General features: G+C 38.6%; 2 protein-coding genes across 3 annotated transcripts; one reads left to right on the forward strand and one right to left on the reverse strand.

The window, feature by feature from the left end:
* Positions 1 to 273: 273 nt before the first annotated feature.
* ncf2 (neutrophil cytosolic factor 2) lies at positions 274 to 39,319 on the reverse strand. 2 transcript variants are annotated; one of them, XM_051933195.1, is made up of 15 exons: positions 38,843 to 39,319; positions 30,692 to 30,774; positions 29,286 to 29,394; positions 26,018 to 26,152; positions 23,622 to 23,729; positions 18,509 to 18,568; positions 15,224 to 15,267; positions 10,419 to 10,560; positions 9,209 to 9,274; positions 8,826 to 8,889; positions 5,995 to 6,032; positions 4,958 to 5,106; positions 4,250 to 4,361; positions 3,560 to 3,674; positions 274 to 880 (listed from the first exon to the last, which is right to left on the reverse strand). In XM_051933195.1, the coding sequence occupies exons 1-15, from the start codon at positions 39,014 to 39,016 to the stop codon at positions 768 to 770; spliced, it is 1,512 nt and encodes a 503-aa protein (XP_051789155.1). In that variant the 5' UTR covers positions 39,017 to 39,319; the 3' UTR covers positions 274 to 767. The 2 variants fall into 2 exon arrangements, with proteins under 2 accessions (XP_051789155.1, XP_028667179.1); XM_028811346.2 differs by having other exon boundaries at positions 4,958 to 5,109.
* A 5,105-nt stretch (positions 39,320 to 44,424) lies between these two features.
* Positions 44,425 to 54,995, forward strand: LOC114658530 (nmrA-like family domain-containing protein 1). Its single transcript, XM_028810584.2, has 5 exons — positions 44,425 to 44,530; positions 47,181 to 47,444; positions 49,933 to 50,182; positions 52,638 to 52,831; positions 54,512 to 54,995. The coding sequence occupies exons 2-5, from the start codon at positions 47,184 to 47,186 to the stop codon at positions 54,716 to 54,718; spliced, it is 912 nt and encodes a 303-aa protein (XP_028666417.1). The 5' UTR covers positions 44,425 to 44,530; positions 47,181 to 47,183; the 3' UTR covers positions 54,719 to 54,995.
* The last annotated feature ends 17,094 nt before the right edge of the window (positions 54,996 to 72,089 follow it).

Below are 72,089 nucleotides of genomic sequence, written 5' to 3' on the forward strand. Positions count from 1 at the left end.
TTTATGTTGGAATTTAAATTGAATTCCTTGCATTATAAAAAGATTATCATGTAATGGACTTGTTTCAGTGAATACCTTTAAAAAAAACAAAAAAAAAAAAAAAAAAACCTGACATACTTTAACAGCAGACAGTATATGACCTTAAACTTGAGGAACCTGACAGATGGATTGCTGTGTAGAAGCAGTCAAATGGCTCTTTGATGTGCAAATGCAGTGCATCTCAAATACTTGGCTTTTTAATTATTTAAAGAAACACTAATTTGCCTTCATTCAGTTAGTCAACTATAAAAAGTAAGTTTAATTTGAACACTTGTGTGGAATATACAGTATTCAGTTCTCAAACTAATGGTACAAGTGAAATATTTACAAAAAAATTAATCAGTATAAATGACATAAATGCTCACCAATTTCTATACATTATATAGATATAAAGCAACAGTCCAATTACAAATTTACAAGAGAAAATTCTACGGGAATTCACTTAACTGTAATTAAATGATATGAATATCTGCCTGTCTATGAAATCTGTAAGTTCTAGTTTATTTTTTTATATTTAGACTGACAAAATTAAAATCCAAAGTTTCCTTTGAAACATCTTCCTTGTAATTTGATCAAATGTAATGGTGGTAGTAGTAGTAGTAATATTGTTACACTTACAAAATACAGTTGACTCTATAAATATTTTTATCGGATATTATGAGAACAAAAGATGCCTTCATGTGAAGGTACCACATGTATAGGAATAACATTTAACATTCTTTTAAATACTAACTTATGTTCAGAATCATATGTTGATTGTGCACAAAATATTCTTTAACAAACCCAGCTGGAAATATTCCCACTTTTCCATTGCACTCTCCTTCATACCAGTCTTCATTGACTGTAGGGGGGTAAAAAAAAAAAATACATGTTTAAATAAAGTGAACAAAAATGAAGAACCTTTTCCAACTTAAACTCTGTGAGTCTCTGCATTTCACCCTTCCTGCAGACTCAGTTCTGTAGCCTTCAGTTTTAGGGTATAAAAATGTGTTGTAACAGTTGTTTCATCATGCATGCATGGATATGGTGTTAATAAATTAAAAAAAATACACAATACAGTTCACATCATAGTTGGCAGCTACCGTGCACCTGATACTACTGGAGGAGGTCCCAGACCCCACAGCTCTACATTGAACTAAGCAGGTTTGAAGATTGACAAACAGGTAAAAATTCACCCAGTTTTAGTTTAGCCTTCCAATTGAACTTGCACTAGCCAGTACTTTTGAAAAAGTCCTTTATACTGGGAGGAATCTCTCCTGCACCAGGGAAGTTTTGAACCCTCAAGCTTCATTCTCTGATGGTCCCCTCTGTGATAAGCCGTGTAAACATTTCATGTATCATTTGAATTCCTGCTTTAGATACCTTCAGTTCTTTATTCATTAGTGAGAATGCAAATGAGAGACAACTTGAAATTATATTTTAAAATGTCTGATTTCACATTTCTGCTTAATTTCTGTTGTTTAAAGAATTCTAGCATAAAGGGCTTTTTGTTATTAATTTACTCTGCACTGGGTAACCAGGGGGTTGTTAAACAACATTTAAGATTTTTGAAATGCTTAATTTTTCTATGATTGGTTGTATTTTTGATTGCAGTTTTGTTTTTTTTTTTGTTTTTTTTAATATAGCAATGTGTGTGTTTGTTATACTTTATACTAACTGAAAATAAATCTATTAAAAAATGAATTACAAGTATATGTAATTCGATTTTCACTATTAAACATACTGGAATTTCCAACTAAATCCTGTGTGGCTTTCAGCTAGAGATCATTGTGTATATGTATACACAAACACTCACTGGCCACTTTATTAGGTACACCTTGCTAGTACCAGGTTGGACCCACTTTTGCCTTCAGAACTGCCGCAATTCTTCATGGCATAGATTCATCATGGTGCTGGAAACATTCTTCAGGGATTTGGTCCATATTGACATGGTAGATTTTGCACAGTTGCTGCATATTTGTCAGTTGTACATCCATGATATGAATCTCCCCAAAGGTGCTCAATTGGATTGAGATCTGGTGACTGTTGAGGCCATGTGAGTATAGTGAACTCATTGTTATGTTGAAGAAATCAGTTTGAAATGATTTGAGCCTTGTGATATGACGCGTTATCCTAATGGAAGTAGCCATCAGAAGATGGGAACACGGCAGTCATAAAGGGATGGACGTGGTCTGCAACAATACTCCCAAAGTGAGCCAAGAAAATATCCCCCAAGTCATTACACCACTACCACCAGCCTGAACCTTTTTTGCAAGGCGAGATCCATGCTTTCAATGTTGTAGAAGCCACATTCTAACCGAACCATCCAAATACTGCAGCAGAAATTGAGACTCTTCAGACCAGGTAATGTTTTTCCAATCTTCTATTATTAATCAGTCTTCTGTTATCCAATTTTGCTTAGCCCATGTGCATTGCAGCCTCAGTTGCCTGTTCTTAGCTGACAGGAGTGGCACACAGTGTGGTCTCACGCTGCTGTAGGCCATCTGTTTCAATTTTCAACATTGTGTGCATTCAGAGATGCTCTCCTGCATACCTCGGTTGTAACGAGCGGTTTTCTGAGTTACTGTTGCCTTTCTATCCACCCAAACCAGTCTGGCCATTCTCCTCTGACCGCTCACTGAATATTTTCCCTCTTGGATGGTTGTGCATGAAAATTCTAGCAGATCAGCAGTTTCTGAAATCCCCAGACTAGCCATCTAGCACCAACAACCATGCCACGTTTAAAGTCACTTAAATCACCTTTCTTCCCCATTCTGATCCTGTTTGAACTTCAGCAGATCATCGTGACAATATCTATATAACTAAATGCATCGAGTTGCTGACATGTGATTGGCTGATTGGATATTATTGTTAAGACGCAGTAAATTGGTGCACCTAATAAAGTGGCCAGTGAGTGTATATGTATATTATCATTCAATGCGAAGTGAATGTCTTTATCAGCACACTTGTCACAATTATTTACAGTATTCTGCATACCAGTAGTGCTGTGGAAAAACCTGTGGGTTCAGGATGGATGAATAGGTAGATAGATAATACATATATACAGTATATATTAATTCAATAGATCTAGCGAACTCTCATTCTGCTTGAGCCACTCTGACTAGACAAAGGCAGTCCTAGGCTTATATAGGCATGGATAAGTAGACAGCTAAAAAAAATAGTAAATCATCCTATTGATTGAATAGGAAACTCAAGGTAAACAACTTATCACATGGTCAATCTTACGCCATCGTTTTAGATGAACCTGGAAGAAAGCCTTTGTTCTATAATAGCAATATACTGTATATGAGAATACATATGTATAAAACTGTTTTTTTTTTTTTTTTACATTTAAAGGAACACTTCACTGCTATTTGTTTGTTTTGCATCTGTACCATAACGCAAGTATTTATTTTGAGTTTAAAAGAAAAGGCTTATGAGAATTAAATGGTGAAAATCGTGTTATTCTCTCTAGTTTGTCATCCCTCACTGAATCACGATAATAATACATCAAAAATAATTTCCTTCACAATAACCATACCTTTTGAAAGGACGCTGATGATGTCTCCAGCCTGAAATTCTAGATCTTCTGGTTGTACTGCTTCATAGCGATAAAGAGCTACAAACTGATTATTTTTTAGCTCATTTTCTTTTTTCTTAAAAACAGGGAGGGAGAAGGAGAATGATAAGGTGGTAATTAGTTATAGTGCATCTGATTTTCTGTACTGCTCCTCAATAGCTGGTTAAACAAGTTAAAAACATTTATGATAAATCAGAAGCAAATAGCTGTGCACATTCATCTGTTCCCACATTCCTAAAACTTTAGGGATGGAAAATCTGTTTTGACAATCGTTTAATACATGTAGAAACAATTGATAATAAGCTATCAAAATATATTTATTAAAATAGAGTTTAGGGTTCTTTTTAACACACTCTTCCATGCCAAAGCACCTGTTATACCACTCTGCTAGTTGTAGCATTTATAGTATAGTATGATAGCTGTCTTCATGCCATTGTTTTCCTGGATGACATGGCAAAGGTCCTCCTTGTATTGAGATCTCTCTCCTGTATAAGCTTAGTCATGGCTGACATTCAACTGCTGTTCTACTACCTTAACCTGGATGCTTCTCAATAAATCTCTACATTTGTGTATTTACTTATTGAATGATTCAGTGAACAGCAGGGCCCACAATGCATTATATTTATTTAATAGACTCATCACACAGCATACCTCTGTCAGCTCACACCAAAGAACAAGGTGTCCATTCTGCACTTGGTTCCATAAAGTACCCATTTCTGAGTGGTCTACGGTCAGTTTCTCATCACTACCAGTATTCTTGTACCTGTTAACCAAAGCACAAATATTTCACCTTTCATGAGTGATGGTCCTCATACTTTAAATTCTAGAGTGGTTACTATGAGTTTGGATTACTAGCATTTCAATGACATACTATGGTCTCAGCTCATGGCCGTATGAAACTTGAGCTACTGGGTGTAACAGCTTTCACAAATCTTGATTAAGAATGTCTTAGTATATTTTGCACAATTACATATCAAGAAAAGAGAGCAATATTTTCATTTCACAAGTTTTGTCATTTACTTTAAATAGCATATTGGCTAATTTGGTTTATAGTATGTGTGCAGAAACTGTATTAGAATATGATACATGGGTAATCAGGTAAACAGTTAAACATGATCCTGGCAGCATCAAGTGCAAGACAGGAGCCCACCCTGGACACGACTCCAGTCCATCTCCAATCATATGGCTTAACATGAATTCTAAAAATGATAGACTTTCTTTAACAGGGGATTAAATTAATATGTATTTGAACAAAAAAATCTAAAAACACAATAACTTCAGCACACACAGAATCGTTCCTCTGTTTCCACATTCATCTTTGTCATGACCTTACCTGATTATACTGATATTTTTCCGTACCTCAGCACTATTGTTGATGGTGGTTGTTCCAATTTCTTGCTGACTTTCTCAAGAAGGGCGCTGTAAGGGAGACCCACCTTCACTTGAATTGCCACAGTGTACATGAAGTGTATTTTCACTGTGCACAGTTTCATTTCTTCCTGTTCATCCTGCTGGAAAAAAAGATAAGCATTCCATCACAATTATCCTTTCACTGTAGCACAGCAGTTAGCACTGCTGCCTAACAGCTCTAGGAGACTTTGGCTCAATCACTGTCTGGGTGTTCTTTTTCTGACAATACTCTGGTTTCATTCCAATGATCAATATGTTAACTGGGAACTCTAAATTGACCAAGCATGGTTGAGTGTGAATGTTTATGTGATCGTGCCCTGCACAACAAGACCACCATGCAAAGCTGATTCTTTCCTTGCTCTCACTGAGGCCAGGAAAGACACTAATGACCCTTTAATTTTATGAGAAGTTTCAGAAAATAGAAGTATGCATGATTAACTGATCCTTCATAATTAAAACGGTGAGCTTTTCCATTCCCATACAATCAAGCAGCACATGTTCCATCAGGTTTGTTCTTATTTCATTTGTAATTGAAAGCTTCTTACTCCATCCAAGGTTTGCAGACTAAATGTCATTTCATCTTGAAGCATACTGACTTACACTGGTCCAAATGAGAGGCATCTATGATGCTAGTGGCGTGTCTTCGAGAAAAAGCTGACCAAATTACAGGGAAACATAAAAAAATCCAACAGAGAAGGAATATAAGCCAAGGAATCAAGCAGGAAATGACAACAAAAACCGCTGTGGTGCTGCCCTGCATTTTGTAAAAATATCATCATTGCACTTTTTGTTATTTATAATTTAATAGGCTCCCATTACCATGGACTGGCACAGTCAGAAATAGATCTTGAAAGAGTCATTTCCCTTAGCTGGCACTTAATGAAAATTACTATTTCAGTTAATAAAATTACTAAATTATTATGCTTTATTTTTTTATTTAATTTATTAGTCCAAATTTTATCAGCTCATAAAAAAAATGTATGTACCTGAGTATTTGAAGGCTTCATTTTATTTAAGTGTCTCACTGCAACAAAAATAAATAAATAAATACATACATAAATACAGTACCTACATACAATAATAATGTACTGTATATGAAATTCTCAAAAGAAGCAAAATTGTTTGATAATGTCTTCCAAATGTCCATTCTTGTCTTGTATCTACCGCACATACACTTCTTGTTTTATACAGTAAAGAAAATAAAACTGGCAGCACCATGTATTTTTAACAAATTTAAATCTCTATCGATTCTAAACCTCACAGACCTATACTATAGACCCTGATAAACCTAAATTCAAGGTAGGCTCTATAAACCAAGAAGTTAAAAATTAATTCATATTACAAATTAATCTTGTTGAATCTTCATGGCTTTTGTCAATGTCAAACTTCTGAATTCATACTGATGTGTTGAGGGCTCAGTATGCCTAGTCTCATGGGGCCAGACATGATTCGAATATACACATCTGGAGACAGCTTGTTAAAAAGTTTGTAGTGAATGGCAGAGAAATCAATTGTTATAAAGACTCCTCCCGCAGGGCTTCTTTCTAAATTGCCCGCCCTCAATACCTCCAGTCTGTGCACTTTAAACCACCGAGGTTTCAGAAACTGAACAAAACATTTAACAATGAGTGAAATTAAATGCATAAAATTGTTATCAATTCAAAAGCTGAGTAGTACAAAGTAATGGAGGCTTAATTATTCATTTGTACATTGTAATGACAGAAACATACACACACAGACCACTGCAGGTACTTAGCCTGACACATCAGTGAAGTGCTTCTATCTACTACAATATCTGTCATTAATGCATCCCTGTATGACATAACCACTGCAAACAGAGTTTAGATAAGCACCGTGGTCTATGCATATATAATGTGTTAAAATGCTGCGGCTATATTCTAGCATGGCATGTTGGCATTTCCAATTAGACAGTAATGTTAACTTACTTTAACTTATTATTTGTTTATATGTGCAGTGAGATGTTGGGTGCTGTACAGCATAATTCATAGTTTTGATGAAGTTATGTCAGTGTCGTTAGTCAAATTTATTGATAACTGTTTTTTGGTTCCTGAAATCTGCATCATCTGTGGCTCTTCGTTATTAACTCTCTTACTCGTACTCACTTTCACCTCCTTTTGACGGAGTGTGACACACCATTTATCTTGAATACATATTTTGCAGTTTGTATTTTCACAAACATAGCTGCCAATTCTGTTAACCTTACATTGACTTCTGTACTATCATCGTAACTGAACAACAAAGAGTGCACACAGAACCTGTGAAAACATATTGTTCAGTTTTACTACTAGTCTATCAGTGTCTTCAAATGTTAATATATAATCTGATTTTACAGAAAGATTTTCCCCTTTCAAAAGGTTATGTTTATTTGTAATACATGCAGTGTGTTCTCTGCACACACAATATACAGTATGTTTAAAAACGACCTTTTTAGGAAACCGTTTATCATAATCAGATGCTTGCTCACTATCAGATAACATTAACAAGAACATTTTTGCTACTTGCAGTTCAAAATCACTGCCACTACTTTGAGCTCCGCCTTCATGAGGCGTTAGATGGTTTAGAAATGTGATACTGTGCTGCATCCAGCCATATATACTGTATATTGTATGTCTGGCCCTGTGAGACTACAGTGTGGCTGGATCTGTCCAATTCATGGCTTTCTACATTTACCTAGTGTATGGTGACCCTACATGGCAGCTCCTGTGGCTTTATGGTGTGAGCCTGACTACTCTACAGGGGTCTCCAGGTTATCAGGGCTGCTTTCAGGGTTGAGATATGGTATCCCAGTTTAGGGTAGGGGTTGCTTGCATCTACTGTATTTTAAGCCACCATGGGAGTTATATTTTTAATTGCTCTTCATTGGTCCCCTTTGCTTACACTAATTTTTTAGAGGTAACCATACAAACCTTTGAAGGCTCATTTAGTCTAGTTGAAGCAAAGGGTCAAATGAACATGAACACTGCTGTAGGATTGCAGCATTGTTGAGCAATGCACCATAGTGAGATTTCTTTAAGCAGACTGAGTGAAACCAGCTGAAATTCACCAAAGGATTTTGGTTCAGTATGCAAGTGAAAACAGCACAAGCCAATGAAAAGTTTGTGAATGGGTAGTAAGGTTTAAAGTGGGAAGAACAACTGTTACCAAAGAATCTCAATCAGGTCGACCATCAACATTGTGTACACAAGCCCACATTGACATGGCAAATGCCTTCATCAGAGAAGACAGATGCATTACGTTGTCTGCTGTTGCTGCACGTTTGGATTTCAGCTACGGATCTGCGTGTGCCATAGTGCGTGATGACTTAGGGTACTGTAACATTTGCACTAGATTTGTACATAAATGGCTTACTGATTTGCAGCACAAGCCAACAGCCTTCAGTGAATTTCTTTCTGTCCAAAATCTCACTATGGCACATTATTCAACAATAGTGTCATCCTGCAGTGTAGCATCCATGTTCATTTGACCTTGACTTCAACTAGACTAACAACAGAAAGCTACAATGTATGTGTCTGATTTATTCATAAGCCATTGCAAACGTGTTGTATTGTGTTAACTTCTGACCATTGTCTTTACTGAGTAATTTTCAAATTGCCTTTACTTTTGGTTTCCCTCACATTCTAGCGTAAGATGTTATGTTTTTTTCAGCATATTAGGCAGTAATGGTGTGTTGTTTGTCAGGAAAAACCCTCCAATAAGAGTGTGAAGGCAGGCACATTAAAATAAAGATTCCATCTAGGCATAAGCAGAACATATCACACTACAATTTGCTTGGCATGAAATCTATTATGCACAGTACCTGACTTCCTCACTGGCACGTCTGGTGGATCTGATGTCGGTGGTGCTGGGATTGTATCGCCTTCCTGTGCAAAAGAAAAAAAAAACTTTTAGTTAGTTGTGTACACTTGATGGCTGTGTCACAAACTGAGCATGAGGACAGTTTTCCTTTTTATTGATGTATTTTTTTACCATTCTATTGATTTATAATTTTTTATTTCAATTTTAATAAATAACTTAATGGCCTGTTCATGGATAGCATAGATTGTTCTTGAGAACTACTTTTTTTTTCAAGTCTTGTGTATTACATGCAAAATATGATAAAATTACCATTATATCCACACATATTTTTATAAAATACTTCACATAATGACTATATCAAGCATTTTACATAATGTTTCTTACCGTATCCTGCTTGGCACCTTTAATAAGCTCCACAGGTTCCAGAAAGTTATAAGGGACCAGTCCTTTCTAGTAAAAAGAAAGAACAATATGGATGAAGAAGAGTAACTACTACTGAAGCGTATGGATTCATCATTTCAGCAGACATAATAAACAGTGACTGCAAAAAAACAGATTGTGATATATTTGATCATCTTCATGAATTTATAAATTGACTATAACAAAGGCAATAGTCAGGTAGTAACTCTTTAAATATTATAAGGGAAGTGATGTGGATCCATCTAGCTATGTGTTACTTGCTTCCAATATGAAGATTTATGACATTGCGGGGTCTTTTCTGTCTGCCTCTACTAACATTTTTAGACCTGACAGTCTGAAACGTGACACAAAATAAGAGGTAGTCTTACTGTATGGTACTGTCTCTTTTCGGAGAATCATTGGGTACCACTGGTTTGACTTTGTGTCGAATGAGCGGTTGCTCATGGAGTCTCGAATGAGGCACATTTACCTGCATTGTAAGGGAGCGTCAGTTACAGCACTATGGCCATGTGGTGTGAATCTCTGAGGGTGATCCGGCTCACAGGATCCTCCTTGTTGAGGACCGGAATGGCTGGTCCAGGCCAAGGGGACACTCACATAACACCTGGCTCTGGCAGATAGAGGGTCATTTCTGCAGGGTGGGACTGGGCCGCATGTTTGCCTTTTTGCCAACCAGAATCCCAAGCTGTTTTGTCGAGTGGTGGGTGCGGCAATGCGCTGTACCAGTGCATGGTCTCCCAACCTAACCTGACTGTATGTGGACAACAGGCCATTTATTTGTTCTAAAATCTTCAATTTATGTTCAAGAAAACACAGAGCAGTAAAAGTTTAGCCTGACGCAGAATAAGGACAATCACTAAGGTACAAGTTAACAAGAAATCTACCTTTTATCAACAACAGCTTGGGTATAAATAAAACTGCCAATCCCCTGAATTACAACTAGAAGAGTTTGGGCCAGGAATGGGCATCTCCACGTCACATTTGTTAAAACCCTTAAAAATGAATGGTCCAAAGGGCCTAAAAGAGGAGATGAAGTCAAGATGGTGGTTGAAGAAGATATGGGTGCAATGGCAGTTATGAGAACAATAGGTCACTCTAAGATTGTTGAAGTTAGAGAAGAGGATTTGGAAAGTGATTGGCTCTCCTTGCTAAGACCAGATACTTGACGACTTACTTTTCCATTGAATATGACAGTTGCCCAGTTATCAGCCGCCTTTTCCAAGACAAAAACGATGTTTCCCGGTAACACTGACAATTCTTCTGGTGTTTCAGACAGGAATTCATATTGAACACGGTGAGGTTCACCTTCTAAAGCCCTTAGATTTAAAAGAAAAAGACTAAACTTCCATTGTTTGCTTAATGATCACATGTAATTCTCACAACTGACATTTAATAAGTAAATTGTAATTTCAAAAAACTCTCAACTGAATTCCTTTTAATCCTAGTTGGACTTATTGTAGCAACAAGAACTGTTACATTGTAGAAGGGTTCCAAACTATTCTGCTCCAATAGGTAGAGAGGATCTGGACGCAGTTGTTTAGATTTCAAGTTTGCAGGTAACACAGCTTTGATTGACACCTCTAGCAATGTAGCACATTTTGAGGAAGTGGCCAAGAGGATCTAGAGGTGGTGTCAGGAGCATAAACTCCAACAAAATGTGAGGAAGACAAATGAGCTCCTGAACCAGTATAACCATGGGTCCTCAATGGAGAACAAGTTGAGAGAGACAGTTACTTTAAGTACTTGGGAATTATAATGGATAACAGCTTGAAATTTAATGAAAATACACAATATATTTATGAAAATGCCAACAGCACAGCTATTTATAAAGAATGCTAGGGAAAATAAACATTTCAAATAACTAATATATATGTCGTATTGAGAGCGTACTGGCTCAGGAGGCTGTTTGTGACTAATAAAAATAAATTTAGGAAAATAATCCAATAGGGGTCAAAGCTATTAAATAGGGCAAATTTAATTTTGTTAAAATAAGCAACTATTCTAAAATTCATTTTTTTACGTATATAAATATGTAATTAATTTGTATTTTACTGCATGCCTTATATGTAGCAATGTGCTTCGTATATTACAGATTAGATCAAAGCTAATTTCCACTTGTGGACAATAAAGGTAAACTAAAGTAACTTTATTTTCTAGGAGAGATGAAAGAAAAAAGACCAAGAATTTAAATACATGACTGTTAAGGAGATGACGGGTTCACGTCCCATGTCCTCACTGCACGGAGAGCACTTTGAGTAGTGAGAAAAGCGCTATATAAATGTTATTATTATTTAATTTCTTGTGATTACTAGTACTGCCTAAAATGTGTTTCTTCTATCTAACTGAAGATTTAAGTATAAAGTGAGTGTAGGTGTGGGCACGGGATTGGCACTAAATGTAGGGCTGGTTCTGGCCAAGTTCTTTGTTGGAGCTAAGACTCTGGTTATTGCAATCCTATGGACTGACTGATTACCAGTGTTCACAACCACAATCTTCACTATTGTGCCTTCATACACTAGGCATGTGCAAGTACTCTTCTGTAAGAATCTGTAAAATTTCCAATTTGCATTTGTGAGAACTATTGATGTAGTTAAGCTTTGGCAAAGAAGCAAATATGGTTTATAAAGACCTTATTATATGTGTAAATTGAATGGTTGAAATTAAGATAAAAATATATATCTATATCATACATCATTTGTTCTTTTGCTCTGATTTTCAAACCCATGTAATCCAATTCAGGGCCACAGAAGACAACAACCTGTCCCTTCTGTGTTGAGTGCAAGGAAAAAAAAACAGTCCTGTGCAAGGTGGCTGTCCATTGCCAAGCCAACTCTGACATGCATTGAAATACCTGGAAGAAAACATACAGTTGCACATGGAGTACATGCAAATGTGACGTTAACAATAGCTAGGTGTGGGATTCAAACCATAGATGTGGAATCTGTGAGTCATCTCCAAGTTGGCTCCAAAAAGGGCTGTTAACTGCAGAGGACTGTTTTTTTTTTCCTTGCACTGCTCCCACTCCTACTGGGATAGGCTCCAGCCCTCTGTGACCCTGAAATTGATTAAGCAGGACGAAGAGTGTTATACTACATAGAAGGATAAGTTAAAAATTTTCCACATTTTTGTGATAATTTTGATTGGGTTTGGTATATATAGTTTCCCATGCAAATGTGGAAACACGGTGTGTCTGTGGCCACAGTGGTGAAGTTTCACCAATAAATTATTCAGTTGCTCTTGTTGTATCCATGGAGTAAACTTGGACACTCTGCTCTGCTCCAAAGAAAAGCAGCAAGCAGCGATCTGCTTTTTATGGGCCAAAGGTATACTGGTGCTTAGATCCTTGTCAGATACTTTTCCTTTTTGCTTTGTCAGAATCGTGGTTTATTTCACATGTTGATTGTTTCCCATTTATAAATATTAACTTAATTTTGACTTTGTTAAATAACTGTTCACTTGCCCTCATATATACATACATTCTCAAAGGGTTGTTAGCAACACTGTGTATATATATATTGGTGTACATACTAAGTGTGTGTGCTGACTCTATATATATATATATATATATATATATATATATATATATATATGTATATATACAGTTAGGTCCATAAATATTTGGACAGAAACAATTTTTTTCTAATTTTGGTTCTGTACATTACCACATTGAATTTTAAATGAAACAACTCAGCTGCAGTTGAAGTGCAGACTTTCAGCTTTAATTCAGTGGGGTGAACAAAACGATTGCATAAAAATGTGAGGCAACTAAAGCATTTTTTTAACACAATCCCTTCATTTCAGGGGCTCAAAAGTAATTGGACAAATGAAATAACTGGAAATAAAACGTTCATTTCTAATACTTGGTTGAAAACCCTTTGCTGGCAATGACAGCCTGAAGTTTTGAACTCATGGACATCACCAGATGCTGGGTTTCCTCCTTTTTAATGCTCTGCCAGGCCTTTACTGCAGCGGCTTTCAGTTGCTGTTTGTTTGTAGGCCTTTCTGTGCGATGTTTAGTCTTCAACAAGTAAAATGCATGCTCAGTTGGGTTAAGATCAGGTGACTGACTTGGCCATTCAAAAATTTTCCTCTTCTTTGCTTTAATAAACTCCTGGGTTGCTTTGGCTGTATGTTTTGGGTCATTGTCCATCTGTATCATGAAACGCCGCCCAATCAATTTGACTGCATTTAGCTGGATTTGAGCAGACAGTATGTCTCTGAACACCTCAGAATTCATTCGGCTGCTTCTGTCCTGTGTCACATCATCAATAAACACTAGTGTCCCAGTGCCACTGGCAGCCATGCACGCCCAAGCCATCACACTGCCTCCACCGTGTTTTACAGATGATGTGGTATGCTTTGGATAATGAGCTGTTCCACGCCTTCTCCATACTTTTTTCTTGCCATCATTCTGGTAGAGGTTGATCTTGGTTTCATCTGCAAAGAATGTTTTTCCAGAACTGTGCTGGCTTTTTTAGATGTTCTTTAGCAAAGTCCAATCTAGCCTTTCTATTCCTGAGGCTTATGAGTGACTTGCACCTTGCAGTGCACCCTCTGTATTTACTTTCATGCAGTCTTCTCTTTATAGTAGACTTGGATATCGATACGCCTACCCCCTGGAGAGTGTTGTTCACTTGGTTGGCTGTTTTGAAGGGGTTTCTGTTCACCATGGAAATGATTCTGCCATCATCCACCACTTTTGTCTTCCATGGACGTCCAGGTCTTTTTGCGTTGCTGAGTTCACCAGTGCTTGCTTTCTTTCTCAGGATGTACCAAACTGTAGATTTTGCCACTCGTAATATTGTAGCAATTTCTCGGATGGGTTTTTTCTGTTTTTGCAGCTTAACGATGGCTTCTTTCATCTGCATGGAGAGCTCCTTTGACCGCATGTTGTCTGTTCACAGCAAAATGTTCCACATGCAAACACCACACCTCAAATCAACTCCAGGCCTTTTATCTGCTTAATTGATAATGACATAACAACGGACTTGCCCACACCAGCCCATGAAATAGCCTTTGAGTCAATTGTCCAATTACTTTTGAGCCCCTGAAATGAAGGGATTGTGTTAAAAAATGCTTTAGTTGCCTCACATTTTTATGCAATCGTTTTGTTCACCGCAGTGAATTAAAGCTGAAAGTCTACACTTCAACTGCATCTGAGTTGTTTAATTTAAAATTCATTATGGTAATGTACAGAACCAAAATTAGAAAAAAGTTGTCTCTGTCCAAATATTTATGGACCTAACTGTATGTATACCTCCAGAACCCAACAGAGCTGAGCCCCACAAACTCAAAGTCCCAGCATGCACTGTGGGAATCCATGGTGCTGCCGCTTATTGCTCCAGGGGAGGTACTACCCCGTGCCTATTTTTTCCCCTGGTCCTTCCATTATTAAGGCATCCTTTCCAGGTAAGGGCCCTGGCCCTCTGCCACAATATATACACACTAGCTATACTACACATCTGAGATGGGTTAACATCTAAGTAATCAATGTAGACCTCATCTCTGACAGCACGTATAAATATGTCATCTTGGAAAAGCTGGACTACCTGTGCAACCAGAATCTACTACAGGTACCACCTGATGCTACCAGTAGTGAGAAGGACACTACAAAAATGCAAAACTAGAGATCAATCAGTCAGGAAGGATAAGGAGAGAGCAATATCTGTGGCCACCACCTGCAAAACCATTCTCTTTTTGAGGGATGTCTTGTATCTCCAGTGTACCTGTTGTCAGTTTCATTTGCACCAAAGCGGTTGAAGTTGATTCACAGTCGCTTTTATTCTTAACTGGATAGACTGATATCCCTGAAGCTTAATTGACTTGGTGTTAGACTGTGAAGATTAAGCGTTCTCTTAATTTTCTGAGCAGTATATATACACTGTACATTGTGTGTATTTTTCTTCTCAAGATTTATTAAATAATCATACATGAAGTTACCCAAATTAAGAAATGCCATGTCCCTTTGAAAATAATCACCTTAGAATTTCAGGAGTTTTTGGTCTGGAAGGAATTACCTGCACCTGTTTTCAAGAAAGAAAATAATTATTTGAAACTCAGTATTGCTGCAGACATGCATAGCTGTTCAGATACAATGGACTAAGAACAAGGGTTGGCTATTTGAAAAATTAAAATCAAAGCTCTATATTTCATGCATACACAGATGCTGGCGACTACGTTTTTTTTTTATTTTCACTATTCATTCACTTAATGAAGTTCAGACAAGCAAGGGGCTGAGGCCCGTTTATTTATTTATTACCTAGCCATCAGCATTAGCTCTGAGGTCACCACTGGCAATTGGAAGGTTGCTGGTTCAAATCCCTTAAATGCCATAACTGATTCTACTTCGTTGGGCCCTTAACCTGCAATTGTTCTGTTCTGGGTATGATGTTAATCTGCATCCAGCCTTGCATGTAGGCCCTCAAGTCCATCTGAACTAGTGTGCTGCTGAGGTGTCACCTGTTGCACTTGGGTCCTAATCTGTGATCCTGAGTTGGTTTGTCATGTGGTGGGTGCAGCAATGCATTGTATCAGTGCATGCTCCTAACCTCATCAGCAGTAATGCTAGATGCTTAACACTTGTAATATTTTATTATTTTTATATCACAGTTCTTGATAACAAACTCCTCAAAATTTTCAGAACTGAGCACATTTGAAAGTTCAGTACAAATTATTAAGTTATAGTAGCAAGATATATGGTTTATGATGTGTCAATATTAACATCCATTAAAAACTGAAAACAGTGTTATGGTAGGGGTCTGCCATATGAATGCAGCGTAAGTGCTGTAATGTTTCATATAAAGAAGCTGTTCCCATATGTGAATTCCTAGTGGCGAACCACCATCCGATATCACAGTATCATATGTTTAATACGGACCCTTTCAGTAGATAGGCAGGACACAATAACCATTCATGCTTTATCTGCTACAGCAATAATCTCTAATTTACTGTCAATGTACTCAAAAATGACATAACGGCATGGCTCTCATGAATGTCATGCAGATAATTAGTATAGTATTTCAGCATTTCTGGGTTATGTAACCCACAACTGAAACATTTTTTCAAGATTCAAGCTCAGTTCATATCATAGGGGCATGGTGGTACAGCTAGCAGGTTGCCAACCACGCTTTATTGGCCCATTATCATTGAGTAGCTGTGGCCTTTTGACACAAGTACCTTGAGAAAGACTGGCATCCCACTTACTTTGCATCTATTGTTACTGGGGCAGTCTCTGGCCTCCCACAACCCTCTGTGAAAAACTGGGTGTCGGTAACGAAGGGGTGACATCAAAAATTATTCTTTTATTTGTTTTCCACTTGTAAATCAGTTTACATTTTATTGCAGTCTGACAGATTTTTGGCCATTTGTGCTTTAACTGTCTGTGCCAAGTATTGCAGTGACCAAATTGTTCAGTCCATAAGTCTACTGAGGTTAAAGTTAGGGCTAAACTGGAGCTAGACATATTCCTAAGTTTTTAGGAAAGCTGATTTGTTTCTAAACCAGTGAATTACATGACTAGCCTGAAGGAGGCCTCATTCACTTAGTATTGTATTGGATTAAGCTTTTTCATTATGCTCTATAGTTTTTATTAAATTATGATTTAATACTAGTACTTTAAACACTACCTTTCTATTATTCATCTGAACTGGCTTCATCCAGTTCTGGGTCAGGGCAACACAGGGCACAAAGAACCAACTATGGGACAATAGCCCACCCCAAAATTCACTCAAACTGGGCATTTTAGAGTCATCAATTAACAAAATTGCACCTATCTGGGATACATGACACAGACAGAGAGAGAACATGAAAACTACACATAGACATTGATTAGGCCAGGATTCTGGAGCTGTCATATGGCAGTACTAACTACTGCATCAATGCACTTCATTTAAAGATGGTCTTGTTAACATGCCATAGACTTTCATTACTTGTTTTACTGATGAGAAATTTGGGGAGGTGTGAGTGCTTGGTGAGAAAACACATCAGGTACAACCAGAGGTGGAGACAGTGGCAACTTTAGAAAATGATCAAAATCAGTTTGATTTCTTCTCCAGAATCAGAGGATCTAATTAATTTTATCTATTGAAGTTTAACAGAAGGTAATTTATTTTCTGTGAAGGCTGTTCCTTACAATAGTAAGACTGATAATTAATTACAATAACTATTTATTTTAATGGTAGGAATGACCTAACAAAGTAACAAAATCAAAATCATCTTGAAGAATGATAAAACTTAACATCACGCCATACAATTAAACATTCCTGCAAAATGTCTCAAATTGGACCCAAAATTGGGAAGGGAATTAGTACAGAGGATCAAGACTGTTACTTTACAATGAGTCCAACAAGGACAAGGGAACACAGCTTCAAACTTGTTAAAAGTAAATTCCACAAAAACATTACAAAGGTCTCCCACACACAGAGTGCCATAGACAAATGGAATACAGTAAATTACCAAGTAGTGTTGCAGACAGTAGGATATCAGGGACTGTCAAAACTCAACTTAATGTTATTTTGGAAGAATTAAGTGGATGGGACTGGCGAGCTTTGTTGGGCTGAATGGCCTGTTCTCTCATCCAGACTGTTCTAATGTCTACTTTATTTTGTATTAAACATTGCCAGTTTGTCCAAACTTATTAAATACTCTAAATTCAGATGTATTATCTTATTTTTAATTTGAAAGATGAAACTTTTCATATTTGCAGGAAATGCTGACCAACAGTTAAATGTTACACATTTTTAAATTGTGTTCTTTTTTCTTAAAATGTTACAAAATTTGCAATAAAATGAAACATGACATGCAGTCAAGTGTTTCTGAGCATTTTTAAATTTAATGTTTTAGTTGTAACAGTGCAGTATTATAACTTTTCTGTTGTCTACTACATATCATAGGGACATCTGTAAATTTAAAGCAGCTTCATGTTTAGCTTTCTCAAACTTCTGGTCTTGGAGACATTTGATTTAGAAACACTTCTGCAGTCTCAAACAGTCCTCTCTCAATCTATGTCACCTGCACATTTTCATCATTAACTAATAACCAATTACTGCATTCAATTGAAAAATAAATAGGTGGTCAAGCACAGTGAAGCAATACCACATGCATAATGTACATTTTGAAAAGCACAGGAATGAAGGATAGCCCCTCTGTAGCTGTCTAAACAGCACTTTACAACTACTCAAGTATCAAATAGTCTCAAGACTATTAAGCAGAAATTAAATAAAGGGGAGAAGAAAATGAAAAAGAAAAATAATAATTGCCCTTTACCTGAGGCTGAAGTGGAGCAAATCCAGAAAATTCATCTTGGTGAACAACTGAGGCTACTACCTTGAAGAAAGAAAGAAGATATCAGTAACAAATCTGAGTACATACATGGGCTGTATGTGTTTATTTATATTTTTAATGTTGGACTTTACTAGAGAATGCATGGGTTATCTTAAGCAAATTAACAGAAAGAGCAGCCGGAATATCATTACTCCTATTATTGATATTAGTTCTCCATTCAATAGAATAAATTTGTATAAAGAACCCAGACTTGAAGCAGTGATCCTGAAGCCCTGAAAACTATAAAAACCAGAAAATTAGTTTCCCTTATCACGCATGAGCACTTGGATGGCATCTTCAGAGATATGAAAACATAAGGCAGGCAGGCAGGCAGAGAGCAGCATTGTTAATACTCTTTCCCTTCTTCATCCACAGTCCAGAGGCTTCTAGACCTGAGGAGTACTGATGTCACTTTTTCTTCCACCTTCTCTCGACCTAACCTCTCAAAAAGGCAACATCAGCAGAAGATGCAAAGACACGTGTGACCAGTTTCATCTGTTCGGCAGCTAAAGCATACATTTTGCCAATTGCTGAATCAAAATGGCACCCTGGGACATTCATCTTTGACACTTTTTTATAAGCTTTTTCTAAAGGCTATATATATCCAGACTTTAGTATTGATCTTCTATTACTAGGGGGCTTCGCCCCCTGCTCGCTTCGCTCGCCAACCTCCGTTTTTGTTTTTCCAGATACACACGTTTAAGAGTTTTGTTTCTTTGAATTGTTGCTATTTCATTAGTTTCACTTTTATTTCTGAACCTCTGTAAAAACAATATTTGGAATCTTTCGAGTCCCAATGTGCTGAATCTATTAAATGAGGTCCGTGAGATGTGTTTAATGACTTTGTACCAATCATTCAGGATAGGTTTCTCTGTTTAGAATTTCAGCACAGACAAAACAATCCACATCATCAGCAGTTAATAATGTTTTTTGCAAAGTAACCAATAAATGCATGTGAGGTAAACTCCGTTTTTGAAATTCTCTTGACTTAAACTTCAAAGCCTTACAATATTTACATACTTCTAACACATCACCTGTGTCCATATATTCGATCTCTATTTGACATTTCGTTATTTCTCCAAGTAATAATTTCTCTTTCTTTGCACTAATGCAATGTTTGTTTTCTTTTTTTTTGACACTGTCGTTGTTTTCTGCTTTCATATTCTGTATCTTGCTCTGCATGTGTTTCGTGCCTACGTTTTTTTTGAAGCTTTTGAATTCCAGTTTTCATTATCTCTAACCTGCTCTCCATGTGTTTGGCCCCCTTTTTTAACCTCTGTATGACGTTTTACTTTGTTTTCTACTCAGTCTTTTATTTCTGACCTCACTTTATCCTGCTTTTGTTTCAATGACACCTGGTCCGTGGTGATTATATTTTCCCTTTTTCGAGTAATAATTTCCATTTTTTGCGATCTTGTGATCTTTACTGTACTGTCAATAATGCATCACTGTAATGTGATTCACCTATGCTGTATAGTTTGGACGTGTGAGGATGACGTACGTTTAATACGGAGCGTTCGCCCGTGTCACTCTGGGGCCCCCAACTGTTAATACAGAGCTCCTTCCGTACTATTATGCGGTGCATTGTGGACCACTGCGGACTCCGTAGTGTTTCCCGTTTCACTTTGTATCTCGGTCAGTCGAGCTCTTTCTTTTTGTAGCCGTGCCTGCCTGGTTTGCGGCATTTCAGACGCGCATTGTAGGCGCCTGCGTTCATTAATTATATCCAGGCGGGCTCGTCTTTGTATCTCGTCACTCGAGCGCTTTCGTTTTGAACCCGTGCCTGCTTTGCCTCCGCAGTTTGAGACGCGCGTTGTAGGCGTCTACGTTCATTATATCTGTCCATGCGGGCTCGTTGTTGTAGCTGTGTTAGTTGTTGAGCTGTTTGGTTTTGGAGCCGAGGCAGTTTTGCTTCCGTGGTTTCAGACGCCATGGGCATGTACCTGCTTCCATATTACTTCTCTCCCGTTTAACTCTGGGGCAGGGGGCTTTGTGTGGCGCCTGCGTGTCGTTCGTAGTCTCTCCCGTTTCACTCTGGGGCGGGGGCTTTGTGTGGCGCCTGCGCACTATGTCTCCTGCGTCCACAGGCATGTACCTGCTTCCATATCCGGTTTACCATTCTCAGTTAGTAATATGGATTTCTTGTTCTATTTGGTATTATTATTCATTTAATAAATACCACACTGCTTTTAAATGTCTGTACTTTGTCTTTATACCTAGAGTGATTGAAATAATAAATTGAGAATTAAGACACGTTTGGCAGCCGCAGCTGGTTGGTAAGTGGCATAATCAAAAGAGTTGTACTTTTACTTGTGTCAAGATAGCACCGTATGTTCGTCAATGTTGGTGACAAGTGAGCTCTAACGTACAGACTTCTATAGAATATTATGAGATATATTATGGCTCCATTGTCTAATTGAGGATATTTATGTAAGTAAAGTCTCCTGTAGAATATTGTGAGATATGTAACAGAATGACTTCCTGTAAAATTTCCTATGTTTTCAAGAGAGTTTACTTTCTATTTTTAAAATATCTTGAAATGTATTTGAGTTATCTTAAATTGTAATGTGGATATCTGAAAATTCTATTCTTATATCTTGAAGTATCTTGAAAATATCTCGAAGTATTTCCAAAAATCAGTCATTCATTTTAAGATATCTTAAACAAATTTTGAGGTACTGTTATTTCTATTCCATTTGCAATACACATGTCTATTGTACATTGGCTGCTTTGTAAAAAAACAAGCATATGTAAACAGAAATAACAGTACTCCACCACTGTTGAGTACAACGAAGTAACACAATACAATACAGTACTATTATGAATAAAAACAGACTTCATTAGTATGTAAGGCACTTTTAAATTTGCAGAACAAAGACCACTAAATCAGGAAGTGTAATTACATGAGATTTCTTAGATGGCTGAATTTGTACAGTATGTGTCTGCTACTCTGTTTCTGCATGACTGGAGTTTAACACAGCTGGTATAATCAGTGCAGCAAACATCCTAACCAATTCATGTCCACAAGAACTTATGCTTATGGTAAGGTGTACAGCATATATTTATTTAGAGGTTTTTATGAACCAGGAAGTGCTGCCTCATAGCTCCAGGAGGCTGAGTCTGAATCCCGGCCTGGTCACTATCGGAAAGTGTTTTGTGCACCTTCTCTGGGCATTCCAGTTTTCATGACTGAACCTAAATATGTTCAAGCTGTATTTATTATTTACTTTTTAGTTTAGAAATTGATGGGGAAATGCCTTACCCTACACCTGGTTCTCTTGGGATAGAATCTAGCTCTTCATAGCTCTGAAACTCTTATGGAGTCACACAAAACCCAAATTTGAGAGTAAGATTGGGAGAATATACAAATATACAGAAGAAAAAAATGTTTTTTGTCTGCAAAAACTGTATGCAGACAGAGATAAAGGCAAACTGTTGTGTCTCTAACCTTCTTTACTGAAACAAAGTGGCTGCCAGTGGGCTAATTTTTTGTTTAAATTGTTTATTCTTTGTGGAACTTTTTCAATTTGCATTGAGATATCCCAAACAGGGTGCACTATACAAATGTTTGAAATTTAAAAAACTAGCACTGTGGTGAGAAGTTAAGAATGACACTTTTTATTGGCTAACTAAAAAGATTACAATATGCAAGCTTTCAAGGCAACACAGGCCCCTTCTTCAGGCAAGATGGAATCAAATGCCTCGAAAGCTTGCATATTGTGATTACATCTTGCCTGAAGAAAGGGCCTGAGTCGCTTCGAAAGCTTGCATATTGTAATCTTTCTAGTTACCCAATAATAGGTATCATTTTGCTTAACTTCTCACCACATCCATAATGGCTAACATGGTACAAAATCCTAGTACTAAAAACTAGCACTGAAAAGCATTTTCAATTTTTCATGAATGGTAATATCAAAGCAGAGAAATATTCTGTGTGGTTTCAATTGCTGTACAGATTACTTTACAACTTCAAATTTATCTAGAGAGAAGTTATCTAAACTTGCATATTTGTCTCTTTTACTTATCTGATAGCCACTCCTGATGGCAAACAGATCCCCAATGCAAATAAGTGAAATGACAGGGCATGTGGCAGTGACAGTTTCTGTCTGATGCTGTCTGTATGAGCTATAGCAGTGGCTTGCATGAACTTCTGTCACACCAACTCACTTCTGCTACTTGGAGTAAGTTAGCAGTAAAAAGTATAAAATAGGAGTTGGAGTTGGATACAGTCCTTTTGGGATCAGGGGGTGCTGCAATAGCTGCTGGGCCCTCTTGGACGGTTTTTCTACCACATCCAGAAGTGCTGCCAAAAGTAGGTCAATGAGCACCTGGAGCACTTCCAGGGGTGTTATAAAAGGAGTCAGCAGTCGTTACTCTGGGAGCAAGAGTCAGGAGGAGGGAGCTGAGCTTTCCGGGAGGAGTGGAGGAGAAAAGGAAAGAGTATTGTGTTGTGCTTGGGATTGTGTTGAGCTTGTGGGAACAGGGAAGGCATTACCCACAAGGTAAAAAAGAAAATAAAAACTCACGTGCGCTTCAACTTGTGTCCTACGCCTATCTGTGTCAAGGTTGGCCTTTACAACAGGTTTCTACATTATATTATCATTGTTAATTTTGAATATGACTTATTGCTGCAAAATATTTAATAAACAAAAATGTGATATGACGTAAATTAAAATGAAAAACGCTCACATTTTCAAAACTATGCCCACAAATGCACCAAAATGTTGCACCGGGAGTACAATTTCTAACTTGTTTTCCTTTTGAAGTTGCCCATTTACATGGTTTTTCATGAACTCTATGTAAACATACATACATATGAACAAATAGAATTAATTCTCGTCATATTGGTCAAGTGGATGTTATTTACAAGCTCACTGTAAAAACCCGAGTGAATTACGTTCTCCTGTGACTCTGGTTTGGATATTTAACTAAGATGCACTTTACCTGTAAATGAGTTAAATAAAATGAAGGCTGATGGATTGATTCTACCTTGCTGCACATTCACCCAAAATATGGAGAAGACAATCAGAGCCCAACCACCACACTTGAATCTTACCTTTGCCTTTCCTAGATAGTCCTTTGTCTCCAGCTGAGCAACGTAACGCCTGTTTGGTTTGAACAGGACTCCAGGTGGCAGTTCAACAAGATTAAAAAGCTTCTGTTTCTGTTGGGGAAACAGTGGCACATTTAATTATAAAGAAATGTAAGTATAAGTGGTGAAAAGGAAATGAAAAATGTTATAAACAAAGGCTTCAAAGGAATGAGAGTGGCACGCTGCCTGGGTTATTATTAAGCATTACTGCTGCAACTTTAGCAGCTCTACTGCTGTAAATTGTAGAAGGAAGAAACATTTCTTCTCTTTAAAATCTCCTTCTTCTTTAACTAAGTTCTGACTTCATGATTACTGCCTCACAAATGGCAACTATTTTTAAGGTTAAAGTAGTTTCTGCTCTCCATAGCACCAGTAAACCATGTGTACCTTCAGGTACTTGGGTCTTCATATCAAAGGTAATGCAGGTTAAGTTACAAGTGATTCCAAAGAGACCCTTGTATAAGTGTGTGTTTTGGGGGGTCTGCATGAATGGACATTGCAGGGGACTGTCCAGATGTTTTTCACATAGAGACTATCCGAAGTGCTGCTGGGATTGTCTCTGATACCCACCATACAGTGAATTTGTTTGTGTGGGTTTAAGAAAAAATATCCCAATTTCTTTATTCATACTTAATTTTTTTCAAGATTTGACTTTACTCATATATTGCTGATATTCCATTTCAGCTTTTGATATAACACATCAAATTTCTATACAGAGTTAAAAAAAGTCAATTAGTATGAGCTGCCTTAATCCGGGGTGTTTGTAAGAAATGTAATGATTTATTTCATAAGGTAGAAGTACATAATAGATAAGAACAGCTGCATCAGGTATTTGAAATACTAAAATACTTCAATTTTAAGTGTAAATATTCTCGACTGTAACAGAAATCTATCATTTTTCAAACATAGAGAGCTAGATAGACAGTAAATGATCAAAAATCAAAAATAGCTTTATGAGGGGGTACCCAAAAATAACCGGAAGCTGTATCTGGCGCACAATCTAGACTTAGTTGTGAATTTCACCGCTAGGTGTAGCATACTTACAGTATTCTGTGACAGTCTGCCAAGTTGTTCTGTATTGTTCATTCCGTGTCGGTTTGTCTAGGTGCTTATTAAATGTGTTCTGCAATTTTTGTGATGGGTGATCATAAGGAACAGCGAAACTTTGGAGTTCTTGCTACCTTCCCTACTCACCTAATCATGCCACTTTTTCTTTTTCCTGCATATGAAAAAAGAACTCAAAGGAAAATGTTTTTGTACCATGGAGGAAGTCAAAGAAACATTGCTGCATGCATTGGACAATGTTCCTCTTCAGCAATTCCAAAAATGTTTCCACCAGTGGGAAAACTGTACAAGTGCATTCATTCACATGGAGAGTACTTTGAAGGAGACTAAGATTTCAGTAAGTAAAAATGATTAAACCTTTTTTTTCAGTTTAGGTTATTTTTGGGTACCCACATGTATATGCGTAATCACTTATCTTGAAATAGTCTCAAATGATACCCCAAATGCTTGTGTTTGAAATTTGTCCTTCAGGGAGTGTCTATTTGAGGGCCAAGACCACTGCTAAAGAATCAAATATCAAGAGTGTCATCACATTTATGACCAACAGCCTCAAAATATCATAAAATGCCTATTTTACCGATCTACATTTTTTGAAGTTTTGTGAAAAGGAGTAACTTCACATGATCCCATTATGGGATGAACCCCTGGGATTGTTTGATGTGGCATGCACAAGTTCAAGTCCTGATCATTTTGCTGAAGACATCTATTGGTTTACTCTTTATCGTAAGGGTGTAATTTCATGCACAGAATATGATCCAAAAATGGCTTAAAAATAGGTGTTTTTCAGGAATTCTAGAGGGCCAAAAATAGAGGGGAATCTCTAAAAGTTCTACGACTTGCATAACCAGACATCAAGACAAATTGAATGTATATCATATGTGGGGGTTCTCTCGTACTGGTCAATCAGGAGTTGCCAGACAAAGAAAAAAAAATGAAGTGACTTCAAACTGTTTTCAAATAATTCTTACGAACACATAACCCATAATCCTAATCACTGCCAGGACTGATATGCTAACCATGTTTCCTGCTGTATTTTAACCTACCAGCTGTCCTTTACCTGAATTCTAACACCTCATTCTCTCAAACGGCACACACCGTATGCCTTCAACCTAACAATTCCAGATCTTCACTAGAAGTACATGAAAGTAATCAGAATACTAAACTCTTCTTATTTCTGGACAAATATTTAAATCAGTTATCAAATAAGTCATTACAAACTTCAAATTTTACCATCCATACTCTAGTCTTTAGCTTTTTTACAGTATAATAAATTGATTTAATGTAAATGTGCCTACCAAAATGGACTCCAAGGCCCGGTCGATATGCTTGTGTTTTGCTTCTGTTTTGAGGTTCAAGGCCTTTAACAGGTTCTCCTCCGCCTTCTCCCATTCACTGAGCTGTGCATGAGCCAATGCAACATTATGAAGAACCTGGTCACATGCAGTGAAGGACACAATAGAGATCTTTGTCATGAAGTATGCATTTTCAAAGGCAGAAATGGTTAAGGAATTACTTTTAGTTCATAAATAAAGAAGAACTTTACAAATTGCTAACCTACAGTTCTTAACTAAAAAACATGAAAAGTCCAGCTGCTTTAAAAAGCAAAAGCAGTAGACAGACGCTGCCCAGCTTCACTGATAACATTGTTTTCTTTTTCATTTAACTTTTATTATTTCTTTCTTATAAAGTGCTTTGCGGCTTTCTTACTGGTATGTGCTGACACAACATTAAAAATCAAAGCATCTGAGCAAAGCAGACCACCTTAATTAGGCATAAAACATTAGAAAGAAGTGAAACAGATAGACTGCTTTATCACCATGATGAGGGCATTCATAAGAGCACATCACGTTGTTCAGTTCTCCAGTCATGTCTGACATACACATTACTAAACCATGAGTACTACTGCTGCTGGTGACATCTTAATGTCTACATCATGACTATCTCTGCACATTTCAAGACATCTTTATAATGAGCTTTCTGCCAAAAAAGTGTCGACAACTCTAAGACAGACATTTTTTCTTTCCACACCTGAGTTTTTATCAAAGACAGGCTTGTTGTTTTGATAACCACTGTGATTTCGAAAATAACATTTTCAAGCCCATTTGATACAACTCAGGGTCATAGAGAGCCAAAGCCTAAGCCAGCAGTACTGGCACAAGACAGGAAAAACTCATGCACACACACGTTCACACGGGGCAAATTTAGAATTGATAACTAACCTAAACAGCACATCTTTCAGGATCTGGGATGACAAACAGAGTGCCCAAAGTTAACCGTACACACTCCACTCACAGATCCACTGTGATTAATTTTATTCTGAAATTGTTTAACTCATTTTCCAATGTGTATGTCATGTCATTTTCTTACCCGCTTAATCCATACCAGGGTCACAGGGTTAGGAGCTGAAGCCTGTCCCATCTAGCATAGGGTGCAAGGCAGGAGTGAACCCTAGACAGGGTGCCAGTCCATCGCAGAGCAAACACACACAAACCCACACACCAAACACACACTAGGGCCAAATAAGCTCTGACAATTTATCTAACCTGCATGTCTTTGAACAGTGGGAGGAAACTCACACAGACACGGAGAGAACATGCAAACTCCATGCAGGGAGGATCACCTACCAATGTTTGTCCAAATTTAAAATCCAATAAAGCAACATGAAGTCAATCAGATCACAGGCACAATAACAGCTACTGGAACTCTTTAGTACATATTGTGTAAACTTGTACCTGGCATGTAATCCATCCATCCATCCATCCTGCTAACCCTGGTATTGAAAGGTTTTTTAATACTTTTTCATATTTATTGATTTCTTTATTGGTCCTGCTTAGTTTAGTCTGCTGCATTGTGTTGTGATATAAGGCACGTACAGTGTCACTGCTACATGTTTTATACAACTAATAACTTCTTATTTTATTGTCAGGTATGATGTCAAAAGTGAAGTGAGCAAAAGGCTTGCAGGGGTTTTCCTATTTTTAAGTTCATAATTAATAAATGTATGATTCTACATACCCCTAACAGCTGTGACTGAGTCAACATTCATCTGACAGACTGCGGTCTGTTTCAGATCTCTGTGCTCCGACAATAGATACAAATGCCTACAAAAATCACACTTTCCAGCCACAAGAAAATCATATTTTCCACCTTTTGCTTTTTTTATCGCTGTATCATTCTGCTTCTGTAGTGGTACTTTGCCCAGACTGATTAACTGGTAAACAATACTCACTTATATGTTACTTTCAGTACCTCTTTTTGCCCTTCCTGCACATTTCTCAACATTCTATCTTCTGAACACTGGGACATACTAAAACTGAAGTGTGTCTTCACCGTTACTCTTTCATATTCAGAAAGGCCACAGATCTTTTGGATAGTAAAAGGGGGGGGCATGGAGCTTAGAGTTGCTGCCTTGCAGTTCCTATAGACTGGGTTTGAATCTTAGCCAGTTACTGTCTATGTGTAATTTGGACCTTCTCATTGTAGATGTTTTTCTCTGGTTTCTATCCTGAAGATTGGTTAAATGCCGATTCTAAAATGGACCAGTGCTTGTGATTGAGTATGCTCTGAACTCCATTCCATCCAGGTTTGGTTCCTGCCATGGTCTCACTGCATCTGCAATAGACTTTGGTCCCTGTGACACTGCCATGGAATTAAGTGGGTTCAGTGATGGAAATTTGTGTTAATGACAACAACAACAGCAAAAGACCATGTCTGAAATATTCTGGTGTGGAGGGTTTTTCAAATACTTCTGCAAATGCTTTTACATGAACTGGCTGCTACATTATCTCCTACATACAGTATTAAATGATTTCCAAGACATAATAAAAAAGTATCTTTTATGGTAAGCCTTATCCAAAACACTTCATAATGACTGACAAATCAAAAAGATTTTTACAAGAGACATATTTGAGCTGCTCATGTGACTTGGTCACATACTCAAGAAGTGGTGAGGACTGAAACTGCAGCCTCACTGTAGAAAGCTGAAATCCTGAATTGAGCAGGCTGTGTCGCCTGATATAAGAAATAAAGAGATTTACTCAATTCAGCCAGGGGATATTTGTGTTACACTTATGATCAGCTTGACTCAAGACTAAGCAATACTGTAAATAAATAAATAATGACTGTTTAGTTTGAAATATTTAATCACATGCTTCTTAAGCCATTAAAAAGGCATCATCATCATTGCATGGTTCCACAGAGAGCTTTGAGAATGATACATTAAAAGTTGTGAAAAAGGAACATGTGAGGGTGTACTGTAAATATCCACTAAAGCAGTATGGGCTAAACAAATCCTATGTTTGAAATATTATTTCAGAAATATTAACTATCTCTCTATCCATCCTGATTCAATAGTTGATAAATAAGTGGGATATTATCAATGTGTACTCTTGTCCGACTTTCTCAAGGTGGGATTTACACAGAACTTTAAAAGCCACTAAATAGGCGAGTGTGCAATGAATCAGGAGTGTTGTAAAACACTAAGGCCAGCCGCAAAATACTTTGTGAAGAACACAGCACTTCATTAACCTGAAATTAAGCATTTAGTCACTCTTTTTCACCTACCTCACAGGCATACAATTTATACATCAGTCCAAGTAATTTGTAATCAATCAGCTGGTTTCCACGTAATTCGAAGAAAGCTTTTTGAAAATCCCATAATGCTTCTTCATATCTGTAATAAGTTGGAAAAATGTATCAATAATTCTGTATTAAAAGAAGCCCCATATATGACTAAATAAACATATAAAAATGAGAAACTATGTGGAGGAAAGAAACTCAGAATTTTGATTAAGTGGACTTTGATAAAGAAACTAAGAGTGAATGGATAGAAAAGAACAGTATGTTAAAAAAACACTACTGGAATATTTCAGTTCTACCACAAAATAAAGCATTCCTCAAATTCCTTTAGTGACAAACATTTTCATTATGATTAGTTTTTATTGGCAATCCTTAACTAATTCATTGTGTGTTTTTAATACAACAATGTATTGAATATTGAAAAAAACAAATTAACGAACATATGAATGGTGTAGTTTGCTTTTATTTTGTATTTTATAAGCTTATTATGCATTATATCTAGCCACCCACAGATCTATCATATTTCAGCCATTTTATTTCTTTATCATAGTCCAGACATTATCCCAAGGAGCATGAAGCAAATGAAAAACAAATTAATCACTCCCCTGATGACTTGCACGTTAGATTGCTTTTAAGTTTTTAAGTTGTGAAATGAGATGCATTACTTTTTTTGCTATATATCATCCATCCATCCATTATCCAACCCACTATAACCTAACTACAGGGTCACGGGGGTCTGCTGGAGCCAATCCCAGCCAACACAGGGCACAAGGCAGGAAACAAACCCTGGGCAGGGTGCCAGCCCACCGCAGTGCCATATGTCATTTGATTCAGTAATTTATAAATATCTATCTATCCACTTTCCTAACTTGATTGTCCAGAGCCGGGAAGTGGGAGAGCTGGAGCCTATGCCAGTAATCATCGGGCACAAGGCAGAACAACATCTGGACAGGGTGCCAGTGCATCACAAGGTGAACACACACACAGGCCCCCAGACATTAGGATTAATTTAGCAACAGCACGTCACCTAACATAAATTTCTTTGCACATTGTTAGGAAACTTTATAAATATCACATAAAACAAAACTTTTTGTACAGCTGGTAGCATTTATTTTTTACAGTTGGAGCACAAACACATAGAGGAATCACACCATGAACTGGTAAGCATGGGCACATACAGTAGTCTGCCATGTAACTGTTAAATGTGGACATATTATTATCCTGCCATGTGCTCTGCACAGAACATGCCTGGCATCATTTCATATGACTACTTCTGCATAAATATACTCTAGCTCCCAGTGACCATGATCGGAAAAACATGAATTTAAAATACAGATGAAGTAAAATATGCTGTGTATGTTATGCAAGTATTAGATCAATATCACACTTACTTTTCATTTTTATAAAATGTTATACCTCTTTGGAAAAAGGCCACTGCCAAATGTTCATCCTTGGCAATACTGCTGTCAAATGCCTATGAAAGGACAAGTAAGACATATCTAGTTAGTCTTGGCAGAAAATTAAAAAAAAAAACAATTTTACCAAAGGTTTATGTGTAAAATATTGTTTTTGTGTCATGTAGCACATTTACTCCACAAATGATCTCTAACAAGACAAGCTTTTGTGAGACACAAAACTCACTGATGCCTCTAATCAGTTACACCCACCTATCTTTTAATCCATTTACTCAGTCTGCTTATTCCAAAGCCCTGTCATGTTGGAGCCACTGTCTCCATACACTACCAGGCACACAGACCGACACAGCACTGGGCAAGCTCACTCTTACCAGGCCAGTTTAGTATCAGTAATTAATTGAATTCACATATCTTTGGGATACTGTATGTAGGGAACACAGGAGTGCTGAAGAAAAGGAAAAGGACATACAAGAACAGAGGAGCCAAAGTGTTCTTTTGAACAATGCCATAGGGCAGGGGTAGGCAACGTCGGTCCTGGTGAGCCACAGTATGTGCAGGTTTTTGTTCCAACCCAGTTCCTTAACGAGAACTCAATTATTGCTGATGAAGCACATATTGCTTAAGTGACATTTTGATGCTTCATTTTAGTGGTCTCGCTTGTTAAGGTTCTCCAACCTTAATTGCTTATTTCAATCTTAAACTGCTGCATTCAGTGTTTTAATTGCTCCTTATTAGCAATAAGATGTAAAAGACAAAGCAGCCAGCAGTTCTCCAGCTAGCTTTTTTCCAATTACAATTACATCTGTGTGTGTTCATCATGCACTGTTTGATTTAATAAAACACTTAATAGAAAAATGTGACAGACTGAAAATGATCTGTTTTAGGCTTCATATCATTTGGATGATATCTTTGGAAAGGAAAAAAATCTACGATATAAGAGCCTTACATTGCACAGACTAACAAGCCATAAAATTAAATAAGGTCTGAGATTGGCAATGATTGGTTTCTAATTAAGCAATTGGGTTGGAATGAAAACCTGTAGCCACTGTGGCTCACCAGGACCGACGTTGCCTACCCCTGCCATAGGGGAACCATTCACATGAAGTTTCCAGGAAAAAAACTGTATCAAGATTCATAACATGCTCCATAAATAGCAATGAACAGATAATAAGAGATTTGTGAAATACCAGTGGATTACTGATTTTAACAGGACTCTCACAGCATACATTAAGACAGGTTAAGTTCAGGTTTTCTTGATCTGGTAGTATCATGTACAGGTAGCCTACTATACATTACAGATTTGTTTTGTCTGCATATTAGGAACCTTTTCAAAGCCCAAAAAAATATATTTCATGTGTAAAGAACCATTTATAGAATTAAATACTTCTTTGTCAGCATTGGTTCTGCAAGGAATGACACATCCCAGTAAAATGCCATTAAAGAACAGATAATTTTAAGAGTTCAGGAAGAACATGTAAAGTCCATACTGATGATGCCTTAACCACCATGCTGGCCCTCTAATCAGCTCAGTTTAATATATTCTTCACTAGTCTTTTAAGGTGAAATCACCCACTGTCTCGAAGGACATGAAGTGTATTTTGGTCTTCCCATGATGAACATCCACCTATCTGTTTTCTGAACCTGCTCTTTTGTGTTTTACAGTGGCCATTGAGCATGGACTATACATCATTATACAAGAAAATCACAAACAATGACTGGCTTCACCCTAACATAATATGTCTCTAATAATAAACATTTTTATTTATTATTTTTAAGGTACTATTTTAAACTATTTTTTCTAGTTTTAACATAAAAATCACGGACTGACTCATCTTCCTTCAAAACATAGTGGGGAATTCACTCGTGTTAATTTCTTCACAAAATGTTTCGCTTCTCTGTTTTTACATCCTCTGTCCATTTGTACTGGTATTTTTGTTATCTTGTCTGTTATCCAGATGGCCTGCTGCTTTGTAATATTTTCCGCATGCCAAATGTAAAAGGTGGCAAATAAGATATTAGAGCAATTTCTCATTTAATATACACCACTTGTTAAATGATTCTGAGTTTGCACACTACAAAGCACTCATTCATTTTTTCTTCACTTGTTTTTTCCCTCACTGGACTTGAGGGAGGTGCAGCCTGTTCAAGCAGAATCAGGTGCAAAGAAGGACAAGACCATTTAACTGGACAGAAATCCATAGGATGGCACACACATACACACACACATACCAGGTCAATTTCATTTCGTCATCATGGTGGAACTGAAACACAAGGCAGGAACCAACAATGGAGAGAATACCTGACAATCACAGGGCATACTTACATGCAAACAGCACAGAATACATTCTCATTTTCTGTTTTTAGATAATCTACTGTTCCACTTGTGTCTTTAAGGTGCAGATGGAAACCAGGGTACCTGAAGAACATCCACATGGCCACGAGGGGCAGTCAAGTCAAGTCAAGTTGGCAAGCATGCACTGGTACAGCGCGTTGCCGCACCCACTACAAGACAAAACAACTCGGGATCCCGTTTGGCAACACCCCAGACAGACACGCGGCCCACCCTCTGGAAATGACCCTCTATCTGCCGCAGCCAGCTGTTACGTGAATGACCCCTTGGCCTGGTCCAGCCACTTGTTTCCCCAATAATGAGGATCTTACAAGTTGGATCACCCTCAGGGAAACGTGGCACATGGCCGTAGTGCCGTAACTGACGCTTCCTCATAATGCAGGTAATGTGCCTCATTCGGGACTCCAGGAGCAACCGCTCATTCGACACAAAGTCAAACCAATGGTACCCAAGGATTTTCTGGACAGACACAGTACCAAAAGAGTCCAGTCTTCGTCTCAGGTCACTTGGGTAGCGTCCATGTCTCACAACCATATAGCAAGACAGGAAGCACCAGGACTCTGAAGACTTGGACCTTCGTCCTTTTGCATAGATATCGGGAGTGCCACACACCCCTTTCTAGTGACCTCATGACCCCCCCATGCTCTCCCAATCTGTCTACTGACTTCATAGGAAGAGTCACCAGAGACATGAATGTCACTGCCAAGGTAAGTAAACCTCTCGACAAGGTCGACACTCTCTCTGTAGACAGACACAATGCTGATGGCTGTGCCCAACAGGTCATTAAAGTCCTGGATCTTGGTTTTTATCTAGGACGCTCGCAAGCCCAGACACTCAGACTCCTCGCTCAGTCTTTCCAGTGCCCCAATCAGAGCCTCCATTGACTCCGTGAAGATCACAGCATCATCAGCAAAGTCAAGATCCATGAATCTATCTTTCTTCACCAACAGATGCCCCACAGCCACTGGACCCCACGATCTTGCCCAACACCCAGTCCATACAAGCATTGAACAGAGTAGGAGCAAGAACACACCCCTGACAAACCCCAGAATCAACTGGGAAAAACACAGCGGTTTTGCCTCCACTCTGTACAGCACTCACAGTACCAGTGTACAGGCCGGCCATGAAATCCAGTAACCTCGAAGGGATCCCACAAACCCTCAGGATGTTCCACAGGGCAGCTCGATCAACTAAGTCGAATGCTCTGTGAAAATCAACAAAGAAACTCTGCCGATATTTGCGTTTGCACTCCATGAGAACCCTCAGTGCCAGGATGCGGTTGAAGGTAGATTTCTTAGGCGCAAAACCAGACTGTTCCAGTCGCTGGTAGGTGAGCAAGTGATCACGGATCCTATTGAGGATGACCCTAGCAAGGACCTTACCCGGCACGGAGAGCAGTGTTATCCCCCTGTAGTTGCTGCAATCCAGGCAATCACCCTTTCCAGGTAGGGATGACAAGTCGCATTTCCAGTCAGTTGGGATGATGCCAGTCTCCCAAATGGAAGTAAAGATTGCTTGCAATGGCAGGAGGACGGCCTTACCACCAGCCTGGAGAAGTTCACCCTGGATACCATAGATCCTTGCAGCCTTTCCGTCCCCTCAGCTGTTTCACCACCTGTGCAATCTCCGTGAGATTGGGTGGTTCACAGCTAATTGGAGGATCAGCCTCAAGAACCGTGGACCCAGATATATCCAACGTCCTAGCCGGAGGATCAGCTTTGAACAACTGCTCAAAGTAGCCAGCCCAGTGGGTCACAACTGCAGTGTCATCCGTAAGGACCTTTCCATCAGCTGCCCTGACTGTGACTCTCCGAGGAACAGATTCAGATGTGCACAATGCTTCGATTCCTCTGTAAGCAGGATGTGGGTCACTAGACCACAAATGGTGTGTAACACCAACACAACCCTCAGCAACCTTCAGGGTCTTGTCACGGAAGGTCTCCCACATCACATTAGGATCGGCAGTCACACCCAAATCTGCAGGGGCAGTGAGACATACAAAATACAAATAAACATTTTATAAATGGGCTTGGCACTCAAACCTAGGTCCCTGCAGTTGGGAGATATCAGCCCTACACAATGTAAAACAAAGTATCAAAATAAAATAATGGTCTGCTTTCGAAATGAAACACACTGTACTTGAAACATCAGTTCCTCTTACAGTCCATAATATTGTCTTGTCTTTTTATCTTATTCCAATCACCTGAGTGTTATTCTAATCAGAATAATGCAGGTACATGTTCCAGTCATAATATTAACCACACCAATTTTGATACAATAGTTTTGGCTTGTTGTAATACCATAAAGGGCTCTATAAAACTGTACATGTAATAAATATTATCCACTCATTTTCTACCCTGCTTCATCCTGAGCAGCTTTGTGGGGGGAGCTAGAGCCTATGCCATCTAATATGGATTGAGCCTGTTACAGAAACTGTGGTGAAATCACCTCGACCACCCTTGAGTTCGGAGTCCTCCAGCCAATGCTGATTTTGTGTTGCTGCAGCCAAAATAATATATGGCCTGTCCTCCATCTTCTGAGAGAGATCTGGATAAAGCCACACTCTGTCAGACCACTCAGATGGGATCCATATTACTAACTGAGAATGGTAAACCGGAAGGCATGGACGCAGGTACACGGCGATATTACTAACCGAGAATGGTAAACCGGAAGGCATGGACGCAGGTACACGGCGATGGGACCATGAGACATACTGCGCAGGCGCCTACAGCGCACGTCTCATAAACCCCAAGCGAAGTCTTATCCACCCCGAACGAAGGAGTCACGGCCCAAAAACGAAAGAGCTCAACTAACGTGAATAAGAAATGAAGCAACAATGCGCCCATAGCTAACGACACAGCCACAAAAAACAAGAGGATTCTGCGCTGCACCCCAGAGTCAAACGGAAGAGGCTACGGAGGCCCCACAGGTCCACAAAGATAGTACGGAAGGCGCGGGAAAGTACGAAAGGCGCAAGCGCCTACAACGCGCTTCTGAATAGGACATGAAGCAACAACGCACCCATAGCTAACGACTAACGACACAGCCACACAGAAAAGAGGATTTTGCACTGCACCCCAGAGTCACACATAAGACACTACGGCGTCCGCAAAGATCCACAAAGATAGTACAAAAGGCCCAGGTGCCTACAGCGCGCGTCTGAAATGCCGCAAGCAAAGCAGGCATATATCTCATACATTCATCAAAGTATTTCGGGTTACCCACCTCTGTATTAAACATACGGCATCCTCACACGTCCAAACCATATAGCATATGTGAATCACATTACAGTGATGCATTATTAACGGTACAACCACAGAATGATTCGGCACTGCACCCCAGAGTCACACGTAAGACACTAAGGCGTCCGCAAAGGTCCACAAATATAGTACGGAAGGCGCGAGAAAGTACGAAAGGCCCAGGCGCTTACAACGCGCTTCTGAACTAAACGTCCACACTACACAGCATGGTCTGGGTAATGAGAATAAACGAACTCTCCGTATTAAACGTACGGCATCCTCACACGTCCAAACCATATAGCATATGTGAATCACATTACAGTGATGCATTATTAACGGTACAACCACAGAAAACGCTCTGTATTAACAGTAAGTGCAATTATCCATATTACTAACGGTAGACAACGGATAACTGATGGAGTCACGGTCACGGCTCCAAAACGATCCAGCTCAACTAACGGAGCTACAAAAGCGAGCCCGCATGGATAAAAACAATAGATGTAGGCGCCTACAACGCGCGTCTGAAACCGCGGAAGCAAAACTGACTCGGCTCCAAAACCAAACAGCTCCACATGAACAAATACAATGTACATAGACGCCTACAACACGCGTCAGAAACTGCGGAAGCAAAGTGGGCACGGGTTCAAAACGAAAGACCACAACTGCCGGAGATACAAACGCGAACCCGCCTGGATATAATCAATGAATGCAGGCGCCGATGTCTTTCGGGTTACCCAAGACCAGGGGTTGACAAGCGAAGCGAGCAGGGGGCGGAGCCTCCTAGTCTGACAGAAGACCACATCGATGCGCTAGTAGTATTAAAGTAAAAACCACGCAACTTAATGAATCGTATTGAGTCTATCAAACTGGGAAAAAGTCGACAAACTTCAACCAGATATACATGTTGCACCACTGACACCAGACCCGAAATGAAAAAGATCCATCCATAGTTGCTCATTTTTTACTATATTTCAATAGCTTAATGTCCTATCAAACCGAAAAACTATACTTGTGGCAGATATTTCAAAAGAAATACAAGAGGCTGTAAGTGATTTCACTTCCTTTTTCTGTAATGTCACCATTTTAAATTCACAGAACAGCACAAAAAAGCATTCTGAATATTGCAACATTTATCTGTGCCTCTTGAGTGACTTGATGATTATTTAAATGACATTGTGGAATAAACTACACTCACTCAAACATATATATATATATATAAAGTATATACAGTATATAATTTTCTAGAATCAATCTTTATGCTGTTTTGGTCCTTTCATACTGTTAAAATCTCTAAATGATAGTAGGTGAAATTTTTAAATTATTTGTAATGATATACATGTCCAGTTGAACTAAATATCTTTATTTCATCCAATTCCCCATTTCAAGTTTTACATTAATAAAGAGTATAATCTCATTTTGATTATATCTTAATTTATTCACCATTGGACAGTTTCAGGCTAATGGAAGCTAGTGCCTATATACCCTTGTATCATTAGGCACAACAGAGGAGCAAACCTTGAACTGAATGTCAGACCATCACATTTTAGGAAGAAATTTGTACTCACTCACATGGGTCAGTTTATTGATGCCATTTAACCTAAAGTGTATCGTAAAAAAAAGTGCTATCGTAAAATTCTTAAATAATTTTTCGTTGACACTTTAGAGGCTATAGAAACGTGAAGTAACGTGTGTTTTCTAGTCAGTTACTGCTGTATAAAAACATTAGTGTTACATAAGAATTCACTCATAGATTATTATAACAGTATAGCAAACCGTAAGTTGCATTTCTAAAGTATTGCCACATTTTAATGCAATACAATTTTAACTAGTCCTTATTTGGTCTACACACATTTAACAAATGATATTTAGTTAATCAATCTGTATGTTATCTAGCATATCTGTAAAAATAAACGGCATATATACTCGTCATAACCATCCATCCATCCATTTTCCAACCCGGTGAATCCGAACACAGGATCACGGGGGTCTGCTGGAGCCAATCTCAGCCAACACGGGGCACAAGGCAGGAATCAATCCCGGGCGGGGTGCCAACCCACCGCAGGACACACACAAACACACCCACACACCATGCACACACTACGGCCAAGGTTCTCCCCGTGTCTGCATGGGTTTCCTCCGGGTGCTCCGGTATCGTCCAACAGTCCAAAGACATGCAGGTTAGGTGAACTGGCGATTCTAAATTGGCCCTAGTGTGTGCTTGGTGTGTGTGTCCTGCGGTGGGTTGGCACCCTGCCCAGGATTGGTTCCTACCTTGCGCCCTGTGTTAGTTGGGATTCAGCGGGTTGGAAAATGGATGATTGGTCTTTGTAGATTTCCAACGTCAGCACTGTCCCGAGTAGTGTATACGCCGCATTGAAATGGTAATGCCAGTCTCTTCTCATTTAGTTTGCAAGTCTGGTGTGGCCGACTGCCCGAGTGCATTTGCAGCTACAAGCGTTAAATCTCAGCTCTGAGCTCACTTACTACGCATCTTGGAAGCTAACGAAAAGCACTTGTTAAAAATAAACGCGTCCTCACCGTCTCAGCAGCTTGAAAGTTCCCATTACTCAGGCAAAGGCAGCCGATATTAAAGTGAATTTTGGAGTTCGGCTCCTGAACATCACCAAGCAGCCGAAGGGCTCCCATCCAGTCTTCTTTCTCAGCTACGGCCACTGCTTCATCCCAGAGCCGGATAATCTCCACCAGTGCCATGGCAAAGGTTAACTGTGAGAAGCTGTGTTGCTCTTCAGAAGTTGTGCTAGCAAAGCCCTGAGACGACTCAATGGGAACCTCGTTTAAGTAGCACTTTCCGAAGCCCAGGTGTTATGAAGTAACGCTTTGACAAAGTAGCTTGGCTCGGGTAACGCTGTCACATTCAGGAAGTGAGATAAGAGCGAAGAACGACTATTAATGGTAACCACGAGGACTGCTGCTTGTTCCTCAATTCCTCATACGGGAACGTCTGCGCTGAACTCATCACCCGTCTTGGAGTTTGACCCATTGATGGATCTGTGCAACAATTCCGCTTTTCCAGAACTCCAGTTTAATACTGTAACGGTCTAATTACACGGAAACACCTAGAACTGTATGCTGATGCATATCACAGTGAAATCGCTGTAGAATTTCTATCCTTCAAACGGTTTCATTTTCGCCAAGACGCTTGAGTCTAGTTAAACAGTTGTGATTGTGCCTCATATTTTTACTGATGAGCTGTCAGCATCCGCACCGCGGGGTTGGCGGTCTTCCGCTTTCAGCGTTCAGCGGTCAAAATTCCAGAAATGGCTTGACAGGTTGATTTCAGTAATGAAATTTCACGGCTGCGTAAGAGTAACCATATGGCACCCTCTTATGTCATAAGTGGCCTGACATGATGGCGCAATGGCTTAGGCAACTGTCTGCATGTTAGAGCCCTGAGCAGGTTAGTGCTGTGGTTTGGAGCTTTAGCTGAGTACAAAGAGCGGCCGGCCGTGTCTGTAGCGGTGCTATGGTGTAGACACTTCACACAGTAAATAGAATATATGCCACCGGTGTTGCCTCTCTAACTTTTAAGAAAAACACAGACCATATAATCAAATAAACACAGAAAAACATGGACATGCTTAACACTGTATACAAGAAATGTTGTAATTAAATACAACTGCACCTCATGTTTGCCAAATAAATCTAAGTGTCAAAAAACTATATCATATTTCTGATGAGAAGGAAATGTCAAATTCAAGCTTGGGAGTAGAACATTAAACAGGACTCGTCCACACTCAAATGAACAACTAAATTTTCCTATTTGTACTTTTTAATTTTCTTACAACATCGTTTATGGCTATCGTTATCCTTCTTTAATGTCCACAATGACAGAATTTGGTGACTTCCAAGTGTAGCAGTTGATATTTTATGACCTCTTTTGCTATCAGCACATGACTGACTGACATTAAGGCATGTGCACTATGAAGGGTGTGATGTCAAGGCACATGGCACCAATCACAATCACCAAGTTAATTTGGTTATATCCGGACTGGTAATTACTTTTTAGAGATAGGCAGAGTTGATAAGTTTTTGTTAAGATGTATGAAACAATAAATTTATGTAAGAAACTGTAGTTCAAGAATTGTGCCAAAAGAAATACTTTATTGTGATGAAAAAACAGACTCAGGAGACAAAAACATATAAACATAGACAGAAACAGAAAAACATAGATCTAGATGGGAAGACATTGTTGTAACACTGTGTGCTACTAGGGCAACTGTGAAAAAATGAATGAATAAAGATTGAAAAGTGTTGCTGCTGTCTCAGTTATATTGCATTCAATTTGATTTTAAACAGACTTGGATTTACAAGCCTGTAAATTGAAGTTCTTTGTTTATAGGCAAATACTTGTCAAGATAGAACACAATGCTAAATATAATTTAATGCAAAAAGCACAAGTCCATAAATACGTAGGCATAGAGTTATTCAGGTAGATCAATATACTGTATTTTCAAGGTTAGGTTTTAAGGTTTCAGCCACCCTGATTATGTATGAGAATAGACAACAAAAATAAATAAGAGTAACAACTAGAATAACAAGGTTGGACAATAGAGAATCACCAACATATTGCACAGATGAGCTATATAATGCGCTGCATTAACAGACTGGCCATTGTTTAACAGTCTAATGGCTTGTGGGACAATACCTTTATAAAATCTGGCAGTTCTGCAGCATATGTTTTGGTACCACTTGCTAGAGAAAAGAAGGGTAAACAAAAAGAGTGAGTGTGGTTTCTGATAATGTCGGTGGCCCTGTTTTGGCAGCATTTGTGGTAGAGTTTCTGTGTGGGAGGGAGAGATGTCCCAATGATTTCATTAGCTGCTCTCTCCACTCTCTGCAGGAAAATCCAGTCTTGAGGTTGTACAGTCACCATACCAGACAGAGGTGCAGGTGGGCAGTACACTCTTTATGGTGCCTCTGCTGGTAGAGGTGAGGGTGGAAGGGGGAAGACAAGTTCTTCTTATGTGCTACTGGAAGAGCAGTTGTTTCTTTTCCCCTCTTGACCAGGGAGATGGTGTGTTGGGTCAAGGTGAGATCATTTGCTAACTCCACTGTCTGGAATATTGTGCTCCTGACTGACTCCACAATGGAGCCGTTGATAGAGAAGGAAAGGTGAGTGGCATGGATCTTCCAGGAGATAACAATAGTATCCTTTGTTTCATCGACATTCAGGGTCATGTTATTCTTCTTACACCAATCCACCTCGTCTCTGTAAGCCATTTCGTTATCGCCGCTGATGAGGTCTATATGTGAACTTAATGATATGGCTTGTGCTGTACCTGGTGAAACAGTCATTGGCCATCAAAGTAGAGGACTCAGGATGTAGCCTTGGGGGACACCAGTGCTCAGAGAGATTGTATTTCATGTGTCGTTTCCAACACAGACTAAATGGGGTCTGCCTGTCTGTCTGTAAGACTAGTATCCAACTGCAGAGGGGTTTTCCAGGTCAATTAGAGCAAACTTGTCCATGAGGTGCTGAGGGATAATTGTATTAAATCTAGAGATGAACTCTAAGAATAGCCTCTGCACATACATATTGTAAAAGAAGTAGTCTCAACACATGAACAAAGGTTTGGGGCAGCCACCTGTACATTGTCCCTGGCTGCAAAAGGATATTGAAAACAAAAGAGATGTGGTTGGTTTGAGTTCCAAGACTGAACTGACCAGGTTTTGGGATGTGGAGTCTTTATAGGCTGGCAACCAGAAGTGATGTCATCTGGCCGGAACTAGAAGTGACGTCATATTGGGCGCCAGGACCAGGAGTGACGTCTTTCTGGGCGCTGGGACCGGAAGTATCATCTTTCTGGGTGCTGGAAGTGATGTTAAATCAGGTAGGTTTTCCCACATTTGGTCTGCAGAGAAAACAGAAATAGGTTTAGAGTACCCCGCCACCCCCTGGCCTGGTGGATAATTACCTCTACTTGGTCCGTTCAGCTCCCTCCTAATCACACGTGTATGACAATATCTACAGTGCATCCGGAAAGTACTCACAGTGCATCACTTTTTCCACATTTTGTTATGTTACAGCCTTATTCCAAAATGGATTAAATTCATTTTTTTCCTCAGAATTCTACACACAACACCCCATAATGACAACGTGAAAAAAGTTTACTTGAGGTTTTTGCAAATTTATTAAAAATAAAAAACTGAGAAATCACATGTATATAAGTATTCACAGCCTTTGCTCAATACTTTGTCGATGCACCTTTGGTAGCAATTACAGCCTCAAGTGTTTTTGAATATGATGCCACAAGCTTGGCACACCTATCCTTGGCCAGTTTTGCCAATTCCTCTTTGCAGCACCTCTCAAGCTCCATCAGGTTGGATGGGAAGCGTCGGTGCACAGCCATTTTAAGATCTCTCCAGAGATGTTCAATCGGATTCAAGTCTGGGCTCTGGCTGGGCCACTCAAGGACATTCACAGAGTTGTCCTGAAGCCACTCCTTTGATATCTTAGCTGTGTGCTTAGGGTCGTTGTCCTGCTGAAAGATGAACCGTCGCCCCAGTCTGATGTCAAGAGCGCTCTGGAGCAGGTTTTCATCCAGGATGTCTCTGTGCATTGCTGCAGTCATCTTTCCCTTTATCCTGACTAGTCTCCCTGTCCCTGCCGCTGAAAAACATCCCCACAGCATGATGCTGCCACCACCATGCTTCACTGTAGGGATGGTATTGGCCTGGTGATGAGCGGTGCCTGGTTTCCTCCAAACGTGACGCCTGGCATTCACACCAAAGAGTTCAATCTTTGTCTCATCAGACCAGAGAATTTTCTTTCTCATGGTCTGAGAGTCCTTCAGGTGCCTTTTGGCAAACTCCAGGTGGGCTGCCATGTGCCTTTTACTAAGGAGTGGCTTCCGTCTGGCCACTCTACCATACAGGCCTGATTGGTGGATTGCTGCAGAGATGGTTGTCCTTCTGGAAGGTTCTCCTCTCTCCACAGAGGACCTCTGGAGCTCTGACAGAGTGACCATCGGGTTCTTGGTCACCTCCCTGACTAAGGCCCTTCTCCCCTGATCACTCAGTTTAGATGGCCGGCCAGCTCTAGGAAGAGTCCTGGTGGTTTCGAACTTCTTCCACTTACGGATGATGGAGGCCACTGTGCTCATTGGGACCTTCAAAGCAGCAGAAATTTTTCTGTAACCTTCCCCAGATATGTGCCTTGAGACAATCCTGTCTCGGAGGTCTACAGACAATTCCTTTGACTTCATGCTTGGTTTGTGCTCTGACATGAACTGTCAACTGTGGGACCTTATATAGACAGGTGTGTGCCTTTCCAAATCATGTCCAATTAAATGAATTTACCACAGGTAGACTCCAATTAAGCTGCAGAAACATCTCAAGGATGATCAGAGGAAACAGGATGCACCTGAGCTCAATTTTGAGCTTCATGGCAAAGGCTGTGAATACTTACCGGTATGTACATGTGCTTTCTCAATTATTTTATTTTTAATAAATTTGCAAAAATCTCAAGTAAACTTTTTTCTTGTTGTCATTATGGGGTGTTGTGTGTAGAATTCTGAGGGAAAAAATGAATTTAATCCATCTTGGAATAAGGCTGTAATATAACAAAATGTGGAAAAAGTGATGCGCTGAGAATACTTTCCGGATGCACTGTATACCCTTCAGGTGTGCCAGTATCACCTGCACCAAAAATAAAAAAATATAATAAAGAATGCATGTATTAAACTGCTGTATGTCCATCTTGATCAGATTCACAACAGTGAGGCAGAAGTAGAATTTGAGTTCACAGCTGTTTAGTTAATTTGAAATGATGTTTTTCATTTGGTAAAATTCACTTCAAACATTAGGAATTTCTTTTAAAAGTAAACTAAAACAAAAAAAAAGTTTTGTAGATAATGTGAACAAAATTAGTACGATTCTGTGCAGTCTGAGAGACCTGAGTCTGTGTGCTCAGTGGAGATCTGGTTAGGCACCTGCAGTTCTTCTGGTGCCTCCAGGGTGTCAGGCTGACCAGACACACCCATGAGGGTAGGCCCATCACTGACTTGAGGAGATCTTGGACAGGAACTCCCTAAGCCTATTGTTTGAGATGGTAGACTACTTTTGATTCAATTGTCAACAGGAGGTAGCCCTGCCATACAAGTTACCATAGAAGCAGAGTGAAAACAGAAGAGGGAGCATTTAACTTTTGAGAGGCCAGCAAACACAACTGCATGCTACAGGAAGCCGGCTACCTTTATCAGAACAGTAAGTAACTATCTGAAAGGAAACTAATCAAATGACTTACGAAGTATTTAGTGACTACAAAAGCTAATGATAAAATGTTTTTATGCCGTTTACTATTTTTCCCTTTTTGGTAATGGAATAGAGAACTTTTTGGTTCTTTGCCAGCTCATTAATGTAACTGGCAGTGAGTCAAATTGTGAGTAAATTACTAATGTAAGATGCTGCTGGCAAGTTAAGGAAACGAAAGCCTAGATTTTATTTGTTTATTTGGTGATATATTAGTCATTTAAAAAAAAAGACATCTATTTTCTATCACACTTAATTCAACTACAGCCTCAGGGTGTTGAGTGCTTAGTGTAAAGCAGGAAACAACCACTTTTACACACACTACTGGACCTGTTTAGACTCACAAAATAACCTAATGTGTTACGAGCAATGGAGGACTCAGAGAAAAATCCCATGCATGCCACTCACTGCCCATGGTGAACAGGTCTTGGTTTGAACTGACTCTTCAGGAGGTGTGAGGCGCAAGCATAAAACACATCACATTTTCATATCACTTCATGTGTATGTATGTCAGTCAGTCAGTCATTTTCCAACCTGCTATATCCTAACACAGGGTCACGGGGGTCTGCTGGAGCCAATCCCAGCAAACACAGGGCACAAGGCAGGAACTAATCCCGGGCAGGGTGCCAGCCCATCGCAGGACACACACACACCAAGCACACACTAGGGACAATTTTAGGAATGCCAATTTATGTAACCTGCATGTCTTTGGACTGTGGGAGGAAACCAGAGCACCCGGAGGAAACCCACACAGACACGGGGAGAACATGCAAACTCAGTGTATGCTTAAGCCCTCCTCCAGTCCTCTTGGGCATCCCGGCTGGGTACTACCCCCAGCCGCATGCCACAATGTATATATATAAATTAATATATAATATACATATATTTTATAATGCTAATGCTGATTAGCCTAGAGTGACACAATTATCAGGACAGCCCCCGGCTCCTTGTCTGGAATGGATTTAGTGAATTTTAAAGAGGATGTTTGAATGAGTAATAATAATTTAAAAAAGTATCAGGCGTCAAGCACACATCCCTATGTCTGGAATCTAAATGTTTAATTTTAACCTTTAAATTGGTCAATCAATGTGCATTTGAATATCAGAACTGAGTACAAGTTTATAATAATATTAAGATTAAAATATGTTTTCCTTGAAAATAAGAGCAGGTGGTTCCATGCAGGTAAAAAAAACTCCTCAAATCCTAACATAATTATTTAGAAATGTTCCAGACACTCTTTAATATGTGTAACTACATACATTAAAATTATTCATCATAAAAAATGATTACACATTGAAACTTGTGAACACAAGTGCACAGCATTGCAGACATACTGTATATCTATGTGTGTGTGTGTGTATATATACCATAAACACACACTCTAGCTTTCTTCTCATATCCCAAAGTCATGTGTGTTAATTGTACTGGCAACTTCAAATTGGCCTGGTGTAGGTCACTGTGAGCGTGAATGTGACCAGTGGTGGGTTGTTGTCCTGTCCAGAGTTGGTTCCTACATCACATCTAATGCTACTTGGATTAAACAGGTTAGAAATGTATATACTGTATACTGCTGTACTGTGGAACAATATTGGCCACCAAAGAAAATAATTTTAAATGTTATTTATCGAGGCTCTATGTGTTTAATTTCTCATTAGAACACCTTATACTGTAACATTAGACTAAACACTAAAGTAAGACTTTTGCAGAATTCTATATACTGTACATGTTGTATATAGATGTTGAATCTACTTCATATATGGAACTGTAACTATAAAATACATGTTATTTGAAGCAGTTAGTTCTGTATCCATTATGACTATAAACTCAATTTCATTTAAATTTGTTGGATCTATATCTTATGTAGTCATTTTAAGTATTCTTTTTAAATAACACAGATGAATTACCCCATTACAACGGATAATCATTCACAAAATATTTTGCCGTGCGTAGAGGTTATATGCAAAAGTTTATTCTTTGTTAACATGTATTCTGACTTTTTAGCAACTGTTTTTCCTGATAGAACAATATAATAAATTGATAAAAAAGGTAACTATTGATTTTTAAACAGTTTTTCATTTTATGAATGTCTTGTCGTCTCCACACATTTGGATTAAGTGTCTGCTGTTGATACTGAATGAATGAACTCGAGCGTGTGACAGTACTAAGGTAAATCATTCGGTGTTTTGGTGCCACCAAGTGGCTAAACTTCACCACTACCATTGTCTGGAAATTGGTTCACTTGTTCAACTTTATGTATTCGTGAATGTTTATCATCATCGTCCTGTTTTGTATGGCTCACTTTCATAAGAAGAATATGTAAGCTTTAGTTGGGATCAGGCCATTTAGCCCATCATAGCTTATCAATTCCTAGTAATTTAATATGGGCGAAATGTTATAAAATTAGAAGTTCCCAAGATGCTACTCTGCTGCTACTTTCATGTAATTATAATTCTCTAGCTTGTCTTTCTCTCTCTCTCTTTCTGTCTGTATACTCTGTATATATATATATATATATATATATATATATATATATATATATATATATATATATATAGTGTGTGTGTGTAATAAATTAAATGCACTTATTAGGTTGTTTACCTTTCAGGCAATGGAGATAGTAACAGTGTTTGGTGCTGATGGTCCTGAGGGTCACAGTGTTGCCCTGATGCTTCTCCAGATGGGCACTTTTAAGGTGCGCCCTTTAGTGACAGACCCTAACAGTGACCTAGCACAAAAGCTACAAGCAATGGGGACTGAAATAGTAACTGTGGACTTGGACAGTCCCTCAAGCATCCAGGAGGCACTGAAAGGAGCTAGCAGATGCTATGCAAGAACCATTACTGACTTCTCAGCGAGGGACCCCTTACAGGTATTTGTTACCCTGCATCTTCATTTGCAGGTCCCTAATGTAATAAATCTATTTTGACACTTTTAAGACATCAGTTAATCAAGACTCTGACTTCTGTAGTGCTATGGAGAGCCAAATTATAATAAAGTAATTGACATTTTTAAAGATGTCTCTAAATCTGTTTAAAGATACTGTATCTTTGAAAGTAATTAAGGTATATGTAAATCAAATTAAAATATTTTCTGAAAATTGATTTAAATACATTTTTACTGATGTACAGATATCTTCAAATAATTTTAGGAAGTGGTAATCAGGCTTAGTGGATTTTGTTATAAATAGTTATTTGAAAGTCGTGTTACCAGTTTCTTTCTATTTAAAATATTCTTAAATGAATTACAGAAATCTTTACAACACTTCCTGCTTATTTAAATACTTATTTTTAAATGAACAACTGAAGTACTCTGCTTACCTCCTGTCTGTTTAAAAAGTTATTTAACACACAGTGTATATTTAGAGTGCCTTCAGAATGTACTCGGACCCCTTCACTTCTTTCACACTTTGTTACATATATGTCTATTGCTAAAACTGATTAAATTAATTTTTGAAACAACACTAAATACCCCAGAATGACAACCAAAGTGAAAATAGGATATTAGACATTTTTTGCAAATTTGTTAAACATAAAAAAACAAGATATCATATTAACACAAGTATTCAGACCCTTTGCTGTGACACTTTTAAGTCTAGCTCAGGTGCATCCTATTCCTTTGGTCATCATTGAGATGTTAATACACCTTGTTTGGAGACCACCGGTGGTCAGTTTAATTGATTTGAAAGGATTAGGAAAGGCACACATCTGACTATTTAGTGTCCCACAGCTGACAACGTGTATCAGAGCAAAAATCAAGCCATGAGGTTGAAGGAATTGCTTGCAGAGCTCAGAGACAAGATTGTGTCAAGGCACATCTGAGGAAAGCTACAAAACATTCTGCAGCATTGAAGGTTCCCAATAGAACAGTGACCTCCATAATTCTTAAATGGAAGATGATTGCAAAAACCATAACTTTTCATAGAGACAAAAGAGTAGCTTATTCACTATTCAATTAGCAGCATGCACATTGACTACTGGTTATGTTTCATATCTCATCAGCATTCTTTACACACACAGAGGCTGGTAAGGTACATATTTGGCAAAGAAAAAACGTTACATTTATAGCAGCGAGAGAGAGCGCATTTGCTCTGCACCCTCCAAGTGTTCTAAATTTACTGTTGAAATTCCACAATTCATACTCATTAAATACAAATCAAAGTATAGAGTGGTATACAAAAAAAAAAAACAGATTTTGATTTTAATCTCTATTGGAATATTTAGTTGTTTTTAAAAGTTTTTAATTCTGATGCTTTAATCAATTTTAATACAGACTTCAACAAAAGGATAACAAGAAAAACAAAAGAATATTTTATTTAAGGTCAAAATTTAGTTTTTAAATATTGGATTGTTTTTTTCTTACTTGGATCCCATTTTTTATAAAATTGAAAAACGTTTATTATCTTACCTTTATTTGTAAATGAAGTCCATGCGCCTACCCTTCTCCATGAAAATCTCCATCACTTTCTTGTAAAAGTCCTCCTTATTTTCCTTTAGTTTTAAAAGTCTTAATCTTCAATTTTGGCAGTCAGTCGGAACAAAAAATAAAAATAAACGGACCGCAGCAGTGCACTTGACTTTCTGATATCGCTAACTTATTGGCGCCAAGAGCCTCTGCGTACAAGAACAGCAGCAACAAGCACCTGTTGGGCTCAGTTTTAGGTATTTTACACCATTACCGTTTTTGTTTGCTGCTGAATCACAACAATTAAAAAAAAAAAGAAAGTTTAATGTATATTAACTTGTCTTTATTTGTAGAAAGCCTTTCATGATGAGTGCCAGCCTTATACTCCTTACTTTTATAATCCAGTGTTATCGACACATTCTTATCTTTCACTCACGCTTACTGACTCAGTTTCAAACAGATCTACTGACCCTTAGGATTCTGGCCTGCTTTGAGGCTCAGTTTTAGAGATTTCACACCATTGCCATTTTTGTTTGCTGCTAAATCACAACAGTTTTTTTAAAAAAGCAAGTTTAAGGTATATTAACATGTCTTTATTTGTAGAGAGCCTTTCATAATGAGCACCAGCCTTATGCTCCTTACTTTTCATAATGCCATGTAATCAACGCATCCTTATTCTTTCGTACATGCTTACTGACTCAGTTTCAAATAGATTTACTGACACTCCAATGATCTTAAATTCAGTCAGGAATTGCATGTAAATTTGCTATCATATGTTTTTAAAATAATGAGCAGTTTCTGAAAGAAGGTAATTTTATTACTGGAAGATTCATTGCAACAGCTCATATGCATGCTTGACAGTGCCAGTGTGAATGAAAAAGTGTTTCAGAGATTGTATGTATTTTCAACTCATGTTGCATGTACAGAATAACTGACTATTTTTGTATGCTTTTCAGAAAGAAATCCAGTATGGATATCGGATTGCAAATGCTTGTAAAGAGAACAATATAAAGCATGTGGTATTTCATGGAAGTCACCATGTGCATAGGAGGTTCGGACTACCAGCCAGACATATGGATGCCAAAGCCTGCATTAATGACTACATGAACGAGCTGGGCTTACCCAAAACAGAGATCATCACACCATACTATTATGAAAACCTCCTTACAGCCATTCAGCCAACTGGCTCAAACTGCTATAAGATCGGTAAGACAAGCTGTCAAGACTTGGCTGAACTGTTGCTTAAGTAGAGATGCTAAAGCACAGGTGCACACCATGTGATGCCACGTTGGCCATCTTATGTAAGGTCTGAAAACATCTTAAATTAGTTGTAATTAAGGGAAAGACCCAACAAGAGACATAGATCCATCGGTATGTGTGAGTTGAAATGGCTTCTACCAGTGAGAATCAGAGTCACAGCTGGGTCCACCACACAGTTGTTAGCCATCAGATCTTTTGAGCAGTGTCTCTGCCTTTTATGTAATGAACAAGTATGATGACAGGACAAGTGATGCAGCCAGCTCAGTGCAATCTGTTATGTGTAGGCCTGGTTTGTGGTCAGCATCATACCATTCTCAAACCACACCTCCCATTCCAGTGCACATCACGCATTCCTTCATTGCATCAAGAGTTCTGGTTAATTTAACTATTGTTACCCCTTCAGTACCTTTGCCACCATTTAAGGCTGCACAGCTTTTCTCTCTCATTCTAATCTCTACTATTTGAAGTGGTGCAGTTAGTTTTACATAAGCACAAATCACACAAGTTCTGAGGAGAGCACAAGACAGTTAAATAGTGAAAGGCTCCAGTGTTGGGGTTTTAGCAGTAGCAATCAGTTGAATGTGTATTTTGACAGCATGGTTTGGTTGAACCCAAATTGTTTTACAGAGGAGCATGAATCCCGGATTCCTGAAAATGTGGTTAAGATGTTTTTACTCATGGCAGGTCAGCCTTTGATCATATGCTGCTGAATGAGCACAAGAAGTTTATTTAAATGAGAGCTGAGCTTTGACGTACTGAGAAACAGAAACTTTGATGGCCTTTCAGCTAAATCTGACTGCTGAGCCACAAGCCCATATTGTGTGTGAAATGGGGATAACTGAGATCTTTCATCCATCCATCCATTCTCCAACCCGCTGAATCCAAACAGAGTCACGGGGGTCTGCTGGAGCCAATCCCAGCCAACACAGGGCACAAGGCAGGGAACCAATCCCAGGCAGGGTGCCAACCCACCGCAGGACACACACAAACACACCCACACACCAAGCACACACTAGGGCCAATTTAGAATCGCCAGTCCACCTAACCTGCATGTCTTTGGATTGTGGGAGGAAACCGGAGCGCCCGGAGGAAACCCACGCAGACACGGGGAGAACATGCAAACTCCACACAGGGAGGACCCGGGAATCGAACCCAGGTCCCCAGGTCTCCCAGCTGCGAGGCAGCAGCGCTACCCACTGCGCCACCGTGCCGCCCTAACTGAGATCTTAATTTTTTAAAATGCTGCTATGCTATGCTACCCCACTGTCCAAAGTTAAAAGTTAAAAATCTAAACAGAAATTAAAAAGGCTTTACGTTTATTATTTATATTCTAGAAGGTTTTGCTGATATGTGAAGGAAAGGGAAAAAAAAGGAAAGAACTGAAGAGGTTAAAACTATAGTCAAAGAAATTATTTTGAAAAACTACCATTATCTTTTCTAATGTAAAGAATCATCTCAAGGAAATACATTTTACAACACAAAAATCGTTTGAATGAATTGTAAAAATGAAATAAGAAAGTGAAGAGAAGATAGATTTATCAAATACCAAAATCTAAAAAAGTTATAGAATCATCTATAAAGTTATCTTCTCTTCATTTTCTTCTTTCATTTTGTATTTTACTTCCATTACAATACAATTGTTCAAAAAATGTTTGTGTTGTATACTTTTTGACTTGTGAAATGTATTTCCTTCATTTGATTCTTTATATTAGAAAAGATATTAGTTTCCCAAAATAATTGGTTTGACTACAGTTATAATTTCCTTGATTCTTTACTTTTGTTCTTTCCTTCATGTATCGGTACCCTGCTCTATAATGTACAACCCCGTTTCCAAAAAATCTGGGATGCTGTGTAAAATGTAATTAAAAGCAGAATGCAATGATTTACAAATCATTTATAAATAGTACAAAGACAACATATCAAATGCTTGAAACTGAGAAATTGTGTTATAGGAATTGTACAGTGAAAATAAAATATACTGTATGACAAAGGTATTGTACAGTCAATAAAGGACAACTGAGAAATGGGTAAGTGCTTTTCAAATGATGGTTTGTAAAGTAGTATCATATGCATGTTTAATATTCTTAAAATCCACTAGGAATTTAATTTCTGACTTGAACAGTAACAGTACATTACTAAATGCATGTTCTCCAAGTATTACCAATTTTGTAATATTAAATAATATATAATGTTCAAGTTTTTCATCAACCCGAACATCTGTTTGTTCAGCTTTTGTTATTTTCCTTCAGCACAGCTGCTTTCTCCATGGTTCACTATGTAGAGCTCTAAAGTAGCTTGCTAGCATGTTTCACTGGAACAGTCCTCATACTGCAGTCAAATTGAAGTTACTGTACACTAAAAACTGAATATTTCTTTTAATGTGTTTACATCTTTCTTGCAGCAATTCCAATGGGAGAAACAGCCATGGACAGTATGAGTGTCAAACAAGTCGGATCCATTGTGGCGTCCTTGTTTCAGAATTCCCAAACCTGGATTGGAAAGAGCTGTCCTGTCTCCACAGAGAGACTGACAATTGAAGAATACGCCTGCATCTTAACACAGTTTCTCTACCCCAAACAATTCAAGGATGCCAGGGTAAAGAAATAACATTTTTTTCAATATAAAACATATGCTGTGAGCCTAGTTAATATGCATTATAAAGTATAAGTTCTTTCTCACTTTTGTAAGGTAATATATAACTTTGGATAGTATGAAATCAACAATATAAAATTTGAGTTTTAGAAATCTAAGAGTTTATTTCTCTGGTTTACTTAGTGATTTCATTATATTATAACAGGGGCTAGCCTAGCCTCTCCAAGAGAATCCCATTTGGATTAAGAGACATAGGTAAATGTAAGAATGTGAGGTATAAGTTTATTTTTACACTGGAGAAAGCACAGCAACAAGGATTCAACATGGACCTACCTAAATTTGAGTTAATCCTTTAAGTGAGAGGCAGCTGCTTTAATTGCTCTGTTGTGTTTTTTGTCTCCTAACTTCCTTGTGCTTTGCCCTTATGCCCTTTTTTCTTTTGTATATAGTTCTGTCATCCTCTTCCTATAAAATTTGAGCTGCACTTGTTCTTTATACAGTCGTCTCTGGGTGATGAGCAGCTTTTCAGACTTATAGGACCACAAGGTTGCAGTGTTCTCTGGAAGCATCTTGTTTTAGACATCACGACCCAGATATTTTCTGAAAGAGCCAGGTGTCCAGGTCTGATAAATGAACAAGCTGCCCTTGCCAAAAGACACCAGAGCCTGAGTAGCTTCCTCCTTTACTGTAATTCCATTGTTATTACCTGTCAGTCTGCAAGACATCTTTGGATCTATCTGAAAGCTGGCAACATGCTCATCATGTCTGAAGCAATGAAGTCAAGAGCACAGATTAGACTCCCAACCCCTGATGGTAGGCATGTGAGGCCGTATATTGAGGATGCTTTCACTACCCTGAGGTGAATCGACACTTTTGATATGACATGTTGCACTCATCTTTTAATTGACTTGCAGATAAATTGTAAATGGTGGCATCCGGCTGCTCAGCGTAATTCACAAGGACTTCCCATCCTTTTCCTAAGTTTTCTCTGTCTGCAGTCTAGCAAGATTTTTCCTTTCCCTTGAGCTAGATACTATTATGTTGTGTGCTGACCACACTCCTTGAGAAGACCACTGTGCAGGATTGTGCAGTTATTCAGTGACATTCATGTATGGCATTGGGGTATTATGTTCCTATAATAATCTTACTAAGCCAGCAGTTCAGCTAACTGGATATGTGCAGTCTCCTTAACTGAATCAAAGTTGGTTATTGCATGTATGAATTGTTTTTCATAATAATTACATTTGTGTAATTACTAATGTTGTTCCTTTCAAATTCACAGATATAGTTAGCTTATATTAGTGAACGGGCGGCACGGTGGTGCAGTGGTAGCGCTGCTGCCTCGCAGTAAGGAGACCTGGGTTTGCTTCCCGGGTTCTCCCCGTGTCTGCATGGGTTTCCTCCCACAGTCCAAAGACATGCAGGTTAGGTGCATTGGCGATCCTTGTGCTTGGTGTGTGTGTATGTGTGTGCCCTGCGGTGGGCTGGCAACCTGCCTGGGTTTGTTCCTGCCTTGCACCCTGTGTTGGCTGGGATTGGCTCCAGCAGATCCCCGTAACCCTGTGTTAGGATATAGCAAATTGGATCATGGATGGATGGATGGATATTAGTGAACTAAATGTAAAGGTAAATGGACAAGAGGCGTTATTCTTTTTCAACTGTACTCCTCTATTCTGCCTACAGATTTCCGTAAAAACCTTTGTGGATTCTTCTACAATTCCTGGGAGTCAGGACCTTGGAAATATGTTTCAGTTCTGGAAAAAGGGATCTCAAAAAATGAATATAGCAATGACAGCAACCCTCTGCCCAGAGATAAAAACATTTAATCAATGGGTTGCAGAAAACAAAGAATCAATCATTTCATCCTTGGAAAAAAAGTCCACTATGTGACTTTTTGTGTTGAGTTGTATACTGATTTTAACATGTATACTTGTTGGTGGGTGATGGAACCTCCCGTTTTTCACTAAAATTATAGATTTATGCTCAGAAAGACAGGACTTTATTTTTCCCAAATAAGTCCACTTAAGAAACCATCTGGTTATAAAGGGGTCTCTAACTTGAGGCTGAAGACTTTGAAACTGTTTGCTTTTCATTTGCACAATTGCTTTCTGTGCTAAAACTAAAGTCGTCTTTAAGATAAATTTAACAAATCAAACAGTAAAAAATACAGTATAAGCACTCTGAGCCATCTCTTTTGAAAAACTATAAAAAAAAGAAATAATGTTTACATGAATGTCAGCAGCTCAGTAGAGTTAACTGAGCCAGAAAAGGTGGGCTTCTGTCATTTCTCTGTTGGATTTAGACTAAGATGTGCATTACAGTTGTATTGGGGACGTTAATGTTAATTATTCAACATTAAAGACCAAAAACAACTTACATTTGTCACACTTGAGTAAGAAAATACTACAATTCAACACTCAAGTCATCATTTTGTATTGTGTATTAGGGTTATAAATGTAACTTACTGTCAGTTCATTGTTTTATATTATTTGTACATCATTTTTCTTGCCTTCTTTCTTTTGATATACTGTATGTTACACTCATCTTTTAATAGACTTGCAGGTAAATTCTAAAATTACTCAATACTTCATGTTACAGAAAATTGCCATTCAAGTATTTTGTAACTAAAATGCACCTTAACAACTACATTTGTTTTAAAGGAAAGACTTTATTGATAAATATAAATGTAAGAAACAATGAAGAAAATAATTGTAACACATTGTGCTTTCATTTGAATCATTTCAGACTTTATTCTGTTTGTTAATATTTTTGCACTATTCAAACAAATGTTGATGTTTACTGTATTCACTAAGTAGATAGCACATATTGCATAATTTACACAGCAATAATTTGTGTTCAGATTAACATCTTTTACATGAAGTGCTGGAAACTGGGGAATAACACAATAACGTCTACATATTACTTCAGTAATAAAACCCAATGTCTGTCTGTCTGTCTGTCTGTCTGTCTGTTTGTCCACTTTTCACGAGAGAACTACTTAATGGATTTAGATCGGGTTTTTTTCTATAATTTGCTTGAACATTCTGGTTGATTTTGCGATTTCTCTCATCGTGCTAAGTATCATAGTTCGCTTGCAGGAGCAATATATTCACACTAATCCGAGACAGAGGCTGTGGGCCGAGGGGAGGGGGACGCATGATGTCAGGAATGGGGAGCGGCGGGGCCCTCCTCACTGTCCTGTTTCACTACTACACAGGTGGAGCCGCGGGGCACGGCTAGTAAACAATAATGTTATAATCTTCATCTTACCGCTCTTTAATATCCTAATTCAACCTGCCGCTATAAGCCCCCTATCACCAGTTCTAACTACAGCAGAAAACAAGAAATGTAGAATGATAATTCATTGATCAGTTGGCCTACCCCAAGGAAGCTTCTGTCTTCCTTTTTGACTCTCAAATTCATTAACAATGTAATCAAAACTCAAGTTATTCATCAGTTCCCTGTCTATGGCCATTATAGAGAGTGACTTTAAACATACAGTTACTTTCAATTTCAGTTTGGTTAATTTTCATGAGAGAAAAGCCTAACGTTTGGACCTCTGGACTTGGGCGCAACAGGCCTGCATGAGAATCCCCGAATGCTTATAGTTAAATAAATAAGTAAATATATTTTGAAAAACAAAGGGTCTGTGAAGTATACTGTATCTGCTTCAGTATAATCCATAAAAAAATCAGTGAAAATAAGGCACAAATTTAGAGATTAGATTACAGATTAAATATCATTATTGTCATTTTAGCTGTATGAGCATAGTGAAATTCTTGTGCCACTGTTCTGGTGATGTATAAATAAATACAGTAAATACATAACAGTAGCAGGAGATAAATAAATACAGTAAACAAGAGTGGAAAAAGTAACATACAGTACAATTAAATGTAAACCAGCAGGTGGTTATAGTACACAGTGCAGGGCAGGTAGGATCAGGTTACGGGGAGTTCAGTGACCTAATGGCCTGGGGAAAGAAACTGTCCTTGAAACAGGCAGAGTGAGTGGTGAGGATCTGATAGAGCTTTCTAGAAGAAAGAAGTAAAAATGGGATAAGCTTGGTGGCTGTCATCAGAGATCTGCTTGAGTCGTAGGTATGATGATAGTTGGGCTTTATGAAGTTATCCCCAATGATTTTACCATTATAGTAAAACAGTAATTAATGTCTATGCTAAACTGACAGATTTGCTAATCTCCAAGAAATCAGCTCTTGATGAGCGGGGCAATTTACAGGTGTAATCTATAAATCCATTACATTCTTTCTACCACTTATTATTTTCACATATTATCTAAGGATAGAGCTGCCAGGGAAAAGAAAAAGAGGAAGGCCTAACCAAAGGTTTATGGATGTGGTGAGTGTGGACATGCAGGTGATGGATGTAACAAAGCAAGATGCAGAGGACAGAAAGATATGGAAGAAGATAATCCGCTGTGGCGACCCCTAACAGGAGCAGCCGAAAGAAGAAGAAGAAGATTTAGACTTACAGAAGGGAAAAGGCATTCTGGAAAATTGGATTGTTTTGGAATTAACATTACTGTTAAGCTGTCCGTATACAGTATCTAGAGATATGTGAGCACCTTTACGGAAGCAGATTTCTAAAAATCAGAACACTGTCATTGTTCTTACAATATGCATAAACCTAAACTTTAACCTATATTATTAAATAATGTTTAGATATTATCTGTCCCTATATATATATATATATATATATATATATATATATATATATATATATATATAGTGTGGAATATGACCCGGACACAGACAGGCAGACACGTTTAGATTTACCCCATACACGTTTATTGTGTTCTTCCATCACTCCAATAATGCTCTCAGAAACCCCAATACCCCAAAGTTCTGACCAATACACAATGCCTTCAGGCCGCCTCCTTTACTCCTCTGACACCTCATCCAGTCTTCTCTCCTGACTCAAGTCATCCTCTGAAGGGAGGCGGCCCCTTTATATAAGCACCAGGATGTGCTCCAGGTGTGTTCCCGGCAATCTCCCACCGACACGCCCCAGTGTGGTGGAAGTGCCGGCTGTATCCCCGGAAGCACTCCGGGTATCCCTGCTTGTCTTCCCCCCAGCACTTCCAGGTGTGGCAGAAGTGCTGAGGTCCAGGGTCCTGCAGGTATTGGGGTGCCCCCTGGCAGTGACCACAGGCCCCTACATGGTTGAGTTTCACAGCTCTGTACCCGTAGCCCCCAGGGTGGTCGCCCCCCTCGTGGTCTGGAGGAGGACCCAAGCCCTCCTCCGGTCTTCTTGGGTGTCCCGGCAGGGTACCACCCAGATCCGGGTACCACAATAGAATGGATTGGGAGTTGCTGAGAAGAAAGATAATTAGGCGCTCTCTTTAAAATGGAGTCATAAAGATCCCAAGAGGATGACAATCATCTGTGTTTATTTGTTTCTATGCTTCTCACCCTACCTGTGGAATACAACCAACATTGGATTTCAGTTTCATTCTGGATTTATGTGCTTGTACATTTATGAGATTTCATCAGGGTTGGTAAATGTCTGTGTTCGGCGAGCACTCACAACTTCTATGATTCTTCTCCCAACCCTTGGAACATGGTAGGACAAAACTTTCATAACATTCAAGAAAATGTTCACTTGGTATATCAATTCATTGTCTCCATCATACTCATACTCACACACTGGACTGTGTGTGTTGATTGTTTATTATAGTTCATAGTGTTTCATTTGGTTTAATTTGTGCAGTGTTTGTAAATCATTACCGCCATCAGGAATTGGAGGAGACTTTTGCATACATGTTGTTTGTATAATAATATTTTGTTTTTTTGCCTTCTTTTTTTGTTTATTATATACTGTTATCAGTTCATTGAGCATCTTTATAAAGTAAATGTCTCTTTGTGTGAATGTGTGCATGCTGGGTCAAGGCTGGGTGTGTTTCTGGCATCCCATAATAAAATTAACAAATCTTCAGGCAGCCTCTTAACATCCTCACAACTGCTATATATTGTGGTGGGCATCTGGAACCCTTACCCGGCCAGGATGCCCAGAGTGTGGAAGGACCAGAGGAGAGAGTATCTCTAGGAAAGTTTCTCCCCCGGGACGACAGAAGGCAGCCCCCCCTGGTTTCCAGTGGGGCCACAGGTCATGAGCCTGGAAGCTCAACTGTGTTGGAACCCATGGCCACTGCCAGGGGGTGCATGAACCTTTCCAGGGCCTTATTTGGCCACATCCGGAAGAAGCTCATTGGGCAGTTCTTCCGGGTGCCCTATAACAAGGGGCCAGTTGCCACCAGAGTTGGGAGGAAGAGGAGGACGAAGCCTGAGGAGGAGTGGAGGGAGAAGGACTGGCAGCTAAAAGGGACTGAATTGTGTGTTGTGTTGATGATTTGTGCACACTGTGCTTTATTGTAAATAAACTGTGTTGTGTGTGGCAAATTGCCACCTGCTTGCTTTGTTCCTAACCCCATGGCCTGTGCTAATCGCTAGCCTCTTTGTGGTTCTGCGGCTCGCATATGGGAATGATTTTTAATATCATGGGAATTGTTACTTATGCACCAACGCAACATATAACTGCCTGTGATTGACTTTGTTTCTTTCTCTCTATTAAATAAAACAACTTTTTCGAATGTTTGGCTCTGAGATTTGTTAATTGTCTTTGCAAAAGCTATTCTAACGGGAAACTGTTAACGTTTTAACACGAATGGCATATCAAGATCTCCTTTGTTGTCTAATGTTATCCGTGGAAGATGTACTACATTACCTTTCTTGGATACATTCTTTTTTTCTACAGTAATTCGTGCGTTGTAAAATGGGACGTTGTTAACAGTAGTTGATATTCTTCGTGATATTGTAAGTTGTTGTTTTTATCTTCAGCACGATCACCACCAATTGTTTCAGCATAGTCTATTGATATGCATTTAACCAATTTGCCCTGTAACCGATCAACATTTTTGGATGCATTTAACCAATTTGATGTGTAACCGTTCGACATTTTTGCCGTTAATTTGTTTGACTTCCTCGTTTCTTGGTGCTAGTATTGCACGTGTACTAATTTTTTATGTTGATAACCCTTCGTGATTAAATTCTTTAATAAGATTTTGACATAATTCTTTAACTGGGAACTTAAAGTGAGGAAAACGTTAAAATGTATAAGAGCTGAGAGTGCAGGAAGAGTGTTTGACAAAAGCACTCACACGAATGAGAGGTGAGAGGACCGTGGTCTTGTTTGAAAATGTTTGAGAGGACAAATCTTGTGACGAGACATGATCTTTGGAAGAGAGATCTTTTGAAAAGATACAGAGAGACACTTTCACGTCCTGCGAGACAAAAGGACAGGTGCTGTACAGGCTATTAAATGTTTGAAGTGCCGCATGAAATGCAGAACACGTGGCACAACAGCAGCAGCAAGCCAGCAGCTAATCGAGCAAAGAGGAGATAAAAAAACAACTGTTATTTGTTTCCCATTTTATCACCATTTAAGACGGGTTTTGGAGGAGCGACCGCATCTCCTTGGGGTGCATTCAGCCCCCCTCTTCAAAACAATGCATAGCGCTGGCGGGGGTGGGATGAAGGGGTAGGTGAGCAAAGTGCAGATCACGTGGCAGGGAAGAAGCAGCAAGTCAGCAGCTGATCAAGCAAAGAGGAGGTTAAAAAAAACTATTTGTTTCCCGTTGTATTACCGTTTAAGAAGAGCGACCGCGTCCCCTAGTATATATATTCTGAAATCTGCTCAGATTAGTGCAGAATACAAACTGTTTATCAGTTGCCCTTTTGCTTGCAGATTAAGCATCATGAACATATGCTGAACTCTGTTAACATACTGTAGATGTTAAGGTTAGAAATCGCTTGTGAATAATAATGATCATAGAACAATGAACCGTTCAGTCCAATTGTTTGTTTATTTGTTTTTTTTTTTGTCTAAAGGAAATCAGCATAAAAATTGCTGATTCCCTGCTATCTCTATGTGAGCATAAATATCTTAATGAAACCCTTGGTTATCTACTGTGTTGCTGATAATGAATATCATTTCATTTAATGTTTAAAAATAGTAACAGGTGATCAGCTTTCATTTTACAACTTGTGAAATAATTACAGCTTCACACTCATCTGAACTTCTGCATTCCTGATAAGTTCTCAGTCTTAGATCCCCTTTTTGCGATAAACGTCTGTGTAGAGAACTGACAGAGAAGGAACGGCTGTGGTGGCTGGGTGATGGGGCGAATGGTAAAAACAGAAGCCTTCACAAGTGAGTGAGCCACATTAGAAAATGACAGTTCTTCCAATCTGCAGGAGTCACATCTCGGCTGCAGAGTGGCTGTTATATTAACAAATGCCCATTACACTTGAACAAAAAATGTAAAATACAGTTTATTTAATGCATATATTTACATATACTCCTGCATTTAAGTGTGTTTTGTCTAAGCATTGTGAGGGAGCAAATCATTTATTTATTTTGAGAATGAAGAAATCAAGGTCGTATTTGTATGTTTAAACAAACACAGGGTTGAGAGAGCTGAAAATGTCCTAAATGGAAGCATTAAGGCAAATGAAGGAAGATGCGTGACATAATTGCCTGATTTTTCCGAGGTTCTCAGAAATTCTGTTTGTCTTTGAATTTGTTCATTTACTTCCAGGTTCACACATATTGGTATTTCTATTTCCAGTGCCTGCCTCATTTTGTGCCTTACAAAGCTGGGTTACCAAAGTACAAGTTGTGTAGGTTCATATCCTATGGAAACAACAGGGCAGCATAACCAGAAGGCAAAAATGAGGAAGCAAACCCTTGAAGAAATACAATTTATCAATGTTTGTGACATATTCCAAGACGAAGACGAGAATCGCATTGGTCGAGATTAATGCCAGGAAGATATTGTATAAAGCTGAACTGACTTTGCCATTTGAGTCAGCCTCATCTCCTGTTGGATTTCTATAATACTACTAAAACTGGAACTGTTTAAATGCCATACTTCGATCTTTCTCTGATAGCACAGTCACTTCATGATGTACTGATTATGTTCTGATATTTCAGGTCTAGACTTTTATCTGTTCTGATATTTGGGTCTATACTATTTACTTGCCCCATTTTAACACTTTTGTTCGGATATTTTCTGACTTCTTAGACTTTTTCAGGTTGAAGAATCCAAAGCAAGGCAAAAAATGCAGATGGCTCAGGACATCAGTTATCAATGGTGTGATTGTCACACACTGAGATTGCCATTTTGACATGTAAGCCATTAAACTTTATTATTATCTGACAGGTTAGTCTGACGAGTTTTCCGTCTAAAATTCTGCTCAGTTTAGTCAAATTCTTCTCGATCTATTCATTTTTAAAATTAAATTGCAAAGTTCTTCTTCAGTGTGAGAGGTTTAACAAGATCCCCAAAGAGGCTTCTGCCTTCTTTATGATGTATGGATTTCTCATCCTACTCGAAGTGTATATACTGTAGTACCAGAAGGACACTCTTTGAATAAAAAAAAAAAAAATAACTATAAAGCATCTTACATAGACTAATTTAAAAAAATCATATAATATTGCACTGCGGTGGGTTGGCACCCTGCCCAGGATTGTTTCCTGCCTTGTGCCCTGTGTTGGCTGGGATTGGCTCCAGCAGACCCCCGTGACCCTGTGTTTGGATTCAGCGGGTTGGAGAATGGATGGATGGATATAATATTGCATGTTATGCATAAGGCTTATAAGTTACATCCATGAAAAATTTTCAGAAAATACTGGAATGGAAGATCTTAAACTATTGGAGCACTGGCACAAATTGGGCTTCATGTGAGTCTGATTCACCCAATGACATTCTGAACTTGTGAGTATAAAAAGTCTGGAGATGGAGAAATCATCAGACATTAACGGGTGTCTGTTTCAGTGCACTCCTTGTAAACTTACTGAAACAAATAATAAAATAAGTGCAACATGCTAGAAACCAGGGGCCTCATTTATAAAACCTTGCTTAGATTCCATACTAAAATTTTCAATACACTCTAACTTCGGACCTCTAGAGCTGAACGCCATTGAGGTGGCTGTCGCTTTATATTGTATGTCAGTGATAACACCTGGTTACAGTATGGTTAAGATTAGGATTGGGGGGGCCCTTTGCGTCAGGTAACCCTCCCACATCCCTAATCTTAACCACAGTGTAACAGGCCATGCGATGGGCACTTACTGAATGACGTTGAGGGCATTTTATGATGATGTGGCATTACGTGACTGACTTCATAGGTACTGCAGTCTGCAATTACACTCTGTTGGACTCTGTTGGGGTTGGGAGGAAACCTGTAGTCCAATTGGCTGTCCAGCAGTGCTTCTGAAGCCGGACTCATCTCAAAATTTTACTTACGCTAGGAAGGTGAAAATAGCGTATGCACACAAAAAAAAAAACAGTATGCATGCCAGGTCCCATGCCAAGTTCCTTTATAAATCTCAGATCTACTTAAATTTACACAGTCATACACGTGCTTTTTACTATTCCCTGTAACCTCCCTCTGGTAACCATAAATGAGCTAAAAAACCACCTTTTTGAATATTCATGACCTAATCACCATATGAATTTGGCCACGTTCCTGAGTGCCATCGTCACTTTCAAACCAAATGGAGAACACAAACTCTGTGAATGTAAACTTGAGGTATCACTAACAGGACTGCTCCCTCTCTCCCACCCCTGACCCATGGATGCACTTGGTTACTAAAGTAGGTCTAAAATAAAGGATGTTTTTTCCTCAATTTTGAAAGCCAAAGTTAATGTAAATATGTTAATCAGCAAAACAGGTACACGGTGATGCTGCAGTAACACTGCTGTCTCATAGTAAACTGTTGTCTTGGGGTCGTGTCCCAGGTGCTCCCCTCTGTGGAGTTTGAATGTGGATCCACTTAGGTTTGCTCCAGTTTCCTCCCACAATTCAAAGAAATCATCCCCTTATGTATGCGTGTGTGTGTTCACCCGTCGATAGGCTGGCATCTGTTCAGGGCTTGCCTACACCCATTGCTTGCTAAGATAGTCTGCACCTGCCCGAAGCCTTAGATAAGCAGGCTTAGAGGATGGATGTAACAGGTGTGAACGCTCAGCTTCCTCCGAGGCAGTAATGAGGTACCTTACTGACACTTGCATTCGCAAATGTCTTCAGAATGAGCCAGGAACCTCCATCCGTCCTCGGAGTGAAGCGTGTTTGCACACCCACCCGCGCCTGATAATAAAAGGGTAAGTGTCTCTGTCATTCCAAAAGATAGCACATCACAAACATTAACTCTGCTTTTACGAATCCCATACTGAATCTATACATCTATACTAATAAAAGGCAAAGCCCTCACTGACTCACTCACTCATCACTAATTCTCCAACTTCCCGTGTAGGTGGAAGGCTGACATTTGGCAGGCTCATTCCTTACAGCTTACTTACAAAAGTTAGGCAGGTTTCATTTCGAAATTCTACGCGTAATGGTCATAACTGGAATCTCTTTTTTGTCCATATACTGTAATGGAGGAGGCGGAATCGCGTATCGCGTCATCACGCCTCCTACGTAATCACGTGAACTGAAAACAAGGAAGAGCCCCAAAGAGCGCTGAAGAAAACATTCATTACACAATTGAGAAGGCACAAGAGTGCGGCTCACGTGAACTGACTGAATGCAGCACGAGTGATCACTTCAATACTGCGGAAACAAAGCACGGTGTAAAACGTAAGTTTAAATTAAGTTTGTAGAAACGCTACCGCTGCCGTTTGCAATACCATATTCGTGAGATACAAGTTTAATGAGAAACGCTCCCGCTGCCGTTTGCAATACCATATTCACGAGATACAAGTTTAATGAGAAGGCACGAGGTATAAACGAGACTTTGGATGACTTTGTAACGGATTAAAAATTGCTGTAGCGAGAAATTTTTAAGTGCCGGGTCTTAGCTAACATTAAATAAAGCCGTGGACATCGCAACATCACACAAGACAGCGGCTCACGAGAACTGACTGAACGCAGCACGTCGGAAACAAAGCACCGTGTAAACCTAAAGTTTAAATTAAGTTCATAGACCTACAAAAGGTTGCCATTGATTTGAGGCAACATTGCTTTTCTCCTGTACAACTATATGTTGCATTCTCAAGAGTGTGCTTGCACAGCTTGGTCATATTACAACCGGAGTGCTGAACTGACAACGTGGTATACAAACAGAACTATAACAATCGTAATAAACGAACAAAAAAACAGCGGACAACCCGTGGATTAAATAAAAAGGCTGCTTCCGTTGGCGAAGCAACGAAAAAGGAAGACCTTATATGGCGTTCGTTTATAAAACAGCGGAGAGGCTGTGTGAAGGCAGCTTCACAAAAAAACAGATCCTTAACAAATTGTTATTGGTATATTTTCCCTCAATTTAAAAATGTTTTCTTTTCTTCTTAATAAAAATTTAAAAGCAGTACTTCGCAGGGATTTAGATATAGATATAGATAGATAGATAGATAGATAGATAGATAGATAGATAGATAGATAGATAGATAGATAGATAGATAGATAGATAAAATATGTATGTGTATGTATGTATATATGTATGTCTATATATATATATGTAGATATGTATATATATGTGTATATATATGTAGATATGTATATATATATATATATATAGATATGTAAATATGTATATGTATATATATATGTGTCTGTATGTGTATATATATATATATATATGTAGATATGAAAATATGTATATGTATATATATGTGTCTGTATGTGTATATATATATATATATGTGTGTGTGTATGTATGTATGTATGTGTGTATATATATATATGTATGTGTATGTATGTATGTGTATATGTATATATGTATGTGTGTGTGTATGTATGTGTGTATATGTATGTGTATATATATGTTGATATGTGTATATATATATGTATATATATGTGGATGTGTATATGTATATATATATATATATATGTATATATGTATATATATATGTATATGTAGATATGTGTATATGTAGATATGTATATATATGTATATATGTTAATGTATATATATGTTTACATAACCTCTTTAACACACTACTTCTCCGCTGTGAAGCGCAGGTATTTTGCTAGTATACTGTAAAAGGAAAAGCCCTCACTGACTCATCACTAATTCTCCCACTTTCCATATAGGGGGGAAGCTGAAATTTCGGGTGATAATTCCTTGCAGTGTACTTACAAAAGTTATGTATGCTTCATGTCCTATTGCAACATCCAAGGGGGGGAAATGGGTGTACCCCCTAAACTGTATACATAGATAGGAGAAACCCCTCCTCACTATTCCAATATACGTAGGAAGCCCAAATTTCCCATGATCATCCTTTACACTGTACTTACAAACGTTAAGTATGTTTCATTTCACGGCATGCCCCGTAACGAACTTTGGAAAATAATATCTTCTTTTTGGCGGTTCTCACCATTATGCCATAAGGACCTTTCGGAACTGACCTCTCTTTTTGGCGGTTTCATTCCTTACTTCCGTTAACAGATGATTTATTTCACAGCAGAGACACACAAGGGCCTCCCCCGGTACCCCTTCCTTTTTCCGCACGGCCGCTGTCCGCGCACCTACCATGTGACTGGCTCCCTGCCTATATACATTAACGACATCCCGCGCTCATCTGCCTCCTCACTCGGTTCCTTACTTTCCTCTGCTGTTCGTCATGCTCACTGCTCCCTTCTTCTTTACTCCACCGCTTCAAGCCTGTTATTGTTGGCCTTGCTTCACGTCTTCCTGCTGGTGACTCCTGCCTTTTCGTTACAATCATTAAATTCACTCTCAATACTAAAATAAGCCTACGGCAATTACATTGACAATCATGTTACGTTATTTTTAAAATGTTTCCTTTACTTTTTCAAAACTTCTTTAACACACTACTTCTCCGCTGCGAAGCGTGGGTATTTTGCTAGTGGCATATAACAGAGACATATGCATTACATGGTGCACTGCAAACTTTGAATGTTGAGGTCTATTTTGATTATTTAAATCTCAACCCATCTTAGATGGGTAACACAGCTAGCACTGTAATATTCTTAAGAGCGATACTGTAGTTATAGTATTAATGCTTTCAAAAGTTGTTTGCTCCCTCATTTATTAACTTTTGGAGGCCACAAAGTGCAAAGAGCCTGTGTGCTTTTAACAACTTATTTGTTCCTTGTTTATCATTATTTTTAGATTCATTAAATCCGGAATAAATGTTTCCATATTAATTTGATTAACTAATTATTGGTACCTGCGGTGGGTTGGCACCCTGCCCAGGATTGTTTCCTGCCTTGTGCCCTGTGTTGGCTGGGATTGGCTCCAGCAGACCCCCGTGACCCTGTGTTCGGATTCAGCGGGTTGGAAAATGGATGGATGGATGGATTATTGGTACAACAAAAAGTTTTTTAAACTTACAAGACATTAAGTTCACTAGATGTAGACCTTCCCTTTCACTCTTGTCACAAATCACTCCTGACACTCTTCTCCACCCATTCCACCCTGCCTGCACTCTCTTCTTCACCTCTCTTCCACAGTCCCCATTACTCTGTACTGTTGATCCCAAGTATTTAAACTCATCCACCTTCGCCAACTCTACTCCTTGCATCCTCACCATTCCTCTGACCTCCCTCTAATTTACACACACGTATTCTGTCTTGTTTCTACTGACCTTCATTCCTCTCCTCTCTAGAGCACATCTCCACCTCTCCAGGGTCTCCTCAACCTGCTCCCTACTATCGCTACAAATCACAATGTCATCAGCAAGACATTAAGTTCACTAAGTTTGAATAAGTCAAACTACATCGTGCTTCATAATGTAAAGGCCACACTGAAACACCTCATTGTAACCTGTGGGCTTTAGCAAAAAGAGTTAGTGTTAAGAAATTAACACATGTTCATATGAAAGATAAACAAATTACCATATAAGTTTGCAGCTTTTTTTAAGTACAAAGCTTATGCAAATAAAATCACCAAGAAACAATTGAGTCAAAGAGGCAGTGTGGCACTTTCATAGATAAGAGGAAGTGAGAAAAATGTATGTGGTTTAGATAATGATAAGGAAGAGAATTGCCAAGACAGGGAGCACTTCAGGAACTGCAGGTAGGGGCCCAGATGTGAATTTGTGATAACAGAAGAAATATTTAATTTTGTGTATATAATAGTAAAACTCCAGTCAAAAATGACAGGCAAAAACAATACAAAACAAATGTCCCTAACCTAAAGTATTAGGTTTACTGGAGGTAGAATGACAAGACTCCCAAAAATGAAAGATCTAATCGGACAACAGCAAGCACGTAGTTGTAATATTAACCCCTCCAGCGCCCGGGCTCTTTCATTTCTTTGGTGTGCTTTTCAGACCTTTCATTCGGCTCTCTATCCCCATCTAGTGGTGTAAATTACAGAAACACACCACAAGCCTGCCTTGTGACTGTGCGGGTGTCGGATTGAATGTTGTAACTGGGAAAGCCCCCTCATTCTTTTAGCATTTTCAAAATGACACTTTTCTTCTTTTTCTAGGGTTTATGTGTTCTTCACAGCTGTCACATAGTTCTCGGGACTGTGTATCTATAAAGGAAAAATTAAAAAATCAACATTTTTGGTAGGACAGACAAACCCATAAATCATGGGCTTCTCTTGTGAAACTTGGTTCTTATTAAGTTCCAAGCTGCTTGATATCTCCTCGATGGCTCTGCTTTTCTAACTACTTACCTGGATACTTTTCAGCACTTTTTGTTGTCAAAGCTGAGATTTGGGAACTACTACAGGGACATCTGTGACTGACAGACAATCATGGCCAATGAAATCTACGGAATAAGTCATCAGAAAGGGATGAGGATTCACTATTGGCTCTGTGACGGAGAGTCAATGACTAATGACAGCCACAGAACAAGCAAGCTGATGGTAAGGAGTTGTAGCATCTTCTTTGTAGCAGATGACACTTGACTAGCACTAAGGAGAGGAAGTTAAAACATTAAATGTGAAAAACTTCTAAAGCAACAGTAATAATAGTGATAGAAATGTAACAGAATAATAGTACATTTTTATCTTTCAAATCTACTCCAGCAAACGTAAAAAAGTTACCAAAAACTACTCAAAAAAGTGCCCTTTTTCTAGATATGCACTTAAGTACAAATACAGTAATGGAGTAAATGTAATGTGTTAGTATCTACTTCTAGGTGACAAAAACCTAATTACGGGACATTTTGGAATCAAACGACATGGAAGGATTTAAAACGTTTCTTGATAAATATATATTATCCAGTCTGTAGTCAAAATAATTCTTTAAATCCAAAACAATTTCCATTAATTAATTAGTTGCTTGGACTATACACTTGGCAATAGTTAATCAAATATACAGTATATCAATACAGATTTAGATTTCAAAGATGGGTAAAACCCAAAAAGCCAAAAAGATCACCCAATGAGAAGCACAAAGGGAGCTCTAAAAATACAATTTTAAAATTCAGACTAATTACACAGGAAAATGGTGGAGGCAGTTGCTGGCAAGCGGACTCGCAGGGTAAGTTAATGCAGCACTAGAGGTCCTAATTGACAACGGTTAGGGTAAGTTAGTGAGGTTGAAAAGGCAACAGAGAGCAAAAATGTGGACAAATCTAAAATTAGGTAGCGGAGATAATATCAAAAAACAATACATACACACACGTATACAGGTGCATCTCAATAAATTAGAATATCATCGGAAAGTTAATTTATTTCAGTAATTCAATTCAAAAAGTGAAACTAATATATTATATAGATTCATTACACACAGAGTGATGTATTTCAAGCGTTTATTTCTTTTCATTTTGTTGATTATGGCTTACAGGTAATGAAAACTCAAAATTCAGTAACTCAGAAAATTAGAATATTACAGAAGACCAATAAAAAAATTATTTTTAATACAGAAATGTTGGCCTACTGAAAAGTATGTCCATGTACGCACTCAATACTTGGTTGGGGCTCCTTTTGCATGAATTACTGCATCAATGCGGCATGGCATGGAGGCGATCAGCCTGTGGCACTACTGAGGAGTTATGGAAGCCCAGGATGCTTTGATAGAGGCCTTCAGCTTGTCTGCATTCTTGAGTCTGGTGTCTCTCATCTTCCTCTTGACAATACCCCACAGATTCTCTATGGGGTTTAGGTCAGGCGAGTGATACCATGGTCATTAAACCAGGTACTGGTACTTTTGGCAGTGCGAGCAGAAGCCAAGTCCTGCTGGAAAATAAAATCAACATCACCATGCTTCAGAATTTCCTGGTAGACGGCTGTGCTCACTTTGAACTTGATAAAACACAGTGGACCAACACCAGCAGATGACACGGCTCCCCAAATCATCAATGACTGTGGAAACTTCACAGTGGACCTCAAGCAACTTGGATTCTGTGCCTCTCCACTCTTCCTCCAGACTCTGGGACCTTGATTTACAAATGAAATGCAAAATTTACTTTCATCTGAAAAGAGGACTTTGGACCACTGAGCAACAGTCCAGTCTGTTTTCTCCTTAGCCCAGGTAAGACAGTTGTAGCCCATGTCCCGGATACGTCAGTGTGGTGGCTCTTGAAGTACTGACTCCAGCTGCAGTCCACTCCTTGTGAATCTCCCCCACATTCTTGACTGGGCTGTGCTTCACAATCCTCTCAAGGCTGCGGTTATCCCTGTTGCTTGGGCACCTTTTTCTGCCACATTTTTTCCTTCCACTCAATTTTCAATTAATATGCTTGGATACAGCAGTCTGTGAAGAGCCAGCGTCTTTAGCAATGACCTTTTGTGGCTTCCCCTCCTTGAGGAGGGTGTCAATGACTGTCTTCTGGACAACTGTCAAGTCAGCAGTCTTCCCTAAGATTGTGTGGTCTACTGAACCAGACTGAGTGACCATTTAAAGGCTCAGGCCACCTATGCAGGTGTTTTGGGTTAATTAGCTGAGTGGAGTGGGACACCAGGAGTCTACAATATGGAACTTTTTCACAATATTCCAATTTTCTGAGATATTGAATTTTCGGTTTCATTAGCTATAAGCCATAATCAGCAAAATGAAAAGAAATAAATGCTTGAAATATATTGCTCTGTGTATAATGAAGCTATATATGAGTTTCACTTTTTGAATTGAATTACTGAAATAAATTAACTTTTCAATGATATTCTAATTTATTGAGATGCACTTGTATATATATATATATATATATATATATATATATATATATATATATATGTGTGTGTGTGTGTGTGTGTGTGTGTGTGTGTGTATGTACTTGTAAACTGAACCAGAGATTTGAGGAACTGTGAATGAGGGAGTTGAACAAAAAAATATCCTTTTATGCTGATAATATGCCGTTGATTTAGAATTGTTCAGTTCCACATATGGTAAATACAATATGCACAACAATGACAGTATCAACATTTTTACAGACTAATGTAACAATATATTTGCAAATTTTTTCAAAAGTTTCATTTTTGTGACTTCATTTCTTCCATTGTTTGCAAGTTGGAGGCATTGCTACAAGCCATATGGCTTACTTCTCTACTCTCTAATAAATATTACAAAAAAACGACTATTACTGATGAAGGAAGTATGTCAAATTTATAGGTGTGCTTTCACAATTAACATACTTGAAATTGAGTTTTGTAAGTCTTCTAGTTTTAAAATTAATTTTAAATTATGACCTGTATAAAAGGCTTTTTCAAAGTCAAAATAAACTGTCATATGCTTTGTTTTTGTCTGTTATTACAGTTGCGTAACATTGATTTGGCACGATTGGTAAGACACAGAAGTAAGGCTTACTGTACTACATCTGTGAGGATTTTGTCTCCCATCTTTTTGTTGTAAATCTGAGTTTGTACACCCACCCAATTAATATATATAATTTCTGGAATTTTTATATGTATTGTATAAATGAGTCCTTGTCTTAGCTACAGCAATTCTGAGGAACGTTTACTGTACCAGTTTCACTCAAATACAAACTGAATTTCTAATACATTTGAATGACTTTAGGTAACTTTGGGGGCTAGTTGTCATACTTTTTCCGTGAATCCCAACAATTTCCTAAACCATATTCAAGAGGAAGTGTTTGGGGATTATCACTACAAATTTCAGCAGCTTTTATTGTACCATTTTTGTTTTTGTTTTCTAATGTATTTAACTCACTTTATACTGTATGACTGGGGCGGGTAGGGGAGAGTCACAGGGCTATTTCTAATATTTTCCCATAAACCACACACATGTGATCCCATATGGAAGATTGAATGATTTGTTATTATGAGTGTAAATGTAAGGACCCTTGACTATACCATTTTGGGAT

Source organism: Erpetoichthys calabaricus, chromosome 10 (genome assembly GCF_900747795.2).
Source record: "Erpetoichthys calabaricus chromosome 10, fErpCal1.3, whole genome shotgun sequence".
NCBI classification, from domain to species: Eukaryota; Metazoa; Chordata; class Cladistia; order Polypteriformes; family Polypteridae; genus Erpetoichthys; species Erpetoichthys calabaricus.

Excerpts from the sequence above, each read along its gene's own strand:
- ncf2 (XM_028811346.2), bottom strand. The coding sequence starts at position 39,016 with ATGGCACTGGTGGAGATTATCCGGCTCTGGGATGAAGCAGTGGCCGTA. Across the intron at positions 18,569-23,621 it reads ACTATCTAGGAAAGGCAAAG|GTAGTAGCCTCAGTTGTTCA; the intron begins GTAAGATTCAAG and ends TCTTTCTTCAAG. Across the intron at positions 8,890-9,208 it reads AAGGTGCCAAGCAGGATACG|GAAGGCGATACAATCCCAGC; the intron begins GTAAGAAACATT and ends TCTTTTGCACAG.
- LOC114658530 (XM_028810584.2), top strand. The coding sequence starts at position 47,184 with ATGGAGATAGTAACAGTGTTTGGTGCTGATGGTCCTGAGGGTCACAGT. Across the intron at positions 50,183-52,637 it reads CTCAAACTGCTATAAGATCG|CAATTCCAATGGGAGAAACA; the intron begins GTAAGACAAGCT and ends TCTTTCTTGCAG. Across the intron at positions 52,832-54,511 it reads AACAATTCAAGGATGCCAGG|ATTTCCGTAAAAACCTTTGT; the intron begins GTAAAGAAATAA and ends TTCTGCCTACAG.